This window comes from Schistocerca cancellata, chromosome 1, assembly GCF_023864275.1.
Source record: "Schistocerca cancellata isolate TAMUIC-IGC-003103 chromosome 1, iqSchCanc2.1, whole genome shotgun sequence".
In the NCBI taxonomy this organism is placed as follows: Eukaryota; Metazoa; Arthropoda; class Insecta; order Orthoptera; family Acrididae; genus Schistocerca; species Schistocerca cancellata.
The window spans coordinates 443,751,895-443,823,983 of NC_064626.1; positions in this window are offsets into that span (position 1 = coordinate 443,751,895).

A 72,089-nucleotide genomic window follows, 5' to 3' on the forward strand; every position below is an offset into this window, starting at 1 on the left:
TTTGATTACAGCCTGTATTTTTCATGGTGTGTCCACTTGGTTCTAAGATCGATCTGCAAATCTCGCTCTGTCTGCCATCTGTGACAAGCCTTTTTCCTCGACTGTAAATAAGCAGCAGTTTCAAATGACGACAATGCCTGGTTGATCATTCGCCAAAATGTAAGTTTACCAAGATTTTTTCTTGCAGAAATTACATGTTGGGTTCAACAGTCCTTTAAGGTGCCATTTGATTACATTAATGTGATAAAAAGATTATTTTTAACTTAATAACTGGCTATTTATATCTGATACACACTTATAAGACCAGCAAACATAATAATACACACTATTCAGACAGCGGAAAGCGACATCAATTTTGGACTACGTTAAGTCAAAAATATTTCATATGAAGGCCTACAAATTAATAAGTTAACTTGTTAACTTAGTAGCGTCTGAGAATGTATGAGCTAACGTTGATCTGCAGGTTTCCACTCTCGCTCACTGACTGACTTCTCTTACATGTATTCCAGCGTACATTTTCTAACAATTACATTTTGATTATCAGTAATACACACGTTGCCCGCGAAAGGCAAAAGGTCCCGAGTTCGAGTCTCGGTCGGGCACACAGTTTTAATCTGCCAGGAAGTTTCAATACGCACGTGTTTTAAATTTTTGGAGCGTTTTGAGTTTCGTAGGTCGATAGATTTTAGATGTTAATTAGTGGCTACCTTATCTCTATTCATTTTAACGATAAGCTAGCTATCCTTACCTGTTACAGCATTTTAGTTGTTTCCATATCTGCTATTAGCACTAATTTTAAGAATCAAGGAATTTCCTACTTATCCTCTACGGGTTGTGTGTATGGTGTTTGAAAAACTGATTGTTTTATTCTATTGGAAATTCTCAACAAAAATAACGCTACGAACTAAGGATACCTTTTGTGTTGCAAGTAAAGACATTCGTGAAGTTAATCAAGAAGCTATATGGATACAACGAAGACGTTTTCGAAAGAAGTGTCTGGAGATCACTGTGGAAATCAGTAAAATCAAGTAGACATTTTCTGCTGCCTCAATACGACAGAAACTGTTATGAGTCCCATACATACACGATACAGAAGAGGAAAATATATTTTAGAATGTAAAACTCGGAGTTTCCATTGACAAAGATGAAAAAGTCGTCCGCGCCAGCAAGAAAAGTAATGGCTTCCTTTGTAATAACACTAATTCTGCTCATTCCGCGATATAATTTTCGTCGTTTGATAGAGTATAAGCGACCTCATCCGCCCTACGTACTCGAGGTAATTTCTTCTCCGTCTGGTGATTGGAGAATTCAGTGAGTGAAAAAGACTCCGGCAATTCTTAGTGAAAGAACTTTATTCACAACCAGAGGCACGACATCGATGTGTTTTAAAGCAGAATAGCTCTTATGTCGATGAGGAAAACTACATAGGCAGAGCTTAAAGAAATTTCTCTCTTTTTCTTTTTCTTTTTCTTCTTCTTCTTCTTCTTCTTCTTATTATTATTATTATTACTCACTTTATTCGCAAATTTTCAGGCACTACGATCATTCCTATAAATTAAACACACAAACTGATAACTGTATCCCTGAGAACAATTGCCAAAAGTGTTTTACATTTATGTGTTAGTAAATGTAAAGATATCTGATAAAGAAGGTAAATTCATTTGCCATTATCATGTGAAAATCCACTACCATACCATAGGTGTATGATCCAGAAGATACATTTGCCTCTGTCTGTTATAAATACGCATGTATGTTGCACACCTTCACTGGGTCAGTTCAGTCGAACTTGGTACACATATCACTGTATGGAGAGAAGCATAGATGTAGATGTAGATGGATGTGAGAACCACCTACCTCTCAAAGGGGTGTGAGTAGAGGGGGAAATAGAATTGTAACTCATCGCGTGGAAATAGCAGAATATATATTCATGCAGTAGTTGAGAAGAGGAGTAGTTAGCGACTTCCGATATATTTTAATCATAATTTCAAACCCTTTTACAAACTTTTCCCCGCTTACATTCTTAATATCAAATATTTACCGTAGTAGCTTACTTTTAAATTATCATAAGTTTGAGGTAGCTTTACTCGGTGTAGTATAGTCTTTACTGATTACAGATCATCTGGAGAGATGCACATGTGGTCAAGAGTCGCCCATATCCCATAGGAGTGGAAGTGACAAGGCAGTGACATTGAAGCATATCTCAGGAACACCTGGAACAATTCAAGCCATATTTGTTAGGTACATGATACGTTATTTGTATGAAGATACCGTGGGAGTAAGAGTACCTACTACCACCAAGGGCAAGGGTGATGATGGGAACTGATAACGTAAAAATATTTGAAAATGACCTGTCGATATTTATACCCCTTATTTAATTTATTGGGAAAAGTATGAAGCGCAATTTGTCTCTTATTTTTAAATTCATTGCGTCAACCAGATGGCGAATGTGAACACCACACCACGCCAATAATTTTGCCATCCTATCATGCCACATGGCCATAGATAAATTTAAAATCCGTGCTTTAGTCTTATGGTGGAGAGAATAAGAGATATAAATGTGTACTATACGCATATGTTCATCTTCTCCTATGCCCCTGTATCAGTTTCTACCAGACTTGGTACAAATACTACTTACTATCTGGAAATTCTCATTGTGGGGATAAAAACTACCAACTCCCCATTAGGGTGGGTCTAGGGGTGATAACTGGTAACACGCAGATAAAGGGCGAAGTGGGATGTGGACAGATGGGATGGGGGGGGATGAGATGGACAGTCAGATGGGGAATGGGTGGAGGTGCACAGAGAGAACTGGAGGAGATGGTCAGAACGGATAGGGAGATGGGGAGGGAGGAGAAGGTGGACAGAAAAAGGTGAAGGTAGAGATGGACAAAGTGGGGCTGGAGAAGCAGATGTACAGAGAGAAGGAGACTGACAAAGAGAGGACGAAAGAGAAGATGGGCTACAGAAGAATTTAGTAAATAAATCCCACTGAAAGCTACGTTTCTTAGTTAGCTCATTCATTGGCTCTAGAAAAATTTAAAAATTTTCTAATGAGAATTAAGTGATAAATTAAAGTTAACAAAGTAACGGAGTGACGTGAATTAATTCTCTGTTCCGTAGGAGACTGGAAGACAAATCTGCTATTTCTTCATTATTTTTATTTTATTAGTTATTTTAATGGGTTCAAATGGCTCAGAGCACTATGGGACTTAACATCTGTGGTCATCAGTCCCCTAGAACGTAGAACTACTTAAACCTAACTAACCTAAGGACATCACACACATCCATGCCCGAGGCAGGATTCGAACCTGCGACCGTAGCGGTCACGCGGTTCCAGACTGAAGCGCCTAGAACCGCACGGCCACACCGGCCAACCTTATTTTAATTTTTTAAATTTTTTCGCGTCCTGGATACAGAGCTTTAATTATCAGGCAACTCTACTGAAGAAAGTACCTGAAATGAGTGTGGCAGCTAACAACATACCGGCATTAGCAATGGACTCACAAACAAACCAGAGCACTATGTAATCCATCAGCGACTGTAACCTCACATGTACACTGTAAAAATGGGACGACAAAATGAAATCGTTGCAAGTATCGAGTTTTGGAAAGCGAAAAAAAATACATGTACCACATTGTAGGTGCACTTTTTTTCAGATGTCGGTCTAAAATTTCATTGTTTTAGGAAAATAGTAGTCTAAAAATTTTTTTAAAATTGTTGTTCATGGAGGCACCATATAAAGACAACGAATCACACACTAACGATCCCTCCGTATCAGAAAAGTACAGTTTCGTAGTGTAATGAAGAAGCTGCTCCTCGACCAAATACTTTTCGAACATCATTTCTCGTGGATATTTTTTGACAGTTTTACATTTTTCAGCTTCTTGCATCATAATCCACCTAATTGCCCTCCTTATGTAGAATGAAACTGTTTCGTTTTGACGAAAGATCACGTAATGAACATATTGAGTAGAATGGAAGTACTCATGTCTTGTTTCTGAAAAGAGTGGATGAGAGAAACAGGTTATATTCAACTTTTTTAGAATGTTTCCTCACACATATATCTTAATACATACGTAGGCAAACATATACACACTATCATCGACCATATGAATGTTATCAGTGAAGAGGGCAGTTGCACTCGGAGGGTTGAATGGTGGTGATGCTGATGGGCCGGAGGGCCAGGTGGAAACACTGTCGATAATAAAGAATGATTTTATTCAATCTCAGTGCATGTTTTGTCGTGGGAGACTCTGACGTACAGGTGGCGGCTTCCTCTCAGTGTGGAGACTGATTTGTGCGGGACTCGACCCGCTGATCTCGACAAAAGTTGGTACTATGGCACTAAGTCCCAGAGAGGGAACTCAGAAGTGGAAGAGACAGGTGCGGACGGCAGATTGGCGGGCTGTGGCACTAAGTTCAGTGAAGAACTTAGCGCTGGCGGTAGGTCCAGCCCAGTCTCTGCTGCTGGCCATGCCGAATAGTCTCGCTGTCCAGTGTGGATGTGGCGCTGTGGTCGTGCCGCTGGACACTAGCGACAAGAATGCTTCTGTCTCAAAATTCATACATATTCATACCGCTCCGAGGAGCATTTGTTTCACTAAAACCTGGCACCTAGTCACGTCGCTCATAATGAGACGTGACGAGCTTTGGTGACTTCGACCCACCCACTACAGTCATTACCTCTGTGCTTTGCAGTTTTCTGAAGAGCGCAGCCAGCTACATCCCCCAATCCCCTTACGTGTATGTTACTCTGGCTCACACGTCGCCACGCTGTGGCCACCGGCCTCCCGATACTTTGCTGCAGCCTCCTCACTACTTATTACTTTTGCTAAAAGACTGCGTAACGACACTACACTAGAAGTGTATTCCCAGAACTTCTCCTGGATTTATATCAACAGCACAAGATTACTGTATCTGATGCATAACATCCTATAATCGACCTACTGAGATGTACGTTGCTGCGAAAAGTACCTGCATTCGAATTTTTTGTACGGAACTTTATTTAAACTAAAACATCTAATTAAAAACACATCAAAAGTAGTTAATTCTATACAGGACCGATTATTACTTTACGCGGAGTACTTGTCCACTACATATACTGTCGACAGGGCGTTAAACACTAGTACGTGTAAGAACAGAGAAAAACACATAGGTAGACCCACTGATGTTTAATTTGCAGATAAACTGTAGCATATGGTCTATTATTTGATTTATTCGACTAGTTTCTCACATATGACGAGAGCAGCCTTAGATATCCACTATCCCGGTGGCATCTGGCTGAGGTTCAAAGCACTGCTCTGCACCGGTGCAAATTGGTGCGAGCTACGAACCATATTCACGCCACTCTGATTTGATGATGGTGCCGAGTGGTGCTCTGAATTTAAATGTGGTTATCTGGACATCAACTCCTAGCTGCCGCTGTGTCCTCTACCGGTAATGACTACATTCGCTGTCACAAATATTCCACTACCGAAAAGAACGCCTAATGATACCTTTCGTCATTACGCCATGTACTTACAGCTGGCAAAATTTTCAGTCATTACGAAAAAAGATCAAAACTCGTCTTAAGGGGAAAAAGTACTGTTCCTAGATGCGAAGTTCGACTGTGATGTAGCCAAGTATCATATTCTGGAGGGAAACAAACGAAGATAACAACAAATTTCTTAATATACTAGACGTGCAGAGTGATGGAAAACGCTCGATGAAGAGAATCTCTGACATGAATCATGTCCCAAACAGGTTGATTCGTGATCACAGATCGTAGCTAATGCTCGATGCCTAACCCTCCTGACTGCTTCACCATCAACAACGGTATCGCCAGTGTTAGGTGTCATCAATGCTGCCACCATAGGCTGTCATGGTAATTGCGGTCATTGTCATTATCTCGATGCTATGGTCCCCTGGTGATCCGCCAAATGGAGATAGGTCCCCCGCGTCATTTCACGTGAAAGCTCGCCTGCACTAAGGTGAGCTGCCTGACTGTTAATAGCTGAGATAAACGGCATCGGATACAAGAGCCTGATCGGTTAAGTACACTCCATTATGCGTGAATTTATCATCACATCCACAGTACGTATAGCCCGAGTGCATCAGCAGCTGGTTTATTCACTCTGCTCTGAAGCTACACATAAAATTGCCTACTCGTGGCATTAAAGAGTGAATTCATAACATGCTCACAAAGTTTTCCGCTCTAATTTGCACCACTAAGTAATGTCAAAATATTACACTTATATGGTTTCTATTTGAATCTGAAACGGAACCAAAAGGTGGAAATACTGAACTGATGAACTGTGTAATGGAGAAGATGACAGATATTTTTCACATTATATAATCACAATTGAAGAAGTGATTGATGAATTCGTAAGCCCATCAGTTACCAGGTCGCAATCCAACATTGCAGTAAACAACTCGACTGAGCAAAGCAGCTGGAGCACATAACATCACAGCTGAGATGTTAAAGCATGCTCGAGATAAGACGAGTGAACAGCTCTACAAATTTATATGTCTACGCTATAACGATGGAAGTCTACCAGTGGAATTGACAGAAACTAAAAGTATTTCCATACATAAGAAAGTAAATGCTATTGATTTATAAGATAATGGAATCTTGGCGTTACTAAGCCATTCCTCAAAAATTCTACTCAATATTGTTTGCAAAATATTAAAACATTTAACTAACATTTCAATTTAGGAAAAAAACAGAAAAGCTATAATGTCATTTCGATTGATCATAGAAAGAAACACTGAGGTAATTTGAAAAACGTAATCCGTTTTTATTGACCTAGAGAACGATTTTGATAGAGTGGACTGGAAGCTACAATTTGGAAACATAAATAAAATTGGAAAAGGCTAGAGATTCTCAATCTACATAAAAACCAGAGTAAAAAATATTCATCAGTTACACTAAGAAAGAGGTTTGGATAAGTTGTCAAACAAGGCTATCTCTGTGTCCGTATTAATGTACGAGACGAGCGTAATGTAGAAATGATAAGCGGCACAAAATGGATCGAAATTCTTGGTAAACGAATTTGCTATATTCGATTTGGTGATGATTTAATGGTTTTAGCAGATTTTAAGAAGGATATGAACCTTTCGTCTGATACTTTGGACAACCAGAACTGAAACTAAAATGATGTTGTTAGATAAATTGGACAAACAAGAAATTACAAATATTAAGCTAGTAAATAAAGTAATGATGCAACTAAATGAATTTAACTCTTTGCTTTGTAGAATAACTAATGACAACAGAAACGTAATAGGTAATTAAAGAGGCATCGCAATCAGTATACAAGCCTTCAGAAACAAAAATTACTAACAAACAATCACATTAATACAGAAACAAGAAATAAATTCAACTAAACAGTTTTTGGAGTATTTTCAGTTACGTTTGTCAAGGGCGGATACCGAGAAAACCAGAATAGAAAGAATTAGAAGGAACACAGACGTGGTCGTACAGAGAAGCCACTAAAGCATCAGACAATGAAAGGAAATTTAATGAAAAAGCTTTAAGGGAAACAAGATAAAAAAGATCATTGACTAACATGATACAGAGACGAAAAATTAGACTAATTAAACAACCAGTTCGACGTAACAGTCTCATAAAATACACCTTAGCTAAAAAAAGATCCTAGGGAAATAAGAAAGAGGCAGGCCAAGAATAATCACACTACACTGTGCTTTTAGTGGAATAATGTTACTACCCAAATGACCAAAATACTCTAAGACTTTTTGTCGATACCTATTGAACTGCTTTAGAGCCACTGTCAGCTTTCGTAGTGGGTAATAAAGTCATGTATTCTTCTAGTGGTGGGCGTGTGGACATCAGTGTTCTTGTCATATAATGATGGATTTTTTGTGAAGAATTTCATGAGCGATTATATTAATGTACATGGTGTTTGTTTATCAAAACTAGGCATGTTCGTTAATAGCCAGTCTCGGTGGTCCTTATTCGTACAAGAATATCCAATTTATGGCTCTAGATCACTTTTATTTTCAGATCATTTGTTAACGTTAGAAAGTAACCTGCAAGACGGGCAGCTGGCACGAAACCGGCTATTTAAAAATAAATAAATGTCTTCTGGAGACAGAACCTAAACATTTTTGTACAGGTTTTTTGTCTGAAATTGGAACAACTAAATAATTCCAAATATACTCACCATACGAAAAAAATGTTTGAGATGAAAAGGTAACTTTCTCGTAGGCGACGTCTGTGTGTGTTACAACTGGCGACCCGTCAACACCTTCCCCCTTTAGAAACCCCCATTTTTTATTACAGATCCGGATTCTACCCCATTTTTGGTAAATGTCGCTGTAATCAAGAAAGTATGATTTTTCCGATTAATGCAATTAGGAACCGACGCATCTGATTCTAGGTAATTTTTTTTTTGTTCTGAAGAGGTAGTAGTTTTGATAAAATTTTAATTTAGTCTTTCAAATTTGATTGTACAGTAAAAACTTTACGGTTAGACATTCATACTTCGGTAAATACACTTATTTTAACGTAACATACTTTCCTTTTTCATTTAGGTTTGGTTTCGGTGAGTTCCCACACCACCACCATGATTTATATCGGCGAGTCGCCTCGAATGTCACAATCAATGTGACTGATTTCGGTGCGTTCATCCGTCTGACCGCCGTACTCTCGCGTCGGCCGCTAAGCGTCTACTGTCGGAATGCAGTCCACAACCACTGTAAGGAAAACAGTGATGGACGCACGAGCCACGGATAAACACGTAGCGAGTGAACTCACACACTCACAGCCCGCTTTTATAAGCACGCATACCGATCGACTCGACACCACTGCTCTCCAGAGTTGTTTATGGCGCATTTTAAGTAATGGATGTTTTATCTGTAGAAGAGAACATCGAAATAATTTCAATTTATGGCGAGGCTGGGAGAGATTTAGAATCCGCTGTTGCTTTTTATGCCGAACGTTTTGCTGATAAGCCACGATCTCGTACGAATATTTATCGTGTTGTAAAACAATTTACTACCAAGGAACCATGACGCTCAGGATAGAATTCGTAGACCAACTGTTACAGGGAACACCAATGCTGAAACTGTAAGTAATACATAGAGGCGACAAAAGTCATAGGATAGGTATATGCACATGTACAGATGGTGGTAATAGTAATTTCCTATAATTAAACAGACAGAGGAACCTCTTGTCCAAGTCAGTACTGTTCCACTATCAGAAACCGTTTACCTATAATTATCTTTAGCTTCCTACTGTAATGTACAGATAGTGTTATTGAGGTCCAGTTGCTGTCTAAACGCATTAGTATTCCTCCTGTGTAGTGCAAGTCAAATCAGTGGTTCATTACTTGCTAAATTGTGCTACTCTCTTGTATCTTATCAACAAAACAGAGGTTCAGTATCATGCAAAGTTAGCCTCAATAGTTAACTTTCTTTATGAACCATGCCAATACTGGGTACAACTTTACCTAATTGTGCTGGTGTCCTTTTACGTAAATGCTGTTTAGTTGATTACAAGTAGAACCTAAGTGCGATTTCCGTTTGTCTTGCTACTGCTACCTTCCAATCGAAATCTTTATGGAAACAAAATTAGTCCGATACCTTGCCATTACACATCTTGTCATTAGACACCGTCACGGTCAGAAATAAAAATCTTCTGACAGGAATAACGTCATCGGCTAATCACTTATTTAGTAGAAGCCGGTTGTCTTATAGATGGTTTTTCCCGTCACAGGATTAGTTGCGCTATTGGGGCTAGAGTGTTATAATCTCATAACGGACAACGCAGTGTCCGATGGTCTTCATTTAAAGACTGATAGCAGTGGCTTTTGAACAGTTTTCTGTGCTAACAGACAAGAGCTGCGTGAAATAATCAGTGTGGCACGTACGGCAAACATGTCAGTTAGGACAGTGCCCCGAAATTTACCGTTAAAGGGCTATGGCAGCAGACGACCGACACGAATGCCACTGCTAACAGCACGACATTGCCTTTAGCACCTTCTTGGACTAGTGGCAATGTCGGTTGGACCTTATACGACTGGAAAACCGTGGCCCGATTTCACTTGGTAAGAGCTCATGGTAGGATTTAAGCATGGTGCAGACCTCACGAAGCCATGGACCCAATTTGTGAGCAAGGCACTGTGCGAGATGGTGGTGGCTCGATAATTGCGTGGACTGTGCTTACATGCAATGGAGTGGTTCTTCTGATCCAACTGAACCGATCATTGACTACAAATCGTTATATTCGGGTTCTTGCAGATCATTTTCAGCCGTTCATGAACATCATGTTCACAAACGAAGATGCGCCATGTAACCAGGCCACAATTGTTCAGGATTCGTTTGAAGAACATTCTGGACAATTTGAGCGCCCCAAGTGAATCCAATCCAACATTTGTGGGACATAATTGAGAGGTTAATCCGTATACAAAATCCTGCACTGGCAACACTTTCGCAATTATGGATGGCTGTATTGGCAGCATGACTCAGTATGTCTGCAGAGGACCTCCAACGGCTCTGTGAGTCCGTGCCACGTTGCGTTCGTGTACTGCACCGGTAAAATGAGGCCCGACACGATATTATGGGGTATTCAATGACTTTTGGTACCTCAGTGTAATCCACATGCTCCAAACAATTGTTTGGAAGATCCTAAAACATCACAAATACCAACTCCATGCATCAAAAACTTCATAGGACGCATTTCAAGAATCCAATGGGCTTTTACAACGGGGTTATTGTTGTGCACAAAACCCGCATTGGACACTTGAAACTGATCATCAGTGTTCTTGGTCTGTAACGTTTGATGCTGTATCTTAGGCGCTAAACTAATTCCATTGGTTTTGGAACGACATTTAACGGTGGAAGATATACACTCCTGGAAATTGAAATAAGAACACCGTGAATTCATTGTCCCAGGAAGGGGAAACTTTATTGACACATTCCTGGGGTCAGATACATCACATGATCACACTGACAGAACCACAGGCACATAGACGCAGGCAACAGAGCATGCACAATGTCGGCACTAGTACAGTGTATATCCACCTTTCGCAGCAATGCAGGCTGCTATTCTCCCATGGAGACGATCGTAGAGATGCTGGATGTAGTCCTGTGGAACGGCTTGCCATGCCATTTCCACCTGGCGCCTCAGTTGGACCAGCGTTCGTGCTGGACGTGCAGACCGCGTGAGACGACGCTTCATCCAGTCCAAAACATGCTCAATGGGGGACAGATCCGGAGATCTTGCTGGCCAGGGTAGTTGACTTACATCTTCTAGAGCACGTTGGGTGGCACGGGATACATGCGGACGTGCATTGTCCTGTTGGAACAGCAAGTTCCCTTGCCGGTCTAGGAATGGTAGAACGATGGGTTCGATGACGGTTTGGATGTACCGTGCACTATTCAGTGTCCCCTCGACCATCACCAGTGGTGTACGGCCAGTGTAGGAGATCGCTCCCCACACCATGATGCCGGGTGTTGGCCCTGTGTGCCTCGGTCGTATGCAGTCCTGATTGTGGCGCTCACCTGCACGGCGCCAAACACGCATACGACCATCATTGGCACCAAGGCAGAAGCGACTCTCATCGCTGAAGACGACACGTCTCCATTCGTCCCTCCATTCACGCCTGTCGCGACACCACTGGAGGCGGGCTGCACGATGTTGGGGCGTGAGCGGAAGACGGCCTAACGGTGTGCGGGACCGTAGCCCAGCTTCATGGAGACGGTTGCGAATGGTCCTCGCCGATACCCCAGGAGCAACAGTGTCCCTAATTTGCTGGGAAGTGGCGGTGCGGTCCCCTACGGCACTGCGTAGGATCCTACGGTCTTGGCGTGCATCCGTGCGTCGCTGCGGTCCGGTCCCAGGTCGACGGGCACGTGCACCTTCCGCCGACCACTGGCGACAACATCGATGTACTGTGGAGACCTCACGCCCCACGTGTTGAGCAATTCGGCGGTACGTCCACCCGGCCTCCCGCATGCCCACTATACGCCCTCGCTCAAAGTCCGTCAACTGCACGTACGGTTCACGTCCACGCTGTCGCGGCATGCTACCAGTGTTAAAGACTGCGATGGAGCTCCGTATGCCACGGCAAACTGGCTGACACTGACGGCGGCGGTGCACAAATGCTGCGCAGCTAGCGCCATTCGACGGCCAACACCGCGGTTCCTGGTGTGTCCGCTGTGCCGTGCGTGTGATCATTGCTTGTACAGCCCTCTCGCAGTGTCCGGAGCAAGTATGGTGGGCCTGACACACCGGTGTCAATGTGTTCTTTTTTCCATTTCCAGGAGTGTAGTAAGTTATAATGACGTACCGACTCTGTTGGAAGATTTGTCATCCCTAGGGTGATTGAACAGGTGGTTTCAAAATGATGGTTGTCCAGCAATTCACTCTACAATAGCCCAAGAAGTATTAAATCCCAATTCCAGTAATCGCTGTATCGGTAGAAGTGGTCCAATAGTGGCTCTGCCAGATCACCCGACCTTACGTCACCCATTTTTTTGTTTTGGGATTAAGGACAAAGATTATGCAAGAACACGATAGAAGTCATCAGAAATGGTTGTGCAACAATTACACTAGACAAGCTCATAAGTTGTGTACACGAATTCGAAGCACGAATTAATAAATGTTTTGAAATGGGAAGGTCGTCAGTTTCAGCATTTTTTACGAATCACAGTAACGGTGAGAGGCAAGAGGACACAAGTAAATCAAGAACCCCGGTGGGAACAGAAAACTATTACGACCACGTATTTTATTAACCAGACATTTAAACGTCTAACCGTAAAGTTTTACTGTTCAGTCACATTTGTTAAATTAAATTTCATTTTTAGAGAGTAACAATTGTGTAGAACTAAAAACTTTACTATAGTCCGACATAACTGTCGTAAGGAGTGTGAGCAAAGTATAGCTTAAATGTTTATTTGACACTACAATATTGAAGCCACAGTAAAGTGCACAAATTTTGTTCTTTAAAAAAGGGGTTCCATTACCGGTTTCAACGAACTGTGTCATCGTTTTCAAATGTTAAACATCAGTTGGAGAATATAGGATGGGACATAATTGCCATTATTAATTTTATAAATTACAGTGCCACCTAGGTAGAACGGAAAAAAATGTGTAGGGTGTACCCTAGGTACTTTTTGGCTTAGAATCCGGATCTGCTATAAAATGGGGGGGGGGGGGGGAGGAGCCTTCCCATTAGAAAACAATAAATGTTCTGCCCCCTTCCCCAGGAGCAGAAGGAGGGGGCGTGGGATAGGGTGTGGACAGTTGTAACACAAACAAAGGACGATGCTTTTTTTTGGAGTTATTTACTTGTTCCAATACAAAATAAACTTCCTGTACATATTTTGATTGCAGGTAACAGTATACATTGTTCTTACTGCCGTTAATACTTTCTATGTGACCAGTCACTTCAAAAAATGTTTCATATCACATTATTGAGTGGAAATATGCTAAATGTGTTACTTATTCGTTTGTTTCGAAGACTACCAATTACTCGGAGAGCAAAAGTAGCTGAACTTAAATTGTTTGAGCTGCTCAGTAATATCCTTACTCAAATTTCGTCAACATGTACATCCGTAATGTTGATGCATTCTAACTGTTTAGTGACTCCCGTTCATGTGCTACGTCAATTATTAGTATGACTATTTGTTTCACAGACCTGAATGACTACATTCAGGGAGAGTACATATCTGAAAAACATTAATTATTCTTTCAAAAACATCATTAGTATTTTTCTGCTGTTTTCTCTCTATTAGGATTTATTAAATTACCAGTATCGTCGGCAAAAGTATCACTTATGTCTAATCAACGTTAAGTAGCAGATCATTTACACGTGTAGAGAATACGAGTGCACCAACAATTGAACCCTGCAGCACTTCGTTCATGATATCTACACTGTCGATAAAATTTTCCATCCTTCGAACACTTTTTAGTGTCCGATAATGATGATGTTCTGATTCTGGGACGTAGACCTACAACAGTGTTACTAAACACATATCTCCATCTGCCTTAATTTCATTTGTTAAGTAATAATGTAATGCAGTTTTGACCCAGAGAAGGCTTGTAAGCAAGCAGAATTAAGTTCTTAGGCTAGAACTACAGTGGTTGACTCAAAGAAATTCGTTTGAAGGTCAGTCTATCTGTTTGTCTCTGTCTTAATTTTCTTCCAGTCGAAAAAATTAGTACTCCTGGAAAGATGTCAATTTTGATCTGACAACAGTATATGCCTCCCGGGGGATAGTAGACTGGCACTGACAACGGTTTTAAAGTCGTCTGCCAAAGAATAGCGTAGTGGTTTAGCTACCAGAGCACCATCTGTGTCTACGCTGCTCGTAGCCAAAAGGCTCAGTGTGGTGCAGATGTGTGCAGCAGGCAGGGAACCATGCCATGGAGATGCACTCGTGGTTCCTACAAGAAACTGAGCGAATTTTAAAGGGGTCAAATTGTGAGCTTCCGAGTGGTGGGGTGGTTCTTTCGGAGAATTGCCTCATTAGTTGGATGTGTTGTGTCTGTTGTGCAACGATGGTTGTATCAGCGGTCTCGTGAACATTCTGAAACCTATAGACGAGGTTTTGGACGTCCACGCAGCACAGACGTCCTGCAGGAACGCCGTATTCTAAGGGAAGCAGTGTCTTGATTTTTCTTTAGCCTTGCTTCCACTATTAACCGCAACGTCTGAATTTCCTCTCTAAGCCCCTTACTTTTCCTAAAGCCTAACTGAACATCATCGAGCGCAGCCTCAATTTTCTTTTCCATTTTTCTGTTTATTTTTCTTGTAAACATCTTGGATGCATGAGCTGTTAAGCTAATTGTGCGGTAATTCTCGCACTTGTCAGCTCATTCCGTCTTCGTAACTGTGTGGATAATGCTTTTCCGAAAGTCTGATGGTATGTCGCCAGACTCAATAATTTACACACTAAATTGAATAGTCGTTTTTTTGTCACTTCCCCCAATGATTTTAGAAATTCTGATGGAATGTTATCTATCTCTTCTACCTTATTTCACCTTAAGTCCTCCAAAGCTCTTTTAAATTCTGTTTCTAATACTAGATACCATGTCTCTTTTAAATCGACTCCTCTTTCTTCTTCTCTCACATCAGACATATCTTTCCTCTCACTGAGGCTCTCAATGTTTCCTTCCATCTATAAAGACATTTAACAATATCTCAGCTGAACTTTAACGTGACAGAACTCCAAGTGATTTCAGTAAATTCAGAAGCGTTGTCATGTGTTCTCCCTGATCTGTACCAACTCTGTCAATCCAACACCACCTAACTGTACGGGGTTCAGGCCTGAGCTATTAATTGGTCACACCTTGTAGCAAAACCAACAGCCTGACAGTTTGAAAAGAGGTCGGTGAAGTAACATAATATTCCAGTGATTAGTGTGGCTCACTAACTGCCAATAAGTAACTACACACCACCGCAAAAAGTTCGTGAAATTTGACTTCTACAGTTACTAAATTGTTATAATTAGAAATATGTAAAATCCTGGCTGAATTAATTTTAAGCGAAGCATCAGAAATTCGTCTTCACTAATGCAGTTTGTTGCCACAAAATTCGATCATAGCGTACTATTTCTTGTTATGTAATAGCGAAAGCAACAGAAAATAATGAAAAATCTGACTGCTTAGGAGCGCATCATGAATGTGTTTTTGATGGTCAATGGAATACACGGACGTCTGGTGATGTGCTTATGTCCTCACGGAGTCACTATAACTTCAGAAATTTTAAATTTATAGAGCATTTTTCTTCTTTTCCCGCTTTCTTTGCGTTTTTGCTTCCATTTTACTAAATTTGACCACATTGGTTTCTTTTTATGTGTGTCAGGGCCCTGATTACCTCGACGTTGCGCACCCGTAAGCCCCAACACACACACACACACACACACACACACACACACACACAGCGATTTTGGACTGGCCGACATTTTTTCATCTGTTTACATTCTTTCATGGAAGATTCGCCGTACACCCGCTCAAGTGTTTTTGATTTCTTTGGGCCCCGGAAAAACTTATGGATGGACTGTACTTTGGACACGATGAGACAATTGGCCGAGTGTGCACTCATTGAATGACACAGCTTCCACAGGAATTTTTTGCTGCAGGCTTTCAAGACCATGGGGTAGGAATAACTGTTTCACTTTTTAAGCAGAATGTAAAATAAATTTTAGTCTAGCACTCACGACGCCGCAGTTAATACCTTGCTTTAGGTATTAATAATTAACTCACCCATACTATGGAATTAATGTTGCCAAACTTGAGTAGAAACTATAAGATGTAACATTTTAGATCATGGAAAAAGGAAAGACTCGTGAATCTCAGTGACTCTAAACTATGAACTCTGCCAAACACTGAAAAGCGGAAATGATCCCTTCCACCACATTTCATGTATAGTCAACTGTATTAATGGTTTAACACATAAACTGAATTTTAAGCTCGATATAAGTATTTCATTTCGTGACCAATATCTATGAATTAATTAATAAAGTCGAAAATTTACAGTTTTGAACATGGATGTTACTCGGCAACCGTAAACTAATTTCAACATAGGATTAAACAGCCAAACGGTTGCACGTAAACGACACGTACATTGACCTAGGTATCAATATATACTAGGGGTGTCTTCAACGGAATGAACTGTTGCTAAGTCGTAAAATTAAATTGGTAAAAAGCAATAGTCAGAATCTGGAGCAGATATGCTCAAGTCAGAAGTAAAATAAAACGTTCTGGCCTTTGCCGCGTGTGCCCAGCTGGGAACAACATCAGACTGATCAGTCTGACAATTGTATTTTAGCAATGTAATTTTACGATTTAGCAACAGTTCATTCCGATGGAGACAAACCTAGTAGGTGTCGAAACCTAGGTCAATGTACCTACCTTTATGAGCAACCGGTTGGCTGTTTAATCCTACGTCGAAAAGAAAATCAGAAACATTGCTACGCAAAGTGCACGTAGATAAACTTTACTTGACGCTGTAATTTCTTCAACGAAAATCCCTGTATGAGAAACTGCGGAACTTTCAAGCCATAACCTCCTAAGTCACTGTGAACTAAACCAGGGCGTATGCACAAAACCTGACTTCAATGATCATCGCTGCAAGATTATTGTGAAATACAAAACTACGGTGACCAATAACATTTTAAATATTAACTTTATTATTAATCGTTTAGTTACGGTTTGTCAGATATCGTGAATAGTAATTCACCATACTTTTTATTTCATCTAAACTCACCGAGTGAGGTGGTGCAGTAGTTAGCACACTGGTCTCACATTCCGGAGGACAACGGGTCAAACCGCGTCCGACCATCCTGATTTAGGTTTTCCATTATTTCCCTAAATCGCTTCCAGTAAATGCGGGTTGGTTCCTTTGAAAGGGCACTCCGATTCTCTTTCCCATCCTTCCTTTACCCGAGCTTGTGCTCCGTCTCTAATGACTTAGTTGGCAGCGGGACGTCAAACACTATTCCACTAATTAACTAAATTCAGAAAGCGATCATTCTGAAACTAAGTCTTTGAATGATTTAGCTTCAGTTGAGCATACTCCTGATAAGGATCAGATATTGACGATGTAAAACACTAAGTTTCTTTTGTAAAAATCACTACGACGTAGAAACAATCAGTCCGAAGGGAAAAGAGCTGTTACAGCAGCAGCGGCCTCTTACTCCCAATTTCCAGAGCGAATGATGTAAATTCGTTCGGTGGACACATAATTAGTTAACTACTCGTGTCAGCACAATTCCAAAAACGGAAGAAATTTATATATAAGAAATAAATCTTCAGTTATTCCTTAATTATTCACGAAATTCATCAAACTATGATTAATTTTCTCCGCGTAATCAAAGGATGAAGAAATTCCTTGCTCCTTATCACCCCAATCTCCTCCCTGTCGATCTGTTCTGGAACAGAAATACGTCTGCTGGTCCATTACATTCATGACGTCCTTTCAGTGTATTTGACGCCAGTGGCAAAAGTCTGGAGGAGGGCGTAACGAATTGTTTCCGGATCTCTGCAGACTGGAGAGCTCTGGAAGCCAATTATCAGGCACCTGTAGCCCTCAGCGACGGCGTCCAATTAAGTCCAGTGATTTCGCGCTATGCGACGAAGGTACAAGAAAAAACAGAGGGGCCCTGCGATAGACAAAGCGCTTTGTTATCTGGAGAATCAATTACGGCTCAAAGGAAATCTCAGACGTATGGCAACGTCCAACAAATTACTTCTTAGGTTCAATGAACTTCGGAGAAATCACAGAATACTTTCGAGGGAGAGATGATAAAACGTAACAATGGTTACCTTTGACATTCTCAAACTTCTTTCTAGATTATGAGGAATTCTGTCAGTCGGTTCTGAATTCTATAAAACATGCTAAAGGTAATTTTCGTACGAAAAAAAAATAAAACGTTATGCTCAACAGATACAAAGGAATAGCTTGCTGGTGGGTGAATTTTAAACCTGTGCTATTTTGCAGTCCTCAGTGTCCCTTACTCCTTATTTGTTTATGATTCGTGCATACTATTCCGAAAAAAGTATTGTCGGTACTTATACATTAGACCAGTTTTTCTCTATTATTGGTGTCACCTTCGTTTATTGAGATGAATATGAAATTTGTTTGTGGTTTCTAACTGCACATAGAAATTCTTCTCAGTTAAACTACACTGCATAGTGTCTCATAACAGTATCTCCATCTGGAATTTTTGGAGTGTTTCGGTAACGTTTCTACTATTACGTTAAGTAGCCTCTCATGAATCGTGCAGCTTATCTTTGAATCACTTCTGTCTCTTCCATAAACGAACAAACTACCAATCGTTATGCACGAAATGGTGGAACAAGGGTTTCATAAACAACATCCCGTCAAGTAACTGATCAGTAATGTGTATATAAAAATGATCGTGCCATTTCGTCTGCAATGTGTATTACACTGCATTAAGCGTGTGTTTATGGCGAGTCCTCACTCATACCGTCCACTTGTTGATCTTAATGCATTTCACAGCAGTTTTCTAAGAATATTTGCTCGCTTATAACTGTTTCGTTGGTCAACAGGGTTATAGAGTTAACGACATTAGCGCAAATGACATTTATATCTATAGTGGATGGTAGTAGACCTGTTGCAGTCATATATATTTCATTTGATCATTATTCACGTTTCCTCCGCTGGGTTTGGACTGCCAGTTGGCAGTTTTCATCTCTTCATACTCTGAATTTAAAAAATATAAGTATTAAAAAACAGATTTTAGTTAGCCAAAACAGCGAATAACTAGTTATATGACGATGTGGTATACAAGAACTGATAAATTTGGCTGTAGGAATTCCATGATAAGCTGGACTCCAGCTATGCAGGAACAGCGTGGGTTTGATGCTTTATTGATGTGGGCACACAGGATAGCCTACAGGCTGTACGGCCGACAGATTTCAGGTATTATAGCATGGAAGAAATGTTGGTTAAAATGGCCTGGTATATGATTTGACGCGTTTGGAGATGAAGGTGGGAAGTGCTGATGTAGGTTTCTCACAGATGGGAGGTAAGCTGTGCTATAGCTTCAGTTAACAGGATGTGTATTACAGGCAAAAGTGCGCTATTTGTCTGGGATGGTATGGAAAATTGATTAGTTTGTGCAGGACATGGGGCACGAGATTACAGAAAAGCACGGTTAACGAGTGCGGATTTCGCTGACTGCAAGCGGTTTTCTCCGGGCGAGCGCCCTTTGGAATGCGGTGACTGGCGTGACGGAGCGTATATGACGAAAACCCACTGCGCACACTATTTCGTACCTGACAAACCTGTAAACGCAGTACTAAAAAGCTATGTAACAGACACTGGCACCATGTCAAAGAGGAAAACGGGGCAATGACGCACGTTTAAAGAAGGTGTAGACGATGGCACATGTAGATGTGCCTTTTCTCTTCAAAATTAAAAACTTCAAAACGATGTATCCATTGATAGTGCTTCAACAACACTAGCGAAAGTCAGTCTTAGATGTTTTATGAAACCACTGTAATTCGAATAATAATCGGAAATGTTATTTCCAATGATTAAGAAACAGTTAGCGTAAACAATAATTTGGGCAACGGCCTTGCGCAGTGGATACACCGGTTCCCGTGAGATCATCGAAGTTAAGCGCTGTCGGGCGTGGTCGGCACTTGGATGGGTGACCAACCAGGCCGCCATGCGCTGTTGTCATTTTTCGGGGTGCACTCAGCCTCGTGATGCCAATTGAGGAGCTACTCGACCGAACAGTAGCGGCTTCGGTCAAGAATACCGTCATCACGACCGGGAGAGCGGTGTGCTGACCACACGCCCCTCCTATCCGCACCCTCCTCTGAGGATGACACAGAAATCGGATGGTCCCAGTAGGCCACTCGTGGCCAGAAGACGGAGTAAACAATAATTTGGAGAACAATAATACGGCAACAGTTCCCGTTCATGAATCGAATATGACCACTCCATCGTAGGGAGAATCAAACAAATAATGAACTGAGTACCCCGGGAAGAAACCAATATCATATGGTAAAAGCTGATGAATTTCTAGTTCTATTTGGTACATAACACATATAGTAGCGCTAAGTTTAATATAATTTTTCATTCGTTGAAAATGCCTCGCGTCACCCACGACAGATTACGTAAGATTTACTTGTAGCCAAAGAGCTCAGTTGACGTATTTCAGCACGTCAAAGGTATTAGCACGTAAGTAAGTGTTATTAAAATGTTAGTATAAGTGTGTTTCCACAAGAGCGTGCAACATTTAAGAGGAACATAGAGAATGCTCCACTGAACAATTTGAAATAGGGAACCTGGGGTCGGAGAAGCCAACTTAAGGATATATGGAAATAACTTTGTCTAGGATTACAATTGGCCAGCTTATTTACAACTAACATGCGTACAATTTTACACTATTGGTCTGTTTATTTATATGTTCATTTTTTATTTCCTGCAGGGAAACAATGAGAACGAACGTTATTACCAAGAAATCATGATGCAGATTTTGTTTACATTATTTGTCCATAAGATGGCTCTGTTGTATCGTATTTACATTGTCCCATGACAGAACGTGCTATGGGTCAGCGACAGACCCACTCATTACTCAGTGCTATTCAGAGACGTGCAGTACAATACGATGGAGCAGTACCGGTACAGTATTTTCTGGTCACTGGATTGGAAGGGGAGGTCGTTTTCCATGGCCTTCAAGATTAAAATATGGAGTTTCAGTCTTCGATCGCTATTCTTTATTTTCAATTACCGGTTTCGGGCTAGCTGCCCATCTTCAGATCTGTTAGACAATGTTAAAAATGTAATTAATAAGAGAGATACAGTTAGTGAAAAACTATCTTAGTTTACAAAATGAAATTTTGGAACATATAAAATGCCAACATACCATATGTTGTAGTTACAGAGTAACTTGTCCGTACAGAACACACTGTTCACTGTCATAAGTAAAGTAAATTTCAATCTGTTAAAACATTATATCGCAGTATTTAAGAGTAATCTGATTGGTAACAGTAAAAAGTGCCCTCTACCTATAACAATTGTGCATCTGTTATTATTTCGCCGTATATATTATTGGCGAATATTCTTTTTAATAAAACAATTTTTAAGGTAATAACAAATGAATAATCTTTTTGAGTGGACCATGAAATGAAAAATTTTTACATTAATTTAAAATTTCTTTATAAAGAAACATAAAATATAATTAAAATGTAGATATCCTTCCGAAAATGTGCGTTTACTCTTCTTTGTTTTTGATTGGTGGTTGAGTGGATTTCCCTACGCCTGAGCGTATACAACGCCACGCCGAGTTGTCTTGCGCCGCGCCCAATTCACCTCGCCGCCAGTACGCTGAGGGCCGTTCCGCTGTAGCTGTTTCTTACTGGGGCGTGCTGCTGCGTTCAAGAGTAAGCCTAAAACAGGTCTTTAAAAATCTCATAATAATTCCTGTGCATAAAATCACTTTGCTCATTTAGTAGGCCTGGGGTTTTTCTTTGATGTGCGTATATTTCAAGCTCTTCTAGCACGTTGAGATAGAGACTTTTTGGAGCTTTATGTAGCACCTCCATTTGTTGATTTATATTACTAACTTCATGTCTACTCTCTTTTACATGTGTTCCAAATGCTGTTCGATTGCTATGGCTACAATGTTCCCTGTATCGAATTTCAAAGTTCCGCCCTGTTTGTCCTATATAATAACTGTCACATTCAGCACATTTAATCTTATATACTCCGGAATTATTGTATTTCATTTGTTTCGTCGTTGCTGGTTTATGTCTTAATCTATGTGCCATTTGCCCTTCGTTCTGAAATGCCACTGCGATGTTTTTTGGAAAGCATTTAGCAATTCTTTCCGACACACGCCCTTTGTATGTCAGGGTGACAAACTTCTTCTTAACTTTAATTTTCCTAGAATCGCTAATGATGCCCGCGGATTTGTTTTTGATTTTGTTAAACATACGTGTAACATCTTGTGTCCTGTATCCGTTAGCTGCTGCTACTTGCTTAATAATACCCAGTTCTTTCTGCAACTCATCTTCCTGTAGTGGCAATCTGAGGGCTCTGTTGCACATTGCATGAAAGTACGCTCTTTTATGCTGTGCCGGGTGGTGCGACGTCGCTACTATGATGTTGTCGGAGCACGTGTCTTTTCTATAGACGCCGAAAACGTGCCTGCCTCCCTCCTTTCTGACAGTCAAATCTAAATAGTTAATCGTCCTGTTGTTTTCCATTTCTAGTGTGAATTGAATTTTTGGATGCTGCTCGTTTAAAACTTTAGTCATTTCCTCTACGTCTTCTTTTTCCCCTTTGAATAATAAAATAGTGTCGTCAACATACCGTCTGTGAGACAACTATGTCTAGTGTCGTCAACATACCGTCTGTGAGACAACTATGTCTAGTTTTGATAAGCCTTCAAGATTACCTGACCCGACTCCCCTTGATTATTTGCTATGGAGATATCAGAGACACTCGTGTATGAAACCGCTGTGGATACGGAGATGCAATTAGTTGCGAGATTTGTAGCTGCGTGTGATATGGCTCAAAACACACCAGGAATATTTGTGGTGGGTCATAATCTCAGAATCTTATCAGCCGACATCATGCTTGCAGTATTCCCGTCAGTTTCAGCACATTTTGCAAAATACAGTACAAATGGTACGTTCACTGTATCAATGATGGTATTTCCAGTTAACTAATGTAAATAAAAAAGTACACAGTAATGTGATTTTATTCCTGTTGTCTCCTTAAGCTGGCCTCTCCGATCCCAGGTTCCCTACATAAAATTGTTCAGCGAGCATTCTCCATGTCCTGTTAAATTTTTTCACACTCTTACGGAACACCTTGTATACAGGATGTTTAAAAAGAAGTGTCACACATTCCTACAGGAGGAAGTATTGGTCAGAATTTGAACAATCCGATAACTGTTGAGACATGGGATGTGGAAGATCCACAGTTCACAGCCTGCATTTTATTTACAGCTGAAGCAGGATTCAAAGGAGATGGTTTAATAAATTTGTGTGAACAGACAGGAGTTCTTGGTCAATCATGGAGGTGAGGTATCAGGATCACTTCAGTATCAATTTAAGCCCAGGAATTGTAGGTGACAGACTCATAGGACCATATACTTGACCAAACAGATTAACAATTACTCTGTATCACCTATTTCTGGTTGAATAATTACCGGTGCTGTTGGAGAACATCGAGGCTAGACGTCTGCGGGCGTGTTGAGTATCAGTCGTGAGCAAAGATACTTGAGATTTTTCACGTTATACGTACATGAAAATTAAAGGCCTTCTTATTTCTGAATTTTAATCAACTATCTATAAGATAGCAAATACGTAATCGGGCTATGCGACGGGCCTGTGATCGTCCTCTAGAAAACTAAGCGGCCACCAAACTTCTAAAATCTTTCATACGCTTTATTGGGCAGTTGTAAGCGAAGTATATGTACGCGTACGAATAGAACGCAGGGTTAGGTCACAGGGGTGAGAAGTTGGTGGATACGGCAAACAAGGTGGAGTGTATGTCATTAACTGTTCTGATGGATGTGATGAAACGTGCGAGGAATTGAGGCGTATGATACATTTGTGGAAGGGAGGATAACAGTCCCGCATGCACTTCTCGGGTTCTGAGACCAGTAGATGGCCCAGTTCCGTGCGCTTCCGATATTGCTTTTACTTCCAGCGATTTCTCTTTATCACCAGTGGTTTGACAAGTGTAATTTTGCGAAGAAATGTTCAATCTAGTGGCATAAATACAATACGATCTCATAAAAAGTTTTGATAACAAGGCGACATCGTGCAAATGTATCGAAAGCTCTACAAAAGCGAAAAATTATTCAACCAGTATGTAGTAAGGCAAGAGATCACGTGCACAGAAAGAGTGAAATGAGTATCACGTGGTTGGTGCTTCAGTTCATTCTTACAGAGTGTAAAGTGTAGATGACGTAACTACATTACAGGATCGTGTTACGTTCCGTCAGGGTGGGCCAGAGAGGAAAATCATATGCAGCTGACTACTACAAAAAATGGTTCAAATGGCTCTGAGCACTATGCGTCTTAACTGCTCAGGTCATCAGTTCAAGGAAAATGGTTCAAATGGCTCTAAGCACTATGGGACTTAACATCTGTGGTCATCAGTCCCCTAGACTTAGAACTACTTAAACCTAACTAACCTAAGGACACCACATACATCCATGCCAGAGGCAGGACTCTAACCTGCTACCGTAGCAGCAGCGCGGTTCCGGATTGAGGCGCCTAGAACCGCTCGGCCACCGCGGCCGGCAGGTCATCAGTCCCCTAGAATATAGAACTACTTAAACCTAACTAACCAAAGGACATCACACACATCCACGCCCGAGGCAGGATTCGAACCTGCGACCGTAGAGGTTGCTCGGTTCCGGACTGTAGCGCCTAGAACCGCTCGGCCACTCAGGCCGCCTGACTACTACAGTTAGATGCATCATACGGCCGAATGCCATTAGTTTAGAAGGTAATCTGTTTAACATCTTGCTTAACCACAGAGTTACTATCAGGGATTGAGAAATTACTATAACGTATGTAATTTTTCCTCTTATCTACGTGATTATGTAGCTCTCAATTCGTTCGAGCAATCAATCAATCATGATAGGAAACACAGTCATAGCTCAGTCACTGAAAATGATTCTGAAATTTTACTTGTTAGAATGGAATCAGGCGATGATTCTTCTTCTCTGCAGGCTCGTGCTTTGCGGCAGTCTGCTAATCTGTACAAATAAAATGCCTCGTAATTTTGGGAGCGTTGTATAATCAGTCGGGAAACCTCAGATCAAGCGGATATTTGGCTTTGATGAAGTTTAACCTTCCGAAGAAGTAATGGAGCTCTTGGATTATTAAATGCAAGTTCGTATCCAGTCTTTCGGAAGTTCCCTTCTGATTAACAACTACGCAATATATCGATAAATATCATTAAGTCTCAAATGTCACATACACACCCTTTTTATGAAGGAGCAATATATATATATTTTCTTTTTAATCGTACAGTTCGTATCAGTTATCTTCTGTAATAAATCTCAATAATCAGATTACAGTTGTTCCAGACCAAGCTCAGGCTAATCGGCACGAAGACAATCTCGGAAGCTCCCTTCTTCTTTTTTTTTTTTTTAACAACCACCAGAGAGAGTACTACAAAGAATACTGATGCGCTCATGGCATAGCTATTGTATGAACTACTTTTCGCATGGATTCTGCGAGTATGAAGATAAAAAATTAGTAAACGTCATTAAAGGGTAGAATTGTATCAGAATAATTGATCGAATATAAAGAGATATTACACGTACAGATAAACAACTTGAGGTTACGTGTGATTTGTGTTGTTATTGCTGTTCATTGTCTTCAAGCTATCTTAAGATGCTCTCGTTTGCAGAGTGACTCAATAAAGCTGAGCCGTGCAGGCTCCTATCGCTCCTAGTCGCTATTTTTTACTCAGTTCCACGCAGGGTGTACTATAGGGCGTGCACGAAGAACTCGGTGTGGTCGGACACTCTCGGACCGGCTCCGCCAGGCACCAAGAAGTGAGCCGTCATACTGAATGCAAGTGCGGCGGGTCAGGGCCAGTTGGTGAAGTGTGGCTGTGCTATTTGGCTGGCTCTGAGCACTATGGGACTCAACATCTGAGGTCATCAGTCCCCTACAACTTAGAACTACTTAAACCTTACGAACCTGAGGATATCACACACACCCATGCCCCAGGCAGGATTCGAACCTGCGACCGTAGCAGTCCCGCGGTTCAGGACTGCAGCGCCAGAACCGCTAGACCACCGCGGCCGGCTGCTATTTGGATTTTGGCCTGTTGCCCCCCCGTGGATCGTATACCGAGCCACCTGGATGGTCGTTGTAATGGGCAGGGCGGCTCTGGCCGGTGGAACACCTTGCTATCAATTTCATGCACGTTGACGTCAGTTTGCCGTGCCAGGAATGTGCAAGTATTAACCCACTTGGCCATTTTGTCAAGATTATAATTATTTTGGTGAGTATATCTGTTGACTGTGTACCGTGGTACTTGACTCAAGTTTTTAGAAAAACGGCTCTGAGCACTATGGGACTTAACATCTATGGTCATCAGTCCCCTAGAACTACTTAAACCTAACTAACCTAAGGACATCACACAAAACCCAGTCATCACGAGGCAGAGAAAATCCCTGACGCCGCCGGGAATCGAACCCGGGAACCCGGGCGTGGGAAGCGAGAACGCTACCGCACGACCACGAGCTGCGGACTCAAGTGTTTAGACTGACTGTAAATTCCGCTGAAGTATGTTGTTCAGCTGCATTGCAGTAATTGCTACAAATTTAAATGGCAACTGATTGCGCTCATATTTGTACTCTGCCGTGAGTTATTAGTTTGGGTAAATGCAATGCAAAGCGTATGCATGGTGGCATTAGTGTGTTTTGTATTTCGTAGGTAACAGTTGGATATAAATTGATACCAGATTTCCATTGAGCGTTATAAATACAGGTAAAATATACTGGGCCATATCATTTTGGATAGCAAAGCTGTTTCAACCTTCGGTTGTCGTTAGTTTTAAGAGTTATTTGGACTAGAAGACATCGTTAGCCTACAAAAGTTTTGTACTTCTTAAGCTGTACAGCTGCTGTGCAGTCTGAATCAGCTTTCGAGTCATCAATTCACATTGTACTGGTGGTTTAATGTCTGTTGCGTTGGATAGTTCAATCTACAATCGGCAGCCTGCAGCTAGAAGACTGTTGTATGGCATTTGTCAATGTGTTGTTGCAAACCAGTTAAGTATAATTTATACTATATAGGAGGTCTTTGCCGTTCTGAATTCCTTACAGTTATTAAACCTCAAAGAGATGGTTATTCTCAAGTTAGCTTTCAATTATTTGTAATATATTCATTATTACCAGTACCTTTCAACCTAAGTCCTCCCCGAATTACACTGGAATTTTGTTAAAGAGAATAATTCTGAAAATTTCGTTGTTTAAGTTATTTAGGGCCGTTTCTGTCAGGCCAAACTGAGTAACTTCTAATGATTTAATTTTTACTCAACCTTCCTACTGTGTCACATTTTTGGAATTTAAAATGTTTCGGTTTCTGGTTCCAACAAAGGAAACATATTTGGTCTCTTTATATTTAATATCTAATTTTAGTTTTTAGTCTGTTGATCTGATTCTAACTGCCCTTTGCCCTTATATCTGTACCTGAGATTTCCTGTTGGGTGGTCCTGTTATGGCGACTGGATCTGTTGAGTTGTGAACCTCTGTGATGGCACCTATTTAAAGATTCTTATTTTTAATTTGATATTATATTGCTTTTAACAACGTTCGTAATCAAGATGCTAATAATTTAACTACACGTAATGTGTAGGATGATTTTTTTAATTGATTTTGTGTTGTTTATTGTTTAACTGCGAATGGTGTTTGAAAAATTACTTCCTTTCACTTGTTGCGGATTGGCCTAACCACCCAACAGCTAATTATACCGACGTCAAGATGGCGTAGCATACGAAAAGCAAATATACATGACGTTTGACAATTCGTCTTCACATCGATTCCTAATGGTCTCCGTGTCCCCCTGTAAGTGATGCATACATTTGTTAAATACATGTAGTTTCATTCAGACTCACCGTATGTATCGTCTAAATGGATGAAGACAGAAACAATGAGGTAAATTTCAATTTCAGAATGAAACTGAAACTTTACCTGGGTGCTAGTTTTAAGTTGCCACTTCATATAGTTTCTGGCGGAGGCGCTTGCGGTGCAACTTGCTGCTTGCTCGATCGTTACACAACAGCGAGAATGTGTTGTAAATTCTAGTTTTCAGCAAGATGCAGCACCGCAGCACTGGACGTGTATGTAGGACCATTTCTTAATAATGAGCTACCCTCAATGATGAATGGTCCATAACGGCGTACGGGCCTCACACTGTGCCATCGATTTTTTTGGTTTCGGTTTGTGAAAGACTGTTCATCAGCCTCCCCTTCGTACAACTTTGCGTGAACCGTGACACGACGTAGCAACAAGTGAACGCACTAAATCCAGACGTAGCAAAAGCAATAGAACGCGTTCGATTTTGGTCTTAATTTAATGGAGAGCATATTAAATAGTTGTGAAAGGTAAATGAAAACTTTGACTCTAAATTTACTTAATAAACATACCCTACGCATGTAAAAGACATATTATTGTAAAATCCGATGGGTGTTATGAAAATAAAAACTTTGTACTACTATCCGCAAGTCAATAATCGTCTCAGGTTTTTGTAAAATCGGAACCATCCTACTGTAACAGTTTCTTTTACTATAGACTGACGATATTAATGAAAATAAATTAGTTCTGGATTTTTACCTAACCAAAACTTCAAGTTTATGAACACTGTTTGAGATGACAAAGCTCACGTTGTATTTTGAGACCTACTTCATTCAGTAACCAGTGAAGACAGATTGCATGGACAAAAACTGACTAGTCCTAAGTTTCCTGTGACAGGTTCGATCACTGATCCTCTGCAACAGGTATTCTTTAACTTTTTACTTATTCGGTGGTAGACGATGTTACTATCAAAATTTCATGTCAAACTGCACACAGGAAATTCGAGTAACGCTTTCTAAAAAGTCTTCCACGATGTATGATTACACAGATGCGCTTGAATATTTGTTGAGAGAATGAATTCCAGTTCCTTCATTGGACGAGTTTCTTATTACAAAGGAACACCTTGACTGTCATATACACAAAATACGTTTCAGCTATCTCCACAGTATTAACACAACCCTTTCTTCGGTTATATCACATGAAACCTTCTCAAAGTAAACCATTAAGCAACATTATTTTTCAGCACAACAAATAACTGTTCACAGATTGGGAATTAATACAAAAACTAACTTCCGAAGAAGAAAACTACCTTGACTGAGTTCCAAAAAATAAGTCACAGGTTGAGTCCTTTAAAGTGTATGTCAGTGTAGTTTGTAATAGTGGCACTAAGTCTGGAACTTTCCCAGAATACCGAGTCCTCTCCACTCGGCGGCATTCTGTCTGGCCAAATACCTCTTGAGGGTGACAGCGAACAGTAGAGGAGTTGATAGTGGTAGTGCACCATCCAGGCACCGTTTTATGCATCGTTCGTACCGATCAGTGCGGTATCTTGGTAGTGACGTCATTTTCCGTTCTTCATCCGAAACTGCTTTTCTGCAAGCTTATGAGATCTGTTACCGATCGGTCCTCTCACCGATTTTTCGACAGCTTGACCAAGAGGTGGTTAGGTTACGGTATGGCCACTCATTCAGTTTGGTGTGATTTATCTACAGTTAGAATTTGTTATTTTAGAAATATCGAGTGGTTTTAGTTTCAGCTTTACTGATTATTTTTTTCTGAAGAAGCATCAAGATACATTCAAGTGGGAAGTGAGTTCATAATAGACTGTTTTCCTTTGTTATAAATACAGTGTGCCACGATTGCTTTCTGTATCTCCACTGCAGGATGTTATTTTAGTGTATTTTTGCTTCTGATGAAGGTATATTTAGATATAACGAAAGGCGTGGTCAAGGATTTAAATAAATCTTTATCCTGGAACTGTTTGGCTGTTATCATTTACCGCGAACATCAAAAAATATTTTTGGTCAATATTCTCGTATAATACCTGTTATTTTTATCTAATTAAGAGTTTAAAAATCATTAAATTTCAAGATGTCATCCCTGCTTACATATATTACGTAAGTGTTAGATGAAATTACTGGCGATTCCGCATACTTTTTCCCACAAATGGTTCAGTTGTAATTGTCGAATCGCTTTTATAACTTTAAAGTAGCAATATAAACGAATTTTGTGAAGCCTGATACTGAAATCCTTTCAAAATGTCATACATTTACGGCCTACAGCCATATTATTTAGCAATAAATTGAGCCTGCAACCCTCTCCATTAGAGTAAGCAGGTATAAAGTACTATTATATTTTAGTATATGAGTAGTCGTGGCAAAAAAAATAAAGAAAATGTGGTTGGGGCAACAAGATGTTGTGCTGCAAGTTGTAGGTTCGCATCCAGTTGAGTACAAAACATTTTTATTTCTCTTCATGTTTGCAACACTTCTGAAACTTTGTTATTCGTGGAAGTTAAGTATATCTCTGCAATATTCATAGTAATTTACATGTAAGAGCGTGCTTTCTCAGAAATGAGTGTTTTCCATTTTGTGATTTCCGTATGTTTAAGGAATGAAAGATGAAATTGCTGCAGGTGAAATTGCTGTGCGTGAAACAACTGACAGTGACGATTTTATTTTTCCCTGTCATAAAGTAGTTCACAATTTTTTCCAAACACGTAGTGATTCACGAGCGTGTTGTTAGACAGGAATTTAAGAGCACAACTTAAATTACTGCAAATGAAAGCAACAGCAATCATCTCTGTACTCTTGCTTGTCACAAGTAAATATCTGCAATCGAATATTTAACAGCAGTAGACAGAGATGAAAGATAGCAAACACAATATTTTTAGTGTGTCCCACCATTTATGAAACATTTTGATTCATCAGATGCATGTTATAGTCGGCGATGAACTTCAGTAGCTGCACTCGCCACACATTCTCGAAAAGGCGTTCTTTAAATTTTGTTTTTAAAACCCAAATCGTTGATGTACCGTATGGGGAAGTAGGCTACTTCATCATTTGGATCTCTAGAAACGAGTTGTAGCCGTATGCTACGCATCTCCTTGTTCTTTGACACTTTCCTAAACAATTTTTTGGGTGTTTTTATAGATGTATTTGTACAAAGTGACACTACACACCATTCCTAACTCATATTCCGAAACCTAAAATCCAAAACAAGGTATCGATGTGAATGAGAATAAAATGACATAACTGTGCACATATGACAATTTATGCTTTCATGGGAACATGTAGTCAGCGAAATTTGAGCAGTACTATGTACTTGCTCTAAACATACTCTTCAGTAGTGCGAAAAATAACGTGCCTGTGTCGGCTGCAGTGCGCATGCGCGGATTCACGGCCGCTTATTTTTGATCGGTTGACAACAGCGCCTCCGTTCACTCCTCATCTACCGTTTCGATCGGTAGATCGACTGGAAGATGCAGAATAGGGGCCCAGGGGAAGGGCTGGCTGCGTCGGAATTGCAGAATGCCAATGCGGTGTGGCCGCGGAGTGACACTTCTCTGTAATTGCCTCAAACGTAGTTTCGGCGGAAACAGGAGATAGTTCAGCCTACGGGCGGTGATCGGGGCTGCGGGCCCGCCTTTGAGCTTCCTCTCGCCCGCCCAACTGGTGCTGCCCTCTGTTGTGCTGTTAAGCTGGCCAGTTCGAATTCCCGCCTCACGCGGTCAAAAGTACCGCCGCCGTGATGTATGTTCTGCGGGTTGTTGTAGGCGCGCGTTGCACTTGTTGCCAAAGCAGTCGCCACTAACAGGTTTCTGTGGTTATCTATCATTTTAACGGATCCAACTCTCACTGCCATCCATCAGTAACGGTATCGACATAGTTCTATAAAACATACTAACTAAAAATTATACCAATACGTCCCGCTGTAAGCGTCTTAGCGTAAATGGGGTAAGCTACAAATGACAGATTAATCACAATGACTATGGTTTGAGTTACACATTACACCATTACATTTCTGTTGTATATGCATAACTTCGGCAGTCAACAGTTGTAACATTATTAGTAGGGTATGCCCATCTATCAAGGAAAGATCGTACCACATCGGATAGAAAATCGGTTTTTATGGTCCTGAGGCCAAAAGCAGCACAAAAGACAAAATGACATCGATTTGTAATTGTCCTGAGGTCAAAAGCGGCCAAAAAGGAAAATTATTTATAATTGTCGTGAGAAAGGTGCAAGACATGTTCAACATTCTGTCCACCGTTTCTCACACAAGATGAAATTGAGGAACAGCATGTTCCAAACAGATCTTTGTGCCTCGTGGGTGACTTTAAAAAGTCGTTGCGCAGCGCTTGCCTTAGTTCATCTACGTTCATAAATAGAGCACTGAACACAATGTGTTTCATATAAACCCAAAGCTAGGATTCACGCGGATTAAAATCTGGTGATCCGGATGGCCAGGCTGTAGCAAAATAACGGCTGATAATTCCAGCATTTCCGAAAATCTCCTGCAGCAGCTGCTTTACTCACCAATTTGCGCATAAAAATGACCCTACTCATACACTCGAAGGGTTTTAGTGCCATTCGTGCGTAACCTTACCAGTGACGGTACAGAAACAAGACCCACAGGAAAAAATACGGCCGTACAACAAATGGTGCTGCTAATCCGCATCATACATTCACATTTGGAGAATGAAATGATACCGGTAGATGTGCATGGTGATTTTACGTTTCCCGTATTCTGCAGTTCTGCGTTTTTACATTTTCTTGGAGATGAAAATGGTATGTTCCACGACAATTCATTGTCCACCTCCACGCGAGCAATAAATTCCAGAGCAAACTTTCGTCTTGCAGGGAAGTCAGCAGGAAGCAACTCCTGAACGTGTGTGATTTTGAATGTGTAGCAATGAAGACTTTTTCGTGGGATTTTATGGACCGTGCTCGGAGGCATTTTCGACGTTAGTACTACTCTCCGTGCACTGCATGTTTCCACAACACCGTTCAACCCCTCTTGAAATTTTTTGGTCACATCTTCGACACACGTCGGATCCACAGCTCTCTTCCCTCTGCCACAGTGCACTACAAAAGAACCTGTCTTTTCGAATTTTGTAATCATTTTCTCCAAATCCTTATCAGACATAGGACCATTGCATTTTTTAATAACCTTGAGTGTCTGAAACTTCTCTAGGATTACTGGCGCACAGTCACTGTTCTTGTAAAAGAGCTTTACCAGCAACGAGCATTACTTCATGCGGACATATTGGGCGTCTCGGACGCAAACTCAGAAACAGCCACGTGCCGCGTGTCTGTTGCTGTGTATATTATAACGTTTACAGCACCTTCTACTGGCCAAATTCTAGGTAATTTTGTTTCTTTGTTCCCTTATGTTCCCCTTTGCGTCGATAATATGCTGGTCAAATTTGACGTCATTCTGAGCAGCGGCACTCTTTCTACATTGATTTCAAACTTGAACTTTATAGATACCCTGTATGTATAGAAACAAATTACGGCAATTTCAGAAAAACTGGATGATTTGTTAAGGGGAAGAACCTTACAAACAGATTAAGGGAATAACGCGTTGGATCACCTTTGTAGCCGGTCGTTGTGGCTGAGAGGTTCTAGGCGCTTCAATCCGGAACCACGCTCTGTTACGGTCGCAGATTCGAATCCAGCCTCGGGCATGAATGTGTGTGATGTCCTTAGGTTAGTTAGGTTTAAGTACAATACTGGCCATTAAAATTGCTACACCACGAAGGTGACGTGCTACAGTCGCGAAATTTAACCGACAGGAAGAAGATGCTGTCACATGCAAATGATTAGCTTTTCAGAGCATTCATATAAGGTTGGCGCCGGTGGTGACACCTACAACGTGCTGACATGAGGAAAGTTTCCAACCGATTTCTCATACACAAAAAGCAGTTGACCGGCGTTGCCTGGTGAAACGTTGTTGTGATGCCTCATGTAAGGAGGAGAAATGCGTACCATCACGTTTCCGAATTTGATAAAAGTCGGATTGTAGCCTATCGCGATTGCGGTTTATCGTATCGCGACATTGCTGCTCGCGTTGGTCGAGATCCAATGATCGTTAGCAGAATATGGACTCGGTGGGTTCAAGAGGATAATACGAAACGCCGTGCTGGATCCCAACGGCCTCGTATCACTAGCAGTCGAGATGACAGCCATCTTATCCGCATGGCTGTAACGGATCGTGCAGCCACGTCTCGATCTCTGAGTCAATAGATGGGGACGTTTGCAAGACAACAACCATCTGCAAGAACACTTCGATGACGTTTGCAGCAGCACGGGCTATCGGCTCGGAGACCATGCCTGCGGTTACCCTTAACGCTGCATCACAGACAGGAGCGCCTGCGATGGTGTACTCAACGACGAACATTGGCTGGCGTATCAGCTGGCGTGATGGTATGGGGTGCCACTGGTTACAAGTCTCAGTCACATCTTGTAAGCACTAACGTCACTTTGAAACGTGGACGTTACATTTCAGATGTGTTACGACCCGTGGCTCTACCCTTCATTCGGTCCCTGCGAAACCCTACATTTCAGCAGAATAATGCACGACCGCATGTTGCATGTGATGTACGGGCCTTTTTGGATACAGAATATGTTCGACTGCAGCCCTGACCAGCACATTCTCCAGATCTCTCATCAATTGAATACGTCTGGTCAATGGTTGCCGAGCAACTGGCTCGTCACAATACGCCAGTCACTACTCTTGATGATCTGTGATATCGCGTTGAAGCTGCATGGGCAGCTGTACCTGTACACGACATCCAAGCTCTGTTTGACTCAGTGCCCAAGCGTATCAAGGCCGTTATTACGGCCACAGGTGGTTGCTCTGGGTACTGATTTTTCAGGATCTATGCACCAAAATTGCGTGAAAATGTAATCACATGTCAGTTCTAGTATAATATATTCGTCCAATGAATACCCATTTATCATCTGCATTTCTTCTTGGTGTAGCAATTTTAATGGCCGGTAGTGTAGTTGTAAGTCTAGGGGACTGATTACCTCAGATGTTAAGGTCCATAGTGCTTGGAGCCATTTTCTTATCAACTCTGGCCAATATGCAACTAGTTATTTAGCTTGGCATTGATTGGTAGAGTTATTGGATGTCCCCCTGAGGAATATCATGCCCCATTCTGTCCAGTTGGTGCGTTACATCGTCAAAATCCCGAGCTGGTTGGAGGGCACGGCCCATGACGCTTCAACGATTCCCAATTAGTGGGAGATTTGGGAATCTTGCTGGTCAAGGTACGGTTTGGCAAGCACGAGGACGAGCAGTAGAAACTGTCACGTGTGCGAGTGGGCATTATCTAGCTCAAGTGAACGTCAGGATGGCTTCCTATGAAGGGCAACGAAACGGGCCGTAGGATATCGTCCACGTGCTATACGGGTGCCGCGAATGACAACCAAAGGGGTCATGCTATAAACAGAAATAGCATCCTACACCTTCACTCCTGAATACCGGGCTGCTTAGCGGCCGGCTGACAGGTTGATAACCTACCTCTTTTCGGTGCCGACCAGATATGTTTTCGCTAGTCGTCAGGCGCCCCGGACAGTGTTGGTTCACCAACCTGACTGTCATCCGCCATACGTCGGTGTGAGGTGATATTTCGTTTCACGTCATGACCCTTACAACACAACGATACGTCGACGATATTCTACGTTTTTTTTTTTCTTGCTCTTCACGTCAAGCCATCCTGGCCTTACATTTCCGGTAGATACTTACATTTTATTTTCATTTTTGTTTTATTTTTCTTAGAATTTACCGTATCTTCTCGGGTTTTGTACCTAAGTTTTCTATTTGTTGGTCTACGTATTGCCTTAAAATTTTGTAGCGTTTCGACTCTACCATTAATCTTCAACGTGATCATAAACTGTGTCGCAGCAGAGATAATTAAATGAAACACTTCATACATTATTTCGATATTAATCATTACTTTTGGTCACACTGGTTAGTCACCTTCAAAGACCATAAACTTTTTCATATGTTCTGACATTTTATGATTGTATTCTGTGCCAATTTCGTTTAACCAATTTATTGCTAAGTGGAGGTTTTCTTCCTTTTCTTGTCTTGTTATATTGTCATATTCGTACAGCAGTGCACTTAGATTAGTGTGGTTTTCTATGAATAATTATGTAGTTTCCTGCAAAAGGGCAATGTAAATAAAAAGAATGGATTAGAGAAAACGTCTCGGTTTCACTCGTTGGTTTTTTTTCATCGCATCTGTCATTTTCTCTCCTGTATTGTTACATTTCTGTTCGACGACTTAAGTTTATTGTCACCCTTATGTTATGTGAATGATTTTCGCTGTCATTTCTTACTTCCCATTACTTATCGATCGAGAGCTTTTCCAAAAACTGTAAAAGAAATGCACGTTTCAAAAATTAAACTCTCTTAGAGCCGATGTATTACACAAATACTGTCACTAATTCTACGTCCTTCTCTAAATCTACTTTTACCTTGCTCAGTTTTAACAAAGATTATTAGCTACAGCTGTATAATCATGTGTTATTAAGCACTTGAAGAATTTGAAAGCTGTCCAACGCCACCTACTGGAAGCGTAGTTTCTGTTATGGTATTTCTTTTTCTTTCACGTACCGAATGCGTCTGCACTTCACGATGAAACTGGCGCTTCTCGCAGTACCTCGTCATTATGACGAGCGACTTGGTGCGCTGCTTTCTAAATCAGCTTGGTTCAGATCTCATGCGGCCATGAAAATTTAGTTGAGTGAATGTTGCGATGGTTCCTCTGCAGACTACAGGGCTGAAATGAGTATGCTACCTTTGCACAATCCGAACCTGTATTCCGATACTAATGACCCCGTCCTCGACGGGCCATTTTTACGATATCATCATTTTCTCCTTCTTTGCTGTGTTTACTGATACGCCACGATACGTGGGTGTGGTTCGGAGCATGGAGCGTGCCAAATGTTCCCCACACATCTAACGCTGCAAGATAGCGCGGGAAGCATTCATCCTCGTAGCTCTGCTTGGAGATGAGGCTGCTAAACTTTCTATCTGTAGGTGAATAAGCATACAGCCAGGACGAATAATGAAAGAAATTCGATAACATGAAATAAATTATATGATTAGACCTGCAATGAGCGGACTCCTAAAAGTCATCAAACGCGATCACAATTCTTCTTCCGCAAGTCTACAAAAAAATGATAAGACGAATATGAGTATATAATTCTGTGCATGTGTCCTCCAACTCTCTCGCGCTCTATATAATTTAAGCTATGTACCTTACCGTTCACTGAACCTGAGAATTGTTCACGTAGACCAAAATTAACAGTACCAAACGGTTACTAACTCGGGACTCACAAGAACGTTGCAAGTCAAACAAACCTCTTTAGTAAAACTACGATAAAATGTGCGATTGCAAATGCACTCTCCAAATTTAACACCTATAAACGCCGGCCGCGGTGGTGCTTCAGTCCGGAACCGCGCGACTGCTACTGTCGCAGGTTCGAATCCTGCCTTCGGCATGGATGTGTGTGATGTCCTTAGGTTAGTTGGGTTTAAGTAGTTCTAAGTTCTAGGGGATTGAAGACCTCAGATGTTAAGTTCCATAGTGCTCAGAGCCATCTGAACCTCTTCTTTTTTGCATTTCTTTGAAAAATAAAGTGAATGTAGCATCCAGTGATGATAGCTAGAGCCGTGAGAGAATGTTTCATTCTGGTTTGTTCTTCTAAAAGGTCATTATTTCATTCAGAATATCATGCCTTAGTTTCTCATTTCCTAATTGTACTAATCACCTAACAATGTCTTTGCACTGAGGTCTCTCCTTCTGTTATTGTAATGGAGTGAAAAATATTCACAGTTTCTTGCTTTCAGTCTTAAAGCACTTCGAAACAAGCTAATTTAGGTGATATTTTCACTAAAGTTTCGGTGCGATGCGACTACTTCTGCAATGTTTCTTGGCAACTCCGTTAGATGAACAGCCATTTTTCACGTGCATTTTCTTCGCGTGCTCGTTACTAGCGCCACGCCTACCGCGCCTCAAGCAGATTGGGTGCCCCGTGCGCGCGTGAAATTAGGGCGTAGTCAAATTGTTGTGCGGGCAGCACAGGTAGGGGCAGGCTGCAGATAGGGCGCGCGGTTCCCGGGCGGCCCGTCTAGCAGTTAAGCCGCACGCAACCCCGGCACGTAGACGTCGCGCATTAGCAATTCATAAGCCGCGCATGCCCGAGGCGGTGCCGGCATGGCCTCCCGCGCCCGTAATTACGGCGGCGCACAAACCTGCTCTCGCTCGCTGCATCCGGAGCGCCTCACACGTATAGCGATATTGCATAAAGCCACTGCCGTGCGCCTCGCTAAAACGCTAAAATACATAGTACTAATACTCTATCAAATACTTTCATGGAATCCTCACCTCTCTCTTGCTCTCGCTCCATTTGTTTAGTCGATGGCACTCTCCATGACCTCATTAACTGAGGTACGCCAGTTTGTTCTGCCCTGCACTTTATACTGCAGACCTTCCTGGTTGTAATCTATTACTTCTGTGATGCCGTCGATCCATCTCATCTTCTGCTACCTCTTCTCCTTGAGTATTCGACCTCTTCCCGCATTAAGATATTTTCCAGTGAAGCATGTCGTCTTATGATGTGCTAAAAGATTTTTTTTTCTAAGTCAGACCTTCCAAGGAGCACCCTACTTTCATTTTCTGTAATATTGATCTAGTAATTATATTTGCAGTCAGTGGAACTCCTAGGAGTTTCCTTCAACGCCGCAGTTCAAGGGTGTCTATTCTAAGCCGTTCAGCTTTCTTATGGTCCTGGTCTCAAGTCCCTGCAATGGAATGTCCATAGCTCTGAGTCTTTATTGTTGAGTTACGTCTGTACCCCTTGAAACTCTGTCAACTTTTGGGCAACCTCTGAGACAATTCCAGGTCCAAGCATTAGCAACGCTACCGGTCTGGTCCTCGACAGCAAACAACTGAACGTCTCCCATAATAGGAGGTAGTTTCTGAGTATAAATCAATAGGCAGCACCAGATCAAGGCCACACGGCCTTTCTGGGGCTCCCTGTAATGGTGGGCTGCTGCTGAATATACTGAACACGAAGTGCCATGCAGATCCTACCGGCCGACGTTGGTAGCAAGACACCTCTACGTGAGTCTGGAGGCAGACAAGAATTAGTACTAGGTAGGGCCTTCTGTAGTGGGGCATTGTGAGTACTGAATAAGTTGGTACCCACATACTGAACAGGTAGTTTCAGATTTGTCTAAAAAAGAGGGTAAATGGCAAGGAACGTCGTTTGAGGGGTCGGGCCATGTTCTTTCAAGTGTGACTCGCTAGTAACAAACTGCCATTCACTTATGGTTTAGCCACGATGCAACTCTTTCAGCTGCATGACAATCATCCTTAAAAGCTGCCATGATTCTACCAACTAATACGCATTTCTTGATTTTGTGCGTCCACTTATTATCGGCAGAGATGTAGGAGCAGAAATATAGGGATAACTCAACATAAAATCTATCTCGACTGTTTCTCCTCCTATATGCCATAAAGTGATAGGTGTAGTTCCCATAATTTTCGTTTCTTGAAAGGTATCATTAGACCAGCCTCTTTGTTTTCTTCTTTCACCTTCAGTAAGAGGTATATGAAATGTAACGAATGTATTCGAATTTGCGAGTATAGATAACCACCAGATATGTAATGGAATGACGACAGTCAAAATTAGTTCCGAAACGCTATTCGAACCCGCATTTCCCGCTTATAGCGAATGGTCGCCTTACCATTTCGCTGTCAGAACACGACTCACACCCAGACTCAAACTTCCAGATGTTGTCAACCAGTTGCCTAGAACCTGTGCTCGTACATCCATTATTTATATTCCCGTATAGGGGAGATATTTTTCTTGAACGTCACTTGCCTAGTATCGGGCGAAGAAATGTGATATTGCACCGCCCGTGTTATTCCGAATCACGATGCACAGTTCCTCCGGACATGCATCCATGTCTGAAGGTACAGACACTGCGGCAACTACAGCCGTTATGACATCCATGAAATGTATTCCCAGTTGCGAATATGGACAACCATAAAACTGTACAATGGAATGTCATCAATGAAAATTTGTGCCGGATCGACATTCGAACCTGAATTTCCGGTTTAGCTGACGACAGAATGCGAGGAAGAGTTAAAGATCCTCTTAGTGAATACGATATTACAGTGTCTGTACTATTCCAAATCGCGATACAAAGTTCCTTCGGGCATTCACTGCGGCGACTACAGCCGTTATGCTCGGATAGCCAAATGGTAAGGCGACCGCTCGCGACAACCGGGAAATTCGAGTTCAAGTCCCGTACGGCAGAAATTTTCGTTGTCGTCATTCCATGGATATGCGAAGGAACTTTGCATTATGGTTCGGAAAAACAAAGACACTGCTATATCGTATTTAATCGCCGACACTGTGCAATCGACTTTCAAGTAAAATGTCTACCCTGTACTGGAATATGCACAATGGACGTACGTGTACAGGCTGTAGACACATGCTTGACGACATACGGAAATTGGTTCTCCTCGTCAGTCGTGCTAGGATAGCGTTCTGGTGAGCCAACCTCTCGCTATAAGCTTCCCGCTTATCCGGGCTCCAGTCCCGGGGTCGGGGCAAATTTTCACTGTCGTCGTCGCGTTATATAGCTGATGGTTGTCCATATTCGGAACAGCGAATACATTTCATGTATTTACATCGGCTGTAGTCGCCACAGTGCCTGTTCCTTCGGATATACATGCATGTCTATAGGAACTTTGCATCGTGATCCGGAATAGCACACACACTTTAATATCGTATTCATTAAGGGGATGTTTTACTCTTCTTCACTTTCTGCCGTCAGGGTGGTATCATCTGCAAATCTAAGGCTGTTTATATTTTTCTCGGCCATTTTAATTCCATGTCTCGTCTAACCCGGTTCTCTGCATTATACATCAGATAAATAAGGTGACAATATGCAGCCTTACCGTACTCCTTTGCGAAACTTGAGCCATTTCGTTGTTCCACGTAGTGTTCTCATTGTGGATTCTTGGTCAGAGTACAAATTTCGTGTGAGGTAAACAGGGTGATCTGATACTTGGTTCAAACGGCTCTGAGCACTATGGGACTTAACTTCTGAGGTCTTCAGTGCCCTAGAACTTTGAACTACTTAAACCTAACTAACCTAAGGACATCACACACATCCATGACCGAGGCAGGGTTCGAACCTGCGACCGTAGCGGTCGCGCGGTTTTAGACTCTAGCGCCTAGAACCGCACGGCCACGGGGCCGGCGATCTGATACTCCCATCTTCTCTGGTCCCTCTTCCTTTCTGAATCTGCTCTATATGGCTGTTTCTTGAACTCTTACTCTTCTCAAGTTCTACGACTTCCTTCACATGTTTGAACAAATATACTCAGCTTTCCGTACGTAACTAACGTGAACCACATGCGTCTTGTACCACCTAATACAAATCTAACACTTCCTCAGGAGTTTGTTCAGCCATAACCTGAATCCCAACACATATTGTATCCTCTATGCTTCAAACCCTGGCCTGGTGGCGCGCCTGTAGCAGCAAGTGCCACTTATTTTCCATTTCCGAACATTCCTCTGCACATTTTTAATCACCTTCCCTCCCAGACTGAAATTCTCTCTGAACGCTACTTATTCCATGAACAGTAACTTATCCCACCCGTGCTTTCCGAGATATTAGCTACAGCTCACCTTCTTCTCGCCTAACTGTCTCACTAGTTAGATCCTGCCACCATATACATACACTGTCCCTTACGTCACAGGCTTTTCTAGAGCATTTAACGCTCACTTTCGCAAGGCCAAGTGAACAATTATATCCAGCCTGTACAAAAGATAGCGTGTTATGAATGACTACAACTAAAATCCTGTCATAGATTCTGACAGCTGAGGAAATTACGAATCGAATGACCACAATCGCTGGTCGATTATACATATATGAAACAGCTACATAAACATAATATGCAAAATCTTGAAATCACCCATGCTTCGTGGAAAGAGAGATTTATCAGACACTGAGCATGAATATGTCATCATTATAAAGCATTCTCATTAAAAATTCCAGTATGGTATTCTCCGTTAGGAAAACCTTTTTCCGTGGCGCACGCTGGGGCCACATGGGGAGGGCACCCCCACAGCTTAAACAGTCATTGTCCCCACCGTAAACAGGTAACAATGGTAGCTGGTACATCAGTGGACCTACCGTACAGTGTTGGCAGTGAGGACTATGTTTTTAGCCGTGGAAACACACTGCCTAGCCGGGAGACACTGTGCTCTGCCTCATTTATCTTATTTGTGTCATTCGTTGCTGAGTCGAGTCTCATTGGTTTCTCGTTCGTGGCTTTTTCATTGTTTGTTATCGTAAACATTGATGCAGCATTCTGCCACCATGTCAGCTAACATGATGTCTGTCCTCCAGTATCCTGAAGTCAGGCATCCGGAGTCCATCCTTGCAATGTATTTCATCGCGCCGCGAGAATATGCTAGCGACGAACGTCAGTACTGAGGCCGCGAACATCTTGGGCCGACTCTAATGCAGCTGGCCACGTACACGCTAAACTACTAAGCTCCTTAAACTCTCCTAGAACTCTCATAGCTGGTTAAAAGTCTCCATTGTCTCTCTGCGTAGTTTTCCATCGAGTGTGTTTGAAAATTGATTTTCTTTATTTCTTACACCAGCGTGGTAATTACTTTATCTGCTGCAATCTTGTTTCGTTTTAATATGTTACAGGCTGAAGTAGGCCAACTCGTCTTGCTCTTAAATACTTTTTCAATTCGGATATTTTTCCGTGTGCCTCCGTGATTTTTCCGAAATTTGAATTACTGCCTCTGACAATGGAAAGGTTGGCTCAATTTCATTGATGCGCCTAAATTACATTAAAATTCTGTATCTAGAGTGTAACTATCCCACGAGTCCCAGTGCACTGTAACAAGTACTTTCAATGAAAACACCTGCAGTACGATGACAAGTCCGACGCTTGCAAGATCATGATGACAGGAGAATTTCTCTGGAGGTAATACATTGCATATCTGAGAGTAGGGAAGTCAGCGACATTTAGGGAAAGGCCAGTCCCAAGAGCTACAACGCCCTTGCCACAGTATACCTAGAATCTTATCCCATCAGTGTCTTTAACGGTTTGAGTCCCAATAATATGAAACACATATACTTTTAAAATTTTTTACTAAAATAACCTTTCTTATCATAGTAACCACTGAATACAAGAAGAAATTGGCGGAAGTAAACACTCAGTCGTTTTAAAATGGTGGTTTCCCTTTGAAGTATGACTTTAAAATGTTTTACAAGATTGATCTTTTTTATCATAGTAAGAAACGAATACAAGAAGAACTTGGCAAAATGTAAATTACCACTTATTTTAAACAGATTTTTTCACTTTGAGACCACTAGCATATACATTTTTCAGCCAGTCATCATTTTATGTGATATATTTTATAGCAAACCCGTACTTTTCCTGGACACAATTCCATATCTCGAAACTTCCATGAATTCATAATGCCCTAAAACACACTGTAGTTCTAAATAAGAAGCAAAAACGGGACTAAGGTTTAATAAATAAATTTTATATCAGAACTATATACAGTCCCAGTAGTTTAATTTCGAAACCACTCGTAAAAGCAGTAGAGTAAACTCATATTTACATCACGAAGTCATATTTACAACACTGTCATCGATCTCCTTAATAAGGCCACTATAGAAATAAAAATACAGAAATAAAAAACTAAACTGGGAGTCACAATCCTCTACCATCATATAGGGCAATCACCACGCTGACTTTAGTTTTGAACCCTATAAGTGACTACTACATCGCACTATATTCGTAGAAGTACTTCAGTGTACCTCTAGGAGTCTTACAACGACATCAGTGGTTTCATACCAAAGGCACTGGTACTTCAAATACGAATTAATAAAATGGTGGTTTCAGGCAGAAACCACTGGTAGTCAGAGGGTAAACCTAAAGTTACCAGCAGCCATCACATCAATCATTTCCTTCAGTTCTAAATGATAAGCTGCAAGAAGTAAGCGGCTGTAGATTTCTGTATTTATATTGGATCCCATGTCATGGGTTCTGAGTCATCCACAACGGCGAAGCTTAATCTAATGATAAGCATTTAAATGTCAACGCCTCACCATATAAATGTTTGGAGACGTACGTGAATCGTGTTTCACAGACGGGAAGATGGCAGTAACACCGCTGTCAGCCCACCACCAAGAGGTACTCTGTAAATATCTGAAAAACAATTATCAAACAAGAGAAGCACTATAAGACGAACAGAAGCCAAGAAAAGAAAGAAAAGTAGAATTTTAATGTCGTCTAAGTTTCTAGGGGATTAGAGACGATGCACACGTTCTTACTTCACACAGAAAGGGGCAGCAGTCGGCTATGACTACATTGAATGACTCGTATCAACATTCAGCTAAGTGATTTAAGAAATCCACGGCTAACTACACCTACGAAAATATTCATCCTGTGTAGGACACTACTGAATTCTGGAGAACACTCTGCCACAAATGCGGTAGCGTTCTCGCTTCCCGCGCCCGGGTTCCCGGGTTCGATTCCCGGCGGGGTCAGGGATTTTCTCTGCCTCATGATGACTGGGTGTTGTGTGATGTCCTTAGGTTAGTTAGGTTTAAGTAGTTCTAAGTTCTAGAGGACTGATGGCCATAGATGTTAAGTCCCATAGTGCTCAGAGCCATTTGAAACATTTTTTCTGCCACAAACAGTAATTGTTGTCACATTGTGACAGTCATTGGTCGGTAAACAGCTCATAGCCAGTTCCTTTCGCTATTCCAAAACAGTAGATCGATTAAGTACCATCATGTGAATATTAATATTTTTGCTGTCTGCTCTGTATGAACCTTAGTGGCAAATAATGAGGCAGCGGAACATTGGCTCTTTGAATGTTTTGAGCAGATTCTTTCGAAGGTAATGGGTGTCATTTATCTTTGAACGTCTTACAACTAGCGCCACAAGTTCTTGTTGCACCTCGTCGCACACTCTACTTGAGTAAATTTTCTGATTGCAAAGTGACCTACGGGATCTAGAATTCTTACAGTCACTATGACTATTCTATAGTGTGTAGGAATACCAACTACTTAATCAGTACTTGAAAAGAGGTAATGAGTAAGATTTGTTCACAGGTTCGATCGCAGGCACACTATGCATTTTCGGAATTTTTGCTATCAAGTACTATCCTTCCCAATCTCCCTCTACCACTGCCTTTCTGCTTTACAACGCTTCGAATGGTCATCTACTTACTCACTTAAATACAGCTGCATATAATGGGTAACAAATTACTTTATGAGATACAATGGTGGGCAATATCTTCGTTAGCTTTCATAGAAAGTTGGAGATGCTAAATCTAATGAACAGAGTAGATCTTCCAGCAGTCTGTAGTCCAAGATTCACCATTTTCCAAAAGCCTTAATCCTTTGTAGGCAGATGCTATGTCCTGACGAAAGATAATTTTTATATTTTACAATTCGATTCCCTTGTAAAGCATTCTTTTTCTTTCATCCATTTGTTCCGTAAGAGTTTTGCAACGTTCTTAACTTATTTTCTATCGTTTGGAAGGTAGCAAATAAAGAAAATAAGTTTATGTCCCAATGAACACTCTAAGTAATTCTTTTTGGCAGATGAAACTGACTTTTATACCTTTTCCGTTGTTTAGCCACTATTCCCCATAACTGGTTTCATTGCTCCTTTGTTGCTGGAGTGAAGCGGTAGATAAACCGGCTCAGTCGGAATTTTTAAAACTTTGGATACACTAATAAGGATTTCGTTTCCAACTTTCAATTTCGTCACCGTCATTCATGTTAAACAACGCCGTTCCATCGTTAAATCTCTACTTCTGGCATGGTAATGTCATGCGCTATTCAGTAAATCTTTACTCGCTGGCCGTTTCATCAGATATTATGCACTTTCTCTGTGTTTTGATTTCTGCTTAGAGTTTTTGCATGCGAACCATATACAATGCGGCAAACAATTAAAATTTTCAAAGTCCCAGAGCGAAGCTGTCTCGCTTACATTACGGCGGTGACTACACGCGGCGGGTGCGAAGCATAACATTTCGCCACCGGGAGTGGGTCTGGGGAGAACACAACATCTGTGATTCCGGAGAGCGAGGCAGCGAACCTCAGCGGAAATGTAGGGGAGCAGAGCAGCTAGATGGGATCGTGTCACCTTCATTACGCGATGAAAGAAACACTATTGCTAATGCAACAACACGTGTGTCACTTTTAGAAACCAGTCGTATACCATACCAACCTCGGTAAACAACACAACAGAATGAGAACCGCTTCCTAATAGTAAGCCCTATGTGGTCATGACGAGTGACGTTGGGTAAACATTAGCCGCTATTTCACTCCATAAGTAACCCAGCATTCTAGCTCGTAAGGCAGTCGGTCAGACGGTGTACATAATGAAATTTACTGGCAGATTAAAACCAACTGAGCTACCCAGAGTTCGCAGGAGAGCTTCTGTAAAGTTTGGAAGGTAGGAGACGCGATACTGGCAGAAGTAAAGCTGTGAGGACGGGGCGTGAGTCGTGCTTGCGTAGCTCAGTTGGTAGAGCCCTTGCCCGCGAAAGGCAAAGGTCCCGAGTTCGAGTATCGGTCCGGTACACAGTTTTAATCTGCCAGGAAGTTTCATATCAGCGCACACTCCGCTGCAGAGTGAAAATCTCATTCTGGTGTACATAATGTTCGCACTCAATTCTCTGATTACACTAGTTACTGAGCCGTGCTCCGGCTCGCCTTGATGGCATTCACAGGTTGGCGTCGTGTATTGCGATTTTCAAATTCAAATGGCTCCCAGCACTATGGGGCTTAACTTCTGAGGTCATCAGTCCCCCAGAATTGAGAAGCACTTAAACCTAACTAGCGTAAGGACGTCATACACATCTATGCCCGAGGCAGGATTCGAACCTGCGACCATAGTGGTCGCACGGTTCCAGACTGTAGCGCCTAGAACCGCTCGGCCACCACGGCCGGTGGGGATTTTCACCTCTCGTTTTCTTAGTCTGTTCACTGGCGCCACTACGTTTACTCGCTTTGTCTGTCCGTCAGTGGCAGCAGCAGCGCTTATCGATAGAAAGTAGTGTGGTACTATCTTTCGAGTGACCTCTAGTATTTCCGGGTAGTCGTGTGTGGGGCAGTTCGCTTAGGACGGAGGAGCAGTGAGGTCCGCACAGAGGCAGTACTCGCCGGGACAGCTGGCGATACGTGCACAGCCCGATGGATGGATGTCGTCGCGAGAGTGCACGACCACGTCGCGGTCCGGACTCAAAGAGTTTAAGTTCAATGGATCGTTATATTCGAGCAGTGCAAATTTCACTTGTGTGTGTCTGCCCGTCCGCCGAAGTGACCTCATGTCAATAGGCTGTCAGTCGACGATTTGTACTGGCACCTTTCCCTTGCCTGACTTGAGCGGGGAGGATCTGTGGGTGGTTGTTCTGTCGGTCGTCTCATCGGACGACGTGTACTTGCTCTTCCGACCGTTTCTGTGCCCCCTGTGTTTGTGTCGACTCGTGTTTCGTGCTTGTTGTTCCACGGTGACTGGTTTTAGCATTGTTTGAGTTGTTGGTGGAATTTCTTTCGCGGGTCCATGCGTATCTAGTGTGTTCGAATGAGCAGTTATTTTAACGCTGTCTTTGAACTGCATTTGCGGAGTGGTTCCTTCTGCCTTTCGGTGTTTTGAAAGCCGGTTTCTGCAGGCGCAGTGCTGTCTATCACTTCGCCCTCACTTGAGTTATTCTATCGTTGTACTGGTTATCAGATATTAGGTGGATTTTGTAAGAGGGATGGTCGGCGTTTAAGCTGTACCTTGAGTTGCCATCCCGTTAAGTAAGCATAACTCTTGGCTGCCTGTCTCATCGCTTACGCAGTTGTAGGGACTTTTCTCAGGCCAATCCTTGAAGCACTGTCTGTGGATCACTCCCTTCTTTATTTGGTCTGATTGTGTCAATTGTTTAAAAATAATATTTTGTTTAAATTATTCCTATTGCTTGTGGCCTTCAGCCAACAATTAATTTGAATTCCTTCTAATAAGGTCTTCAGCCGTCAGTGTGGCTTGTGTTACACTCAGTTTTTTTTTAATGAGCGTTTTAAAAAACGATTTTGGTATTTTCAACGTGTAATTGTCTTCCTCACTTGTAATTCAGGCCTTCAGCCGCTAACTGTTCTGAAGGATAGTTTGTGGCCTTCAACTGACAAATACACTACTGGCCATTAAAATTGCTACACCACGAAGACGACGTGCTACAGACACGAAATTTAACAGACAAGAAGAAGATGCTGTGATATGCATATAATTTGCTTTACAGAGCATTCACACAAGGTTGGCGCCGGTGGCGACTCCCACAACAAGCTGACATGAGGAATGTTTCCAACCCACTTCTCATACACAAACAGCAGTTGGCCGACACTGCCTGGTGAAACGTTGTTGTGCTGCCTCGTGTGACGAGGAGAAAAGCATATCATCACGTTTCCGACTTTGATAAAGGTCGGATTGTACCCTATCGCGATTCCGGTTTATCGTATCGCGTCACTGCTGTTCGCGTTGGTCGAGATCCAATGACTGTTAGCAGAATATGGAATCGGTGGGTTCAGGAGGGTAATACGGAACGCCGTGCTGGATCCCAACGGGCTCGTATCACTAGCAGTCGAGACGGGTAATGCAGCGACGTCTCGATTGCTGAGTCAGCAGATGGGGACGTTTGCAAGACAAGAACCATCTACACGAACAATTCGACGACGTTTGCAGCAGCATGGACTATCAGCTCAGAGACCATGGTTGCTGTTACCCTTAAAGCTGCATCACAGACGGGAACGCCTGCGATGGTGTACTCAACGACGAACCTGGGTGCACGAATGACAAAACGTCATTTTTTCGCATTAATCCAGGTTCTGTTTACAGCATCATGATGGTCACATCTGTGGCTGCTTGTCCTGTTCCAGAGGTTGCCCCTCAGTGTGCATGATCCGGGCAGTCGCAGAGGGTGGGCGTACTGGTAGTTGGGAGCTCCAACGTCAGGCGCGTAATGGGGCACCTTAGGGATATGGCAGCAAGAGAGGGGAAGAAAACCAATGTGCACTCCGTGTGCATACCGGGGGCAGTCATTCCAGATGTGGAAAGGGTCCTTCCGGATGCCATGAAGGGTGCAGGGTGCACCCATCTGCAGGTGGTCGCTCATGTCGGCACCAATGATGTGTGACGCTATGGATCGGAGGAAATCCTCTCTGGCTTCCGGCGGCTATCTGATTTGGTGAAGACTGCCAGTATCGCTAGCGGGATGAAAGCAGAGCTCACCATCTGCAGCATCGTCGACAGGACTGACTGCGGACCGTTGGTACAGAGAGGAGTGGAGGGTCTGAATCAGAGGCTGAGACGGTTCTGCGACCGTGTGGGCTGCAGATTCCTCGACTTGCGCCATAGGGTGGTGGGGTTTCGGGTTCCGCTGGATAGGTCAGGAGTCCACTACACGCAACAAGCGGCTACCCGGGTAGCAGGGGTTGTGTGGCGTGGGCTGGGCGGTTTTTTAGGTTAGATGGCCTTGGGAAAGTACAGAAAGGACAACAGCCTCAATGGGTGCGGGGCAAAGTCAGGACATGCGGGGACCAAGCAGCAATCGGTATTGTAATTGTAAACTGTCGAAGCTGCGTTGGTAAAGTACCGGAACTTCAAGCGCAGATAGAAAGCACCGAAGCTGAAATCGTTATAGGTGCAGAAAGCTGGCTGAAGCCAGAGATAAATTCTGCCGAAATTTTTACAAAGGCACAGACGGTGTTTAGAAAGGATAGATTGCATGCAACCGGTGGTGGAGTGTTCGTCGCTGTTAGTAGTAGTTTATCCTGTAGCGAAGTAGAAGTGGATAGTTCTTGTGAATTATAATGGGTGGATGTTACACTCAACAACCGAGCTAGGTTAATAATTGGCTCCTTTTACCGACCTCCCGACTAAGCAGCATTAGTGGCAGAACAACTGAGAGAAAATTTGGAATACATTTCACATAAATTTTCTCAGCATGTTATAGTCTTAGGTGGAGATTTCAATTTACCAGATATAGAATGGGACACTCAGATGTTTAGGACGGGTGGTAGGGACAGAGCGTCGAGTGACATTATACTGAGTGCACTATCCGAAAATTACCTCGAACAATTAAACAGAGAACCGACTCGTGGAGATAACATCTTGGACCTACTGATAACAAACAGACCCAAACTTTTCGACTCTGTATGTGCAGAACAGGGAATCAGTGATCATAAGGCCGTTGCAGCATCCCTGAATATGGAAGTTAATAGGAATATAAAAAAGGGAGGAAGGTTTATCTGTTTAGCAAGAGTAATAGAAGGCAGATTTCAGACCACCTAACAGATCAAAACGAAAATTTCTGTTCCGACACTGACAATGTTGAGTGTTTATGTAAAAAGTTCAAGGCAATCGTAAAATGCATTTTAGACAGGTACGTGCCGAGTAAAACTGTGAGGGACGGGAAAAACCCACCGTGGTACAACAACAAAGTTAGGAAACTACTGCGAAAGCAAAGAGAGCTTCACTCCAAGTTTAAACGCAGCCAAAACCTCTCAGACAAACAGAAGCTAAAAGATGTCAAAGTTAGCGTAAGGAGGGCTATGCGTGAAGCGTTCAGTGAATTCGAAAGTAAAATTGTATGTACCGACTTGACAGAAAATCCTAGGAAGTTCTGGTCTTACGTTAAATCAGTAAGTGGCTCGAAACAGCATATCCAGACACTCCGGGATGATGAAGGCATTGAAACAGAGGATGACACGCGTAAAGCTTAAATACTAAACACCTTTTACCAAAGCTGTTTCACAGAGGAGGACCGCACTGCAGTTCCTTCTCTAAATCCTCGCACAAACGAAAAAATGGCTGACATCGAAATAAGTGTCCAAGGAATAGAAAAGCAACTGGAATCACTCAACAGAGGAAAGTCCACTGGACCTGACGGGATACCAATTCGATTCTACACAGAGTACGCGAAAGAACTTACCCCCCTTCTAACAGCCGTGTACCGCAAGTCTCTAGAGGAACGGAAGGTTCCAAATGATTGGAAAAGAGCACAGGTAGTCTCAGTCTTCAAGAAGGGTCGTCGAGCAGATGCGCAAAACTATAGACCTATATCTCTGACGTCGATCTGTTTTAGAATTTTAGAAAATGTTTTTTGCTCGGATATCATGTCGTTTTTGGAAACCCAGAATCTACTATGTAGGAATCAACATGGATTCCGGAAACAGCGATCGTGTGAGACCCAACTCGTTTTATTTGTTCATGAGACCCAGAAAATATTAGATACAGGCTCCCAGGTAGATGCTATTTTTCTTGACTTGCGGAAGGCGTTCGATACAGTTCCGCACTGTCGCCTGATAAACAAAGTAAGAGCCTATGGAATATCAGACCAGCTGTGTGGCTGGATTGAAGAGTTTTTAACAAACAGAACACAGCATGTTGTTATCAATGGAGAGACGTCTACAGACATTAAAGCAACCTCTGTCGTGCCACAGGGGAGTGTTATGGGACCATTGCTTTTCACAATATATATAAATGACCTAGTAGATAGTGTCGGAAGTTCCATGCGGCTTTTCGCGGATGAGGCTGTAATATACAGAGAAGTTGCAGCATTAGAAAATTGTAGCGAAATGCAGGAAGATCTGCAGCGTATAGGCACTTGGTGCAGGGAGTGGCAACTGACCCTTAACATAGACAAATGTAATGTATTGCGAATACATAGAAAGAAGGATCCTTTATTGTATGATTATATGATAGCGGAACAAACACTGGTAGCAGTTACTTCTGTAAAATATCTGGGAGTATGCGTACGGAACGATTTGAAGTGGAATGATCATATAAAATTAATTGTTGGTAAGGCGGGTACCAGGTTGAGATTCATTGGGAGAGTCCTTAGAAAATGTAGTCCATCAACAAAGGAGGTGGCTTACAAAACACTCGTTCGACCTATACTTGAGTATTGCTCATCGGTGTGGGATCCGTACCAGATCGGGTTGACGGAGGAGATAGAGAAGATCCAAAGAAGAGTGGCGCGTTTCGTCACAGGGTTATTTGGTAACCGTGATAGCGTTACGGAGATGTTTAACAAACTCAAGTGGCAGGCTCTGCAAGAGAGGCGCTCTGCATCGCGGTGTAGCTTGCTCGCCAGGTTTCGAGAGGGTGCGTTTCTGGATGAGGTATCGAATGTATTGCTTCCCCCTACTTATACCTCCCGAGGAGATCACGAATGAAAAATTAGAGAAATTAGAGCGCGCACGGAGGCTTTCAACAGTCGTTTTTCCCGCGAACCATACGCGACTGGAACAGGAAAGGGAGGTAATGACAGTGGCACGTAAAGTGTCCTCCGCCACACACCGTTGGGTGGCTTGCGGAGTATAAATGTAGATGTAGATGTAGAGCGGTAACTGATTAGGTCCCATACACACATTTTCCTGCCATCCCTAAGTCCCAAGTTTCAGAGAGTTCCGGCTCAAGTCTGTTACAGAATTCCTTCACGCAACTGAGCAACGACAGCCGCTACTGGGAGAATGGCTGCCTCGCCGTAATCACCAGTCGCAGAGTTTAAGCCTAGCGGTGTTGTAGATTGATAGACCGCGTCTCTTCCCTATCATCCCGTGTCAGGACACCAGCTTTACTGAAACTTCGGTGGACTGACCAGTGTCTATCTGAACAGTAGACCAAGATCATCATATGGCTATACGGCAGCCGTCATGGTGGTTCAATGGTGAGCGGAAGGCGACAGAGTTACTTCCAAATTGGCATCGCGGTTTGGCCAGCGCCGGAGCCACCTCGAGCAGCAAACTTCCATAGCAGCAGCTGGCGAGGAACAACGAGTGGGCCGGCCGGTGTGGTCAAGCGGTTCTAGGCACTACAGTCTGGAACCGCGCGACCGCTACGGTCGCAGTTTCGAATCCTGCCTCGGGCATGGATGTGTGTGATGTCCTTAGGTTAGTTAGTTTTAAGTAGTTCTAAGTTCTACGGGACTGATGACCACAGCAGGCAAGTCCCAGAGTGCTCAGAGCCATTTGAACCATTTTTTGAACAACGAGTGGGGCGACAGCTACGTTAAGTAGGCTGAAGGCCACTTACGATGCGAACCCTCGGCGGGTATTCGTCAGTCGCTGCCAGCAGACACTGACTGCAGCTTACGGAAATAAAAAACTAATTCTGAATCTCCTTTCACTACGCCTTCCGACGACAACAGGTCACCACTATTTCCGAGGAAAACTGACAAGGAGTGCCTCCTGAACGGAACTGTCACTACTTCCACCCTATCAACTGTCACCCTCTTTGCAAAGTTCTGACACGTCCTTCAGTTGAACAATTCTCAATTTAAACACGATACATTTGAAATAAACCATTCTCCCATTTTAAACGATAAAGAATACTTACGAGGGTCACTCCAAACGAAATGCACACTCTTTTTGTAAAAATACAGTGCATGTGTGAAAGTTTTACAGTGTGTAGATACATCCTTCACTCTTGTTTTCAAACTTAGTTCAACCTGTTCCCGTGAGTGGCGCCGTCACAGCATGTCCTCAAGATGGCTGCTGCACTTGACGTTCGTCAGAAGCAGCGTGCTGTCATAGAATTCCTGTGCTGTGAAAACGAGACAGTGGTAAACATCCACAAGAGGTTGAAAAAGGTGTATGGAGATGCTGCTGACGATCGCAGTACAGTTAGTCGGTGGACAAGCAGGTTACGTGATGAAAGCGGGCAAGACAATACTGAGGATTGTCCTCGCAGCGGCAGGCCTCGTACTGCACGCACTCTAGACAATATGCAGAGAGTTAACGAATTGGTGACTGCTGACAGACGCATCACAGTGATCACGTTGGGATGGGGGAAGAAAGTGTTTGCAGAACACTGAATGTGTTGGCGGTGAAAAGGTTTGTGCCAGGTGGGTTCCCATGATGTTGACAGTGGCTCACAAAGAAACTAGAGAAACGGTATGCAGCGAACTTTTGGAACAGTATGAGAATGGTGGAGATGAATTTCTTGAAAGAATTGTGATTAAACATGACTCCATCTTTTTTCACCAGAGACGAAGAGGCAATCAATGAAGTGGCATCATGCAAATTCACCCAAGAAAAAAATTTCAAAACCACACCTACTGCTGGAAAAGTTATGGCTACGGTGTTTTTAGAGTCCGAAGAACTCTCGCTTGTGGGCATCATGCTAACTGGAACCATCACAAATTCTGATGCATATGCGACGACACTGAAGAAACTTCGAGCTCGACTGAGTCTTGTTCGACCACATCGGCAAAAGTACACTCCTGGAAATTGAAATAAGAACACCGTGAATTCATTGTCCCAGGAAGGGGAAAATTTATTGACACATTCCTGGGGTCAGATACATCACATGATCACACTGACAGAACCACAGGCACATAGACACAGGCAACAGAGCATGCACAATGTCGGCACTAGTACAGTGTATATCCACCTTTCGCAGCAATGCAGGCTGCTATTCTCCCATGGAGACGATCGTAGAGATGCTGGATGTAGTCCTGTGGAACGGCTTGCCATGCCATTTCCACCTGGCGCCTCAGTTGGACCAGCGTTCGTGCTGGACGTGCAGACCGCGTGAGACGACGCTTCATCCAGTCCCAAACATGCTCCATGGGGGACAGATCCGGAGATCTTGCTGGCCAGGGTAGTTGACTTACACCTTCTAGAGCACGTTGGGTGGCACGGGATACATGCGGACGTGCATTGTCCTGTTGGAACAGCAAGTTCCCTTGCCGGTCTAGGAATGGTAGAACGATGGGTTCGATGACGGTTTGGATGTACCGTGCACTATTCCGTGTCCCCTCGACGATCACCAGTGGTGTACGGCCAGTGTAGGAGATCGCTCCCCACACCATGATGCCGGGTGTTGGCCCTGTGTGCCTCGGTCGTATGCAGTCCTGATTGTGGCGCTCACCTGCACGGCGCCAAACACGCATACGACCATCATTGGCACCAAGGCAGAAGCGACTCTCATCGCTGAAGACGACACGTCTCCATTCGTCCCTCCATTCACGCCTGTCGCGACACCACTGGAGGCGGGCTGCACGATGTTGGGGCGTGAGCGGAAGACGGCCTAACGGTGTGCGGGACCGTAGCCCAGCTTCATGGAGACGGTAGCGAATGGTCCTCGCCGATACCCCAGGAGCAACAGTGTCCCTAATTTGCTGGGAAGTGGCGGTGCGGTCCCCTACGGCACTGCGTAGGATCCTACGGTCTTGGCGTGCATCCGTGCGTCGCTGCGGTCCGGTCCCAGGCCGACGGGCACGTGCACCTTCCGCCGACCACTGGCGACAACATCGATGTACTGTGGAGACCTCACGCCCCACGTGTTGAGCAATTCGGCGGTACGTCCACCCGGCCTCCCGCATGCCCACTATACGCCCTCGCTCAAAGTCCGTCAACTGCACATACGGTTCACGTCCACGCTGTCGCGGCATGCTACCAGTGTTAAAGACTGCGATGGAGCTCCGTATGCCACGGCAAACTGGCTGACACTGACGGCGGCGGTGCACAAATGCTGCGCAGCTAGCGCCATTCGACGGCCAACACCGCGGTTCCTGGTGTGTCCGCTGTGCCATGCGTGTGATAATTGCTTGTTCAGCCCTCTCGCGGTGTCCGGAGCAAGTATGGTGGGTCTGACACACCGGTGTCAATGTGTTCTTTTTTCCATTTCCAGGAGTGTAGGATGTTTTGCTGTTGCACGACAGTGCACGGCCACATGTCAGTCAAAACACCATGGAAACGATCACAAAACTCGAATGGACAGCACTGAAACACCCGCCTTACAGTCCTGACCTGGATCTATTTGACTATCATCTCTTTGGGAAACTGAAAGACTGTCTTCGTGGAACGAAACAGTGGCTCCAACTAGCTGGTCCAGAATTTAACCGTGCGGGTATACAGGCGCTGGTTCCAAGATGGCGTAAGGCAGTTGAGAGGGATGGAAATAATGTCGAGAAATGAAAATATTCTTCCTAAAGGAAGTATCAACACACTGTAAAACTTTCAAACATGTAGAATAGAAGATGGGTTTAAAAAAAAAATAGTGCGCATTTCTTTTGGAGTGACCCTCGCATTATGAACTCTGATCAACGATTAATATCTTACTGTTAGCGATAAACCGTTCAAAGCAAAGATATTTATGTCTACATGGTTTCCAGCTTATTCATTTGAATCGAACTCTCTCAACGAGACACTTACATGATCTTCCTTTTTTTTTTTTTTTAACTTTGGTTTCGTAACATTGCGACAGTGACATTCTTCTACACGTCTGATAGGCAATGTTGTTGAGCACCGACTACAGTTAGAGAAAGCCATGTAGCCTACAGGACGGGAAAGTGGTGCCTCTTGGCCGGGGCTTCACAGACGTGCGTGTTGCAGGATGTGGCTGCTAATGACACGTCGCTGCACGCACACTGAATGTACAAGTTCGTTAGCCCTCAGCCGGCCTCCTGTGACGACAGATTGCACAGTAGACAGCACGTAAGTCTGTACGGCGACAAAAGCTCATCACTGAGGGCGATACATTTCACTCATTGCATGCTGCTTTTAAGGTCTCTTCCCTGACGGAGATAACGAGCTGAATTTACGGAAAAACACATAGAGAGCCGTAGGGCTTCCCTGGGCGGAGAAGATTTGGAATTGTTCGCCATTCTGGATGGTACTTTTCGTAACCTTCAATATTAATTATTTTTCGTTATATCTGAATGATGGTATATGTTGAAGAAGGCCAAATTTAATTTCTCGCATCTACACAGCGAGCGACGTGGCGCAGTGGTTACCACACTGGACTAGCATTCGGGAGACGATGGTTCAAACCCGCTTCCGGACATCCTGACTTAGGTTTTCCGTGATTTCCCTCGTTTCAGGGAAATACCTGGATGATTCGTTTACAAGGGCACAGCCGACTTCCTTCCTCATCCTTTCCTAATCCGATGGGACCGATGATCTCGCTGTTTGGTTCCCTCCACCAAATCAACCAATCAGATCTATAACTGTAGGTCAGGAATGTATCAATGCGCTATCGCGTTCAAACCAATGAGCCTGTCTAACAGTCACCATCATCTTGATGGGCACCGGTCATTACTGCCCGAAAAGCGTTGCACTAAAATAAACTAGGTCCAATATTACTTTTGTCTCACTCACGTCTCGGCGACACGTAGATAATCGGGAGGCAGTGATATTTTAATTCTAATTTATACCTTACTGGTAGGACACCTATTAATAAATCAGTGAAAGACTTCCATAGTGCCAGAGAACGCTGCAGAGGCTAAAACCTACAGTACTACAGTACGTCCAGCAAGTAATCGAGGACGTAGGTTCCAAGTGTCGCTCTGCAATGAAGAGGTTGGCATGAGATCCGCATCAATCTAGCCAGAAGACTAGTGACTTAAAAACAATCTCTAACAAATCAAAATGAACGTATCATGACGTAGTAGACTGAGGCGAAAAACGGAGTAAAATATGGATACTAATGGAGCTTCAAGAAGAACTCTTTCTCGAATCTGGGAAGGCTATTTTTCTAGGACTGTACGTGAATGATGGTTTTTCTGCAAAGCTGGGCTTAATTTCATTTTTCGTATCTAAGATATCACAGTAATGATAAACCACAACTACAATAGCATCATGTTACATACGAATACAGATGTAATTCCAATTAGTGAATAACGTACCTGCTATCTACTGGGTGTGGAATATTTTATTGCGATACGTGTACCTCATGTTCCGCTGTTAGTGGAAACAACGCATCCAGTCCCAAGATCAATGCTTACCCACAGACTGTAGATGGTTACCACCTGATCGCTATCGCACGAGTGTTAGTTATTTTGTAGAACACCGACAGAAATGGGCAAAATGGAAATAAATTAAATTTTCACTGTAGCCAGCAGTACTTTTAAGTGCCAAAATATGGCTCGAATCAATTTAGATTGCAGAATAAAACGGCCACCAGCACCAAAAGTAGCAAAAGTTAATTTTGATAAGAGATTGTAATGACTTTGATATCTAATTAATATCATATGGGAAAGATAAAGCAGCAACAGGACAGAATTCACACGTGCTAACGTACATGTAAAAGCCAAATGCGACGCGAATACAAGTAAAGTTAATTTGGAATATAACATGTTGTTGTTGTTATTGTTGTGGTCTTCAGTCCTGTAACTGGTTTGATGCACCTCTCCATGCTACTCTATCCTGTGCAAGCTTCTTCATCTCCCAGTACCTACTGCAACCTGCATACTTCTGAATCTGCTTAGTGTATTCATCTCTTGGTCTCCCTCTACGATTTTTACCCTCCACGCTGCCCACCAACGCTAAATTTGTGATCCCTTGATGCATCAGAACATGTCCTACCAACCGATCCCTTCTTCTAGTCAAGTTGTGCCACAAATTTCTCTTCTCCCTAATCCTATTCAATACTTCCTCATTAGTTATGTGATATACCCATCTAACCTTCAGCATTCTACTGTAGCACCACATTTCGAAAGCTTCTATTCTCTTCTTGGCCAAACTATTTATCGTCCATGTTTAACTTCCATGCATGGCTACACTCCATACAAGTACTTTCAGAAATGACTTCCTGACACTTAAATCTGTACTCGATTTTAACAAATTTCTCTTTTTCAGAAACGCTTTCCTTGCCATTGCCAGCCTACATTTTATATCCTCTCTACTTCGACCATCATCAGTTATTTTGCTCCCCAAATAGAAAAACTCCTTTACTACTTTAAGTTTCTCATTTTCTAATCTAATTCCCTCAGCATCACCCGACTTAATTCGACTACATTCCATTATCCTCGTTTTGCTTTTGTTGATGATCATCTTATATTCTCCTGTCAAGACAATGTCCATTCCATTCAACTGCTCTTACAAGTCCTTTGCTGTCTCTGACAGAATTACAATGTCTTCGGCGAACCTCAAAGTTTTATTTCTTCTCCATGGATTTTAATTCCTACTTCGAATTTTTCTTTTGTTTCCTTTACTGCTTGCTCGATGTACAAATTGAATAACATCAGGGAGAGGCTAAAAAACCTGTCTTACTCCCTTCCCAACCACTGCTTCCCTTTCATGACCCTCGACTCTTATAATTGCCATCTGGTTTCTGTACAAATTGTAAATAGCCTTTCGCTCCCTGTATTTTACCCCTGCCACCTTTAGAATTTGAAAGTACTACAGTCAACATTGTCAAAAGCTTTCTCTAAGTCTACAAATGCTAGAAACGTAGGTTTGCCTTTCCTTAATCTTTCTTCCAAGATAAGTCGTAAGGTCAGTATTGCCTCACGTGTTCCAACATTTCTACGGAATCCAAACTGATCTTCCCCGAGGTTGGCTTCTACCAGCTTTTCCATTCGTCTGTAAAGAATACGCGTTAGTATTTTGCAACCACGACTTATTAAACTGATAGTTCGGTAATTTTCACATGTGTCAACACCTGCTTTTTTTGGGATTGGAATTAATATAGTCTTCTTGAAGGCTGAGGGTATTTCGCCTGTCTCATACATCTTGCTCACCAGATGGTAGAGTTTTGTCAGGACTGGCTCTCCCAAGGCCGTCAGTAGTTCTAATGATATGTTGTCTACTCCCAGGGCTTTGTTTCGACTCAGGTCTTTCAGTGCTCTGTCAAACTCTTCAAGCAGTATCGTATCTCCCATTTCATCTTCATCTACATCCTCTTCCAGTTTCACAATATTATCCTCAAGTACATCGCCCTTGTGTAGACCCTCTATATACTCCTTCCACCTTTCTGCTTTCCCTTCTTTGCTTACAACTGGGTTTCCATCTGAGCTCTTGATAGTCATACAAGTGGTTCTCTTTTCTCCAAAGGTCTCTTTAATTTTCCTGTAGGCATTATCTATCTTACTCCTAGTGAGATAAGCCTCTACGTACTTACATTTGTCCTCTATCCATCCCTGCTTAGCCATTTTGCGCTTCCTGTCGACCTCATTTTCGAGACGTTTGTAATCCATTTTTGCCTGCTTCATTTACTGCATTTTTATATTTTCTCCTCTCATCAATGAAATTGAATATTTCTTCTGTTACCGAAGGATTTCTACTAGCCTTCGTCTTTTTACCTACTTGATCTTCTGCTGCCTTCACTACTTCATCCCTCAGAGCTACCCATTCTTTTTCTACTGTATTTCTTTCCCCCATTCCTGTCAATTGTTCCCTTATGTTCTACCTGAAACTCTGTACAACCTCTGGTTTAGTCAGTTTATCCAGGTCCCATCTCCTTAAATTCCCAGCTTTTTGCAGTTTCTTCAGTTTTAGTCTACAATTCATAACCAATAGATTGTGTTCAGAGTCCATATCTGCCCCTGAAAATGTCTTACAATTTAAAACCTGGTTCCTAAATCTCTGTCTTACCATTATATAATCTATCTGATACCTTCTAGTATCTCCAGGATTGCTCCATGTATACAACCTTCTTTTATGATCTTGGACCAAGTGGTAGCTATGATTAAGTTATGCTCTGTGCAAAATGCTACCAGACGGCTTCCTCTTTCATTTCTTACCCCCAATCCATATTCACCTACTATGTTTCCTTCTCTCCCTTTTCCTACTCTCGAATTCCACTGACCCATGACTATTAAATTTTCATCTCCCTTCACTACCTAAATAATTTCGTTTATCTCATCATACATTTCATCAATTTCTTCATCATCTGCAGAGATAGTTGGCATATAAACTTGTACTACTGACGTAGGCATGGGCTTCGTGTCTATCTTGGCCACAATAATGCTGTTTGTAGTAGCTTACCCGCACTCCTATTTTTTTATTCATTATTAAACCTACTCCTGCATTACCCCTATTTGATTTTGTATTTATAACCCTGTATTCACCTGACCAAAAGTCTTGTTCCTCCTACCACCGAACTTCACTAATTTCCTCTATATCTAACTTTAACCTATCCATTTCCCTTTATAAAGTTTCTAACCTACTTGCCCGATTAAGGGATCTGACATTCCACCCTCCGATCCGTAGAAAGCCAGTTTTGTTTCTCCTGATGACGACGTCCTCTTGAGCAGTCCCCGCCCGGAGATCCGGATGGGGGACTATTTTACCTCCAGAATATTTTACCCGAGAGGACGCCATCATCATTTTACCACACAGTAAAGCTGCATGCTCTCGGGAAAAATTACGGCTGTAGTTTCCCCTTGCTTTCAGCCGTTCGCAGTACCAGCACAGCAACGCCCTTTTGGTAAGTGTTACAAGGCTAGATCAGTCAATCATCCAGACTGTTGCCCCTGCAACTACTGAAAAGGCTGCTGCCCCTCTTCAGGAACCACACGTTTGTCTGGCCTCTCAACAGATACCCCTCCGTTGTGGTTGCACCTACAGTACGACCATATGTATCGCTGAGGCATGCAAGCCTCCCCACCAACGGCAAGGCCCATGGTTCATGGGGACTGAAATATAACATAACATTCTAAAATTACTTAGACTACATGAAAGCCAGTATACTTCCGTCATAGTAAGTAAACTGCTATTAAATCACTTTTAATTTGAGTTGAATGCCTGCAGTAGTAATGCAATACTCTATGAACCACTATTGTTACTACCGCTTCAGAACACAATGAGTACATCACTGAAAATCAACGGTAAATACAATTAGATTTAGTTTCTTCGACTATTTCTATCACCTGAGACTTTCTCGGAATATATTGTGAAAGGGCAGGACCCTGCTGATGACTAACGACTCGGGTCAATGAAGTTTCTCTCGATGAGTTTACTCTGTGACTGAACATATTATAATGTTGCAAAAAGTTACTAAGATGATGGTGTGCCTATTACACAGCTGCAAAATACTGGCTGGAACTTACTTCACAATGCGTTATTTGCAAAATAGTACTTATAATAACATCCATTACTGGCAACAGGTTCTTCTTGATTAGCGAGCAGCTGGAATAAATTTGTGACCATATACTAAGCCCATACTTTTTCTCCCACTTACAATTTGTCTCGCCTCATATTACAAAAACATTTTCAATGTAAAGCGCTCTCTCATTTGTACACCAACATATGTCACAAGAGTGATGTACTTCTCGCAAGTAAGAGACTGTTTGTTTACTCTTAGGACAATGTATCTTTGACTTTTTATATTGTATGTTCTGTGACTATGTAATAAAGTGTTGTTAGACTGCTAATCGCGGCTCTACTGTGATTCACGACATAAGAATTTGGTGCCGAAACCCGGGATAGACTTTGCCCGAGACACTTCCACGATTGTCGTAGTGAACCGAATTCTGGACGCACGTCACGCGGCAATACTACGACGGGGTTTACTGCAGCGATTTGTCACACCACGCAACATGCTCTTCGACTACAACCGCCTGCATACACAGCTAAGTTCAATTGAATTATCACGCAACATATTTTGTAGTGCCATTTGTAAAGGCAACTGATTACATTATTGCCGCTGTGTACTGCTATTGTAGCTGTTCGATTAGCGCTTTAACGAATTATCAGATCCTACGCTACGCGTGTGGATTGTTTATGACTAGTGCTGCCATCTAGCGACCATCAATTGAACTACTTCGACTAGCGATCCAAAGATAACGCCTTACTAGGACCAGCTGATCGCTAGCCGACACTGCTTTAAACTTTCGAGTAATCGGACGGAATGGACGTGCCAGACCACAAACCAGAAGCGCGATTACACCCTCTAAAGAGAAAACGTATGAGAGAAAGAGCAAACATTACGCGACTCGTGGCAGAAGTTGCAAGGTTGCCCAACACTTCGGAAATCGGGGATTATAAATATTACAATGACAGATTGGGAAGCGTTCTGGACCGCCTCGTTAAATTGGATGAGGATATTCAGAAGTTGTTAGACGATGGCGAATGCGAAGAAGATGTTCCTAAATGCGAAGATTATATAGACACAGCGAAACTCACAATTTCCCGATTGTCTCACGAAATAGAGAAACAGCTTGCGAAATCGGTAGCAGACATAAAGATTCCCGACAATCCGCCGGCACAATCTGTAACAATGAGTGTTCCCACAGCTTCAGTAAAACTTCCGCCGATCAAACTTGAGCCTTTTTCAGGCGATATTGAGACATGGGCGCGATTCTGGGAGCAGTTTGAGCAGTCGGTTGACAAAGATCCGACGGTAACTACAATCAATAAACACATTTTTCTTCGCGGCTATCTCTCGGGAGAACCAAAGCATTTAGTGGACGGTATTGCGGTGACGGCCGAGACGTACGCAGAAACGAAGAGGAGTCTCCGAGCGCGTAATGGCAACAAGGATCGAATAATTCAAGCCCACTTTGATTATCTCGAAGCCATAAAACCAATTAAGCTGTCCACCCCAGAGGAACTTAATTCAACATTCATTGAATGCCAGCGACGTATTCAAGCTCTCCGGGCACTTGGGGAAGACGTGAACGGTCGAGTCCTCCCGCCGAAAATTTTACGCGCTTTTCTTGATGGTATATGCCGCCGCTGGATAATTCACGCCAAGCGTACAGGAATATCCGAAGGGGACATTTTGCAACTGATGGAGTTTCTGAACGAGGAAGTCGACGGGGCGCTTACCACGCAGAAGATACGCGGTGAATTTTCAAGCACTTCTAATAAGCTTCCCACAGCGTCCACACTTCACGTAGACGCGAAATCTAAAAGATCGACTCCGAAGAATACCAGCGTAAAGGAACTATTCTGCGTCTTTTGTGAATCTGACGGTCATTGGGCGCAAGACTGTAAGAAGATCTTACGCGTTAATGATCGAATAGATAAATTGAAACTAGCAAACAGATGCTTTCTTTGTCTTCAACGTGGCCACAAAGTGTCAAATTGCAAAAAGAAAGAAAAGGCTCGGTGTGTTAACTGTAAAAGACTGCATCATAAGTCCATTTGTGAGGAACGAAAGGATATTAGGGGTCCTGCGGGTCAGACAAACGTTACCTCCGTGGTAAAGGTATCTGTCGCTCCTCACGGATTTACGTACCTTCAGACAGCTCAAGTATGCGTCTCAGGACCTACAGGATTGAGCAGGACAACTCGATGTCTACTGGACGCAGGTAGTCAGTCCATCTTCATAGCAAAATCGCTGATTGATGATCTGAAACTGCAAACGATAGACCGACAAGAACTAACCGTTTGTTCCTTTGAATCAAACCCTACACGCCCACGCCACCGCAGGCTTGTTCAGTTTAATATGAAGGGGCTTTGGCAGAATTCTTCAGTGCCACTTACTGCCTTCGAAAGTACTCACTTTATTTCTCACCAGCCTTCAGTTCCACACCATATAAAGAGTTTACCAGATGCCCGTAAGATTACGCTAGCAGATCCGAAAACCGATTCAACAGAAGATCTTCCCGTGGAGATTCTTGTAGTAGGCGATTTTTATTGGAAGGTAGTGAAGCACAATTCGCCCATATGCATCTCTGAATCCTTAGTGTTAGTTCCTTCTCTGTTTGGCTGGATACTTAGTGGTAACAAGTCACAAGCCTGTGTGCATGCAACCGTGGTAAATTTTGCTCAGACCGACCGATCTCCTCTGCACTCTGACAATGATTTCCGACGCTTTTGGGACTTGGAAACTATAGGGATTACTGCCGATCAGAATCTACCTGTCAACAACAAGGATACGAGACTTCTTGAAGAGTTTAGAGCATTTTTTCTCTATAAAGGATCATCGAGCAGTCGTTACACTTCCCAAAATGCAACATAAAGTGCTTTCGAGTAACAGACCTATCGCGGAAAACGATTCAAGCACCTCAGGGAAAGATTTCAACGTCAAGAGACATTTAAGCAAATGTATTTCGATCTTATGCTAGACTACATTACGAAGGGGCAAGTAGAGGTCGCTCCCACCCCACTCTCAGGAAAGGAGCTATTTTATCTCCCTCATCATGCAGTGAGGAAGGAGAAATACGGAACCACTAAGTGGAGAATAGTCTTTGACGCCTCATCTCACGAAAACAATGCACCTTCTCTGAATGAGGTATTAGAAGTAGGACCGAACCTATTACCAGAGATTCTGGAAATTTTACTGCGTTTCAGATTATATTCTACGGCTATCGTCGCGGACATCACACAAGCTTTCCTTCAATTAATCTTGAACGAAAAGGACAAAGACTTGACCAGATTTTTCTGGTTCAAAATTAGCCAGGATCAAACGGGAAATCTTCAAACGACGGACGAACTAACAGAATACCGTTTTAACAGACTCCCATTCGGCCTGACCTGCAGCCCATTTTTACTTTCTGCAACACTAAGAGAACTTTCCGACAAGTGTATGACAGCATTTCCCACCGTAGCGCCACTTATAAACAAGACTGCATACATGGACGACTTTGTGATATCAGTAGAAGGTGATAATTTGGTTATAACTATATACTATGAACTTGTAACCCTAATGAAACTGATCAGTCTCCCCTTATCAAAATGGGCTACCAACTGTGAACAACTCCACACTATCTGGAGGGCAGAAGGGCGAGACCTCCACACCCAGACTCAAGTTTTAGGTGTAGACTGGAACACCGCAGGTGACTACTTCTGTATCGATCCTAGCGAAATCATCAGAAGGTCGTCAGAAGAGCCAGCCACCAAACGACTCCTTTTACAATGTACGGCTAAATTCTATGAACCCACTCGGACTGTTTTCCCCAGTTTCTCTTGTTGGGAAATTGCTATTCCAGGACACATGGTGCCGAGGAATTGGCTGGGATGAACGTATGCCCTGGGACTTAGGGGCACGATGGCACACTTGGATATCTAGCTCACCTTCATTGTCACATATACGTGTCCCTAGATGGATTGCTACAGCTCATGGAAGAGACTCTCAGCTGCACGTATTCTGTCACGCCTCGGAAAAGGCATATGGAGCAGCTTTGTACATTCGTACTGTCTTAGATGATGACGTCGTAACCCATTTAGTCTGTAGCAAGAACAGACTTGCTCCTATTAAGAAGGTGACATTGCCTCGACTCGAACTTTTAGCGGCAGTAGTTGGGACCAGACTATTGTGTTACTTTTGCCGCGCAACAGACTTTAAAATTGCCCGTGCGATACTGTGGACGGATTCTACAATAACACTAAGTTGGATTCGCTGTGATCCTGACAGATGGAAGACCTTCGTTTGTAATCATGTATCTGAGACACAAACACACACGACTCCCACGCAATGGAAACACTGCCCAGGACCAGACAATCCTGCTGACCACCTCTCACGTGGACTCCTCGGCTACCAAATGAATTCTTTGGACGTTTGGTGGCATGGGCCGCCTTGGCTTACACGCCCCCCTGAATGCTGGCCAAACAACGATACTCCAACGATGGTACGACTTCCTCCCGAAGAAAAGAGGAAGAAAACCCAGAGCCAAGTTTTGTCGATATCTACGCCAACCAGCCTTTTGAACTTACTTCAATTCAGCTCGTACTGGAAGCTCATTCGTATCACAGCATGGACTCTCCGTTTCCTACACAACATTCGTCAGAAGAATAAATCTTCAGGAGAACTTACAGCCACCGAATTACCAGCAGCCAAAATGTATTGGATTCGAGTGGGCCAGAGAGATTCCTTCCCCAGCGAATTACATGCACTTCAGAATAATTTACCACTGCCAAGAGAGTCAAATATCACACGATACAATCCTTTCCTAGAAGATGGACTGATACGTCTAGGAGGTCGACTGCAGTGTACTAGCCTAAATAGGGAACAAAAACATCCTGTACTCCTTGACGGTTCCCACCACTTCACACAATTGGTTATTCGAGAGACACACATCCGCCTTCATCACTTTGGTGTTCGTTCTGTACTATCCGAACTGCGAAACGAATTTTGGATCCTTAGAGCTCGTCAGGCCATCAAAAGAATCCTATACTCATGCCTCACATGCAAGATCTTGAAGAATCCACGAGGGCAACAGATCGAAGCACCGCTGCCACCTGAATGAGTTTCACCTGCCAAACCATTTGCTGTAACCGGAATAGACTTTGCTGGCCCACTATTCATCAAAGTGGGGAAGGAAATGCACAAGTAATATATCACTCTTTTCACATGTGCTACCACACGAGCTGTACACCTCGAACTCTGTACAGACTTGTCAACGGACAAGTTTCTTATGGCACTTCAGCGATTCGCCGGAAGACGCAGACTACCCCACACGATATATACAGATAACGCGAAAACATTCCACGCCACGAATATGGAACTAGCCCAACTTTGGAAGGCATTAACCACCACAAAATCTTATCAGTTCCTCGCCCACCACGGTATTACTTGGAAATTCATTGTCTCCCGTGCGGCTTGGTGGGAAGGATGGTGGGAAAGAATGGTGGGCACTAAAAGCGTTGCCTACGGAAGGTACTGGGACTCGCAAAGCTCACTGAGGAACAACTGAACACCACCTTGATCAGTATTGAAGCCGCGGTGAACTCCAGGCCCATCACACCAGGAGATGATTGTGATGCACTCACACCATCCCATTTTCTGACGGGAGAAAAACTTACGACTATTCCGACGGGACCAGAGCCTTCAGCGAGCACGAATTTAACAAAGGAATTCCGACTGAGACAGCAACTCTGTGACAGTTTTTGGAACCGTTGGGTTAAAGAATACCTATTGGAGCTCCGGAACTACCATGAAGTTAAACGCCCATCGGGACGAGTCATCCCCTTTCGCCCTGGCGACATCGTGCTGATCCAAGAAGACCTTCGTCCGCGACACATGTGGAAGAAGGCCTGGATAGAAAAGGTACTACCAGGAAGAGACGGCAGGGTAAGGACGATAATACTCCGGACACCAGAAGGTCACATCATTAGTCGTCCTGTGCAGCTGGCCGTACCTTTGGAGGTCGACCAGGGTGGGGAGGATGTCACAGAGTGATGTACTTCTCGCAAGTGAGAGACTGTTTGTTTACTCTTAGGACAATGTATCTTTGACTTGTTATATTGTATGTTCTGTGACTATGTAATAAAGTGTTGTTAGACTGCTAATCGCGGCTCTACTGTGATTCACGACAACATATACATCTGTTCTATACCACAGATGCTTCACAAGTACTCCTCTGGCTTCACCTCTACGACTGCGCGAACTCATACCAATGATGTTATTGTTAAACATCAGATATTGTCTGCGTTTTATAGAATAAACACTTCCCTGATATGGACAGCGTGTTTACTCCAATGATTTGACAAAAGAAATTCTTAGCGGCTCTGAGCACTGTGGGACTTAATATTTGTGGTCATCAGTCCCCTAGAACTTAGAACTACTTAAACCTAAGGACATCACACACATCCATGCCCGAGGCAGGATTCGAACCTGCGACCGTAACAGTCGCACGGTTCCGGACTGAGCGCCTAGAACCGCTCGGTCACCAAGGCCGGCCAAGCAATTCTTACTTATCCTATCAACATATATTACATTTTATGACAAAATAAGTGAGGCACTGGTTTGTAGTGTTACAAGTGAACTAAATACCACAAATACTATTAACAAATATAGGGCTTGTACACAAATTCAGCACGGAATGTGGCTGCATCATTTGTGCCTTTTTTTATTTCTAGGATAACGTCATCCTCTGTACAAGCTAGTAATCAATGGTTATAGTTAGTATTTTTTATGTCAAGTGTAAACGGATATGTGTTTCACTGATTGGAAGGAGGGACAGGATGATAAAACACGCGATACGACATCATGAAATAATTTCCATGGTGATAGAGAGAGTCGTAGGGGAGGAAGACAGAGGTTGGAGTATCGCCAACAAGTCTGAAGATGTTGGATACAAGTGCTACTCTGAGATGAAGAGGCTGACACAAGACAGAAAGTCGTGTGAAGCAGTTCACAAGATTGATGATCCCCAACAGAAGAAAACAGTAGGTTAGGTGTACAAATTAAGCAGCAATCACAGTGTGTCTTGGCAGGTGAAAAATAAGTTTGGCTATTAGTTTTAAAATTTCATATCTTTATTTATTCCATCCTTCCAGTTTAGTGTCATTGTACAAAAAAAAAAGACAAGGAATGAATTGTGTGTAACTTGGGCTCGATAGGAAAAGTTGCAGCGATGTGAGGCATGTACTTATGCACAACTTCTGTAGGGTGTTGGAAACATATCGTACAACTAAATTATTGCTCGCGACAGTGTCATAAATCGTAGAGTAAAAATTTCTTTGCTCACCTCGAAAGAAAAGCTTTTTTCTTTCTTTAATCTGCATGAGAAATACGGTAATACATATTTCGTATTATTTTGGGTATACTGATGAAATGGTGAAGTTTTTTATACAGACAGAAATTTGTCTGACGTTTTGAGAATATATAGGAACGTTGCTAGTACGGAGAAAACGGCCGTACGTACGCCACCAGATGAATTATGACTAACAATGACGTGGACACAACTCTGTTAATCCACCTTTCCCACCTCCGTTAAAACTGTTTTCATGTCGTCTGAATTTCTCTCCCCGCCCAGAGCCTGTTACCACGTCGTTTGAAATATGTCACTAATATGAACTTCTAACCTACTTTTATTTGGTACCGCAGCACGAAGTAAAGTTATTATTTTGGACTTTCCACTTTATTTTGCGTGGTTTTCAAGCTGCGCCCTTCCCGTATTCCTTTTTTTTTAATTACGCTGAGCACGAACAACTCACATTCTCTGCCCGATATATTTTCAACCGCACTCACACGGGAATTGTTTTTGCACTACTGACGCCCTAAGACTGAAGTAAACGTTTGCGGGTTGTAACGTATGCTTAATCAGTCGGTTCCAACTCTATCATTTGTAAGTATGTTCATATTACCGGATGCAGCATCGCAATAGGCAATAAATAGAATTCAGTTATTCGGTGATTTAAGGGACAGAAGAAACTGCCATAATCTTTCTTTTAGAATAAAAGCTGCTCCACATTTCTTCCTGAAAAGGCATTCTACAAAGTTAACAAATTGCTCGTACCAAATGAATTAACATTAAATTAAGATACACTGACAAGATTAAGTATTTCTCCACATCTGGTCACAGACTTTAACGATAGAGTCCTTAGACAAGACATTCTCGGTAAACTTCCCGCGTCAAATTTGGATAATGTCCAACATATTGTCTCTGACGAAGATGATAGAGATAAAAGCTTGGCGTTTTATTCGATTTTGACGCGGAAAGTTTACCGAGACCTTATTATCCATACTACACTACTGGCCATAAGAATTGCTACACCACGACACGAAATTTAACCGACAGGAAGAAGATGCTGTGATATACAAATGATCGCAGTTGGCGACACCTACAACGTGCTGACATGAGGAAAATTTCCAACCTATTTCTCATACACAAACAGCAGTTGACCGGCGTTGCCTGGTGAAACGTTGTTGTGATGCCTCGTATAAGGAGAAATGCGTATCATCAAGTTTCCGAATTAGATAAAGGTCGGATTGTAGCCTATCGCGATTGCGGTTCATCGTATCGTGACATTGCTGCTCGCGTTGGTCGAGATCCAATGACTGTTAGCACAATATGGAATCAGTGGGTTCAGGAGGATAATATGGAACGCCGTCCTGGATCCCAACGGCCTCGTATCACAAGCAGTCGAGAGGACAGACATCTTATCCGCATGGCAGTACCGGATCGTGCACCCACGTCTCGATCTCTGAGTCAACAGATGGGGACGTTTGCAAGGCAACAACCATCTGCACGAACAGTTCGACGACGTTTGCAGCAGTATGGGCTATAAGCTCGGAGACCATGGCTGCGGTTACCCTTGACGCTGCATCACAGACAGGAGCGCCTGCGATGGTGGACTCAACGACGAACCTGGGTGCACGAATGACAAAACGTCATTTTTTCAGATGAATCCAGGTTTTGTTTACAGCATCATGATGGTCGCATCCGTATTTGGCGACATCGCGGAGAACGCACATTGGAAGCGTCTATTCGTCATCGCCATACTAGCGTATCACCCGACGTGGTGGTATGGGGTCCCATTGGTTACACGTCTCGGTCACCTCTTGTTCGCATTGTCGTCACTTTGAACAGTGGACGTTACATTTCAAATGTGGTACGACCCGTGGCTCTACCCATCATTCGATCCCTGCGAAACCCTACATTTCAGCAGGATAATGCACGACCGCATGTTGCAGGTCATGTAAGGGCCTTTCTGGAGACAGAAAATGTTCGTCTGCTGCCCTGGCCACCACATTCTCCAGATCTCTCAGCAACTGAAAACGTCTGGTCAATGATTGCCGAGCAACTGACTCGTCACAATACGCCAGTCACTACTCTTGATGAACTGTGGTATCGTGTTGAAACTGCATGGACAGCTGTACCTGTACACGCCATCCAAGCACTGTTTGACTCAATGCCCAGGCGTATCAAGGCCGTTATTACGGCCAGAGGTTGTTGTTCTGGGTAATGATTTCTCAGGATCTATGCACCCAAGTTGCGTGAAAATGTAATCACATGTCAGTTCTAGTATAATATATTTATCCAATGAATACCCCTTTATCATCTGCATTTCTTGTTGGTGTGGGCATTTTAATGGCCAGTAGTGTATTATCTTAACTGGAAAACTCACATCCTTGAAATAATAAAGCGAGTTAGTTCAGGTGCATTTCCATTACCGGTACGTGTTACGTCTGACTTTAAAATGAAAAATGTATACTTTTCTTTATATTTACCTTTAATTAAGACTCGCACACCCAGTTTTTGGGGAATACTTCTTTTATGGTCAGAATTTTCACAACAGACCTATTTTCACAATATACACTGACGGAAAAATAATTGCAACACAGACAAGGAGCTGTGCGACGTAGACGAAAGTTGCTGAGCTTGCTTCTACATGTAAAAGATAATGTCTATTCAGATTTCGAGCTAGTCACGTTCGAGAAGCGAGTAGCGCCACTGTGAGGATGGAAGGCAAGTGTGCTTTAAATAGACGCTGTGATGGACGTGAGCGCTACAGTTGGAGTCGCGAACGATAGCAGTCGCTTTCAAGCTTGTTCTGCGCACCTACGCCACTATTCTCCG